Source organism: Nelumbo nucifera, chromosome 3 (genome assembly GCF_055504915.1).
Source record: "Nelumbo nucifera cultivar China Antique chromosome 3, China Antique-T2T, whole genome shotgun sequence".
Lineage (NCBI taxonomy): Eukaryota > Viridiplantae > Streptophyta > Magnoliopsida > Proteales > Nelumbonaceae > Nelumbo > Nelumbo nucifera.
In genome coordinates this window covers 19,457,270-19,529,358 of record NC_142651.1, presented here as the reverse complement: position 1 = coordinate 19,529,358, position 72,089 = coordinate 19,457,270, and the positions used below count along the sequence as shown (strand labels likewise).

At 39.6% G+C, this 72,089-nt stretch overlaps 1 protein-coding gene, 1 long non-coding RNA gene and 4 other non-coding genes across 8 annotated transcripts; 1 reads left to right on the top strand and 5 right to left on the bottom strand.

Annotated features, from left to right (window-relative positions):
• Positions 1 to 24,678: 24,678 nt before the first annotated feature.
• LOC104600310 (uncharacterized) lies at positions 24,679 to 35,603 on the bottom strand. 3 transcript variants are annotated; one of them, XR_016084188.1, is made up of 3 exons: positions 35,230 to 35,521; positions 26,116 to 35,115; positions 24,679 to 25,987 (listed from the first exon to the last, which is right to left on the bottom strand). It is a non-coding gene; the product is annotated as an uncharacterized LOC104600310 (long non-coding RNA). The 3 variants fall into 3 exon arrangements; XR_016084189.1 differs by having other exon boundaries at positions 24,679 to 25,911; XR_735657.3 differs by having other exon boundaries at positions 24,802 to 35,115; positions 35,230 to 35,603.
• On the bottom strand, positions 31,511 to 31,590 carry LOC148800995 (small nucleolar RNA R160). The gene has a single exon (XR_016085071.1). It is a non-coding gene; the product is annotated as a small nucleolar RNA R160 (small nucleolar RNA).
• On the bottom strand, positions 32,225 to 32,304 carry LOC148800994 (small nucleolar RNA R160). The gene has a single exon (XR_016085069.1). It is a non-coding gene; the product is annotated as a small nucleolar RNA R160 (small nucleolar RNA).
• Positions 32,488 to 32,567, bottom strand: LOC148800993 (small nucleolar RNA R160). Its single transcript, XR_016085072.1, has one exon. It is a non-coding gene; the product is annotated as a small nucleolar RNA R160 (small nucleolar RNA).
• Positions 32,726 to 32,816, bottom strand: LOC148800992 (small nucleolar RNA R160). The gene has a single exon (XR_016085070.1). It is a non-coding gene; the product is annotated as a small nucleolar RNA R160 (small nucleolar RNA).
• Positions 35,604 to 61,871: 26,268 nt separating the features above from the next.
• On the top strand, positions 61,872 to 66,056 carry LOC104600291 (transcription factor bHLH49). Its single transcript, XM_010263179.3, has 9 exons — positions 61,872 to 62,011; positions 62,171 to 63,542; positions 63,641 to 63,868; positions 63,966 to 64,031; positions 64,125 to 64,193; positions 64,500 to 64,571; positions 64,669 to 64,866; positions 65,294 to 65,384; positions 65,472 to 66,056. The coding sequence occupies exons 2-9, from the start codon at positions 62,676 to 62,678 to the stop codon at positions 65,507 to 65,509; spliced, it is 1,629 nt and encodes a 542-aa protein (XP_010261481.1). The 5' UTR covers positions 61,872 to 62,011; positions 62,171 to 62,675; the 3' UTR covers positions 65,510 to 66,056.
• The last annotated feature ends 6,033 nt before the right edge of the window (positions 66,057 to 72,089 follow it).

Sequence of the window (72,089 nt, the reverse complement as noted above, 5' to 3'; positions counted from 1 at the left end):
CCTGTTGTGCCGAGGTCATGCTAGCTCAGTATTCAGGCCCTAAGGCTTAGGGAGTGGCTCGTGTCCTGCTCGATTCTTACAGATAATATTGTCTTAGGTTAACAATATTCCATCCTCGATGTACTTGTTTCCCTTCGAGGGTCTCGAGCTCGTATGTTTCTTCCCTAAGCACTCGTCTCAGTCGGTAAGGACGCTTCTTGACCCTAGCGTTATAGTACCGAGCTACTTTCTACTGGTAGGCTGCGGTCCTAATGTACATGAGGTCCCTTACTTCGTCGAGTAGATTGAGGTTGGTACGTAGCTCATCTTCGTTTGTCTGATCACTGTATACTTCAAGTCACAGCGTAGGTACTTCGATCTCTGTGGGGATCACTGCTTCGGTGTCGTATGTGAGATTGAAGGGTGTTTCTGTCATGGCGGTTTTCACTGTAGTCCGTAGGCCCATAGGAGACTAGGTAGTTCATCTGCCCACAATCCTTTAGCTCGGTCCAGCCGTGCCTTTAGTCCGCGGAGTATGGCTCTGTTCGTGACTTCTGCCTGACCGTTTGCTTGAGGGTGCGCGACTGAAGTAAAATTCTGTTGGATTCCCATGTCTCGGCACCAGTCTTGAAATTTGATGTCCTCGAACTGCTTGCAGTTGTCGAATATCAATGCCCGAGGTAATCCGAAGCGGCACACGATGTTTTTCCAAAAGAAGTTTTGAAAATTTTGGGTTGTGATCGTCACGAGGGGTTCGGCTTCTACCCACTTGGTAAAATAGTCCACTGCCACTACTAAGAACTTCCTTCCACCCGTTGCTGGTGGGAATGGCTTGAGTAGATCGATGCCTTACTGCGCAAAGGGCCACGGGCTGGTGAAATACTTGAGGTCGGCAGCGGGTTGGTGGTGAATATTGGCATGTCTCTGACATTTGTCACATTTTCTGACGAGCTCAATAGTGTTTGCCTTGATTGTTGGCCAATAATACCCTTGTCGAAGTGCCTTTTGGGCGAGGGCCCTGCCCCCCAAGTGCCCACCACACAGACCCTCATGGGTGTCGCGGAGTACGAGCTTGGCTTCGCTAGGTCGCAAGCAACGCAAGTAAGGGTGCGTGTAGGATCTCCGGTATAGTTGTTCGTCTATCATGACATATTTGGTTGCCTGGCACTGCACCCTTCTAGCTGCATTGCGGTCTTCCGGGAGGGACCCGTGTAGCAAGAAGCTCGCGAGCGGGTCAATCCAACACGGCTCTGATTGAATGACGGGAGCGACCTCCTCTACCCCCTTGAGAATGCAAAGCCGAGACAGGTCCTCTAAGTACACGGTTCTCATGGTGATGTTGTTGGTGCTGACTAACCTGAACAGGGCGTCACCCTCAGTGTTCTCTGACCTAGGGATTTGTCTGATAAAGTGTGACTGGAAGTAGAGCAGGGCCTCTCTGACTTTGGCTAAGTAGGCGATCATGGTTGGCTCGCGAGCTTCATACTCACCGGTGACCTGGTTGACCACAAGCTGGGAGTCACTGTTGATAACGATGTGCTTGGCTTTTACTTTTCTAACTAGAGTTAGTCCAACTATCAACGCCTCGTACTCCGCTTCATTGTTAGATGCCGTGAACTCGAAGTCTAGCGCGTACTTCAGTTTCGTGCCACTTGGGCCGTGCAGAACTATTTCGGCTCCACTGCCCTGCTGGTTCGAAGAACCATCTACGTGAAGGATCCAGGGCTCCTTATCCCAGCTCGGGTTTGACCGAAGTAGAAGAGATGTCGCACTGGTTTCTACCTCACAGGGCTCGGACTCGACCGGCCTGGGAGCTTCGGGCTCACCCGAGTTGGGAGCCCCGTGCTCAACCGGCCTGGGGGCTTCAGAGCTGAATGTGCATTCGACGATGAAATCTGCTAAGGCTTGGGCCTTAATGGCAGTTCGCGACTTGTACTGGAGGTCATACTCGCTGAGCTCAACGGCCCACTTCGTCAACCGACCAGAGACCTCGGGCTTAAGTAAGACTTGCCTCAGAGGTTTGTCGGTGAGAACGATAACAGAGTGAGCCTGGAAGTACGGGCGGAGCTTCCGAGCTGCAATTACCAGTGCATATGATAGCTTTTCTATCTCTGGGTATTTCGTCTCTGCTCCCTGCAATACCTTACTGACATAATAGATGGGTCGTTGAACCCGATCTACCTCTTTTATTAGTACCGAACTGACCACTTCGTCGCTTGCCAAGAGGTATTGTCCTAAAATATCACCCTCCTCGGGCCGGGTTAAGATCGGCACACTAAAGAGGTATTTCTTGAGCTCGTCAAATGCGAGCTGACAGCCTTGGGTCCACTCGAACCCTTTGCTCTTGATTGCCTTAAAGAATAGCAGGCAGCGGTCCGCGGATTTGGACATGAAGCGGCTCAGGGCGGCTTTGCGGCCATTCAACCTCTGAACCTCCTTCAACTTACGGGGAGGTCTCATATCTAAAATGGGTTTAATCTTATCCGGGTTGGCTTCAACGCCGCGCTGGTTAACGATATATCCCCAAATATTTTGGGTTCAATCTCATATTAAACTTACGCAAAATTTCAAAAACAAATTGCAAGTCTTGTATTAATTCATGTGAGAATCGAGTTTTGATGACCATGTCGTCTACATAGCATTCTACTTTTTTGCCGATTATCAGCGCAAACAATTTATTTACAATCCTTTGAAAGGTTGCCCCTGCGTTTTTCAAACCGAAGGGCATAACCTTGTAAAAGTACATGCCGAATTCCGTGATGAAGGTAGACTTTTTTTCGTCCACCGGGTCCATCTTGATTTGGTTATAGCCCAAATAGGCGTCCAAGAAACTTAGCAACTCATGCCCTGAGGTCGCATCCACCAAACGGTCAATTCTGGGGAGCGGGAAGCAGTCTTTCGGGCAAACCCAGTTCAGGTCGGTGTAATCGATGCACATGCGCCACTTGCCGTTGGCCTTCTTTACCAGGACGGGGTTGGCTACCCAGCTCAGGTAGCGGACTTCTCTTATGAAGTCAGCTACGAGGAGCTTCTCGACCTCCCCGTCGACCGCTTTCCATCGCTTCGGGGCTAGGTTGCGTTTCTTCTGTCTAACGAGCCTAACTACAAGGTCAGTATTCAGCTTGTGAGTTATAAGGTCGGGGTCTATACCGGGAATCTCTGCCGCAGACCATACAAAAATATCTAAATTTGGAAGTAAGAAACTTACCAGTTCGGTCGTAGGGGTTCCTGGACAGAAGCGCCGATCTGAAGCATCCGAGCTGGGTCTGAGACCGCGACTGTTTCTTCCGTGGGCGCGGCTCGCTCTTCGCCTTGCTCCGTGGGTCGCTCCAGTTCGAGGTCGTCGGCCACCTTGGTTTTCCCCATCAGGATGGCAACATAGCACTTGCTGGACTCGAGCTGGTCGCCCCGCGCTACTCCCACACCGAAGTCTGTTGGGAACTTCATAGCCAAATGGTAAGTGGAGACCACCGCCCGTAGGACATGGGTGATCGGTCGACCTATTATGGCATTGTAGGGGGAGGAGATCGCGACCACCAGGAAGTTGTGTTCGAATCTGACGACACAAGGTCATGTGCCGACCTCTACAGGTACTGTTACTTTCCCAAGGGGACGGACTTTTTCTCCGCTGAAGCCCACTAAAGGGGTGTCTGTAGGCTTTAGGTCGCTTCTCTGCAACTGAAGCTAGTCGAACGCAGCTTTGAAAAGAATTTCAGTGGAACTGCCTGAGTCAACGAGTACGCGCCTGACCTCGAAGTCGTTGATTCTTAGTTTTATAACGAGCGCATCATCGTGGGGGTAGTGGACCCCTCGTGCATCGTCTTCTATGAAGAAAATTGGGTCTCCCGTCTTTGGCCGCTTTGGAGGGTTCTACTCTTCCCAGGTGGCCTCACGAACTGACGTCCGAGCTGCTGCTGAAGTGCAACCCGCAACGATCGAACCTCCCATTATCATATGGATGGTCCCCCGAACTGGCCTCTCCTCCGGAGGCTGCCTCTGCGGTTGTTCGATCGGCCTACTGCTGGACTCGGGAGCATCTTTACCATGCTCCCCTTGTCAACCCGCTATATTACTATTGTTATTATTATTTTGTACAAAGTTTTTTAAGTATCCGCGATGGAAGAGCTCCTCTATCTCGTCGCGGAGGTTTTAGCAACTCTCAGTACTGTGATCGTGATCTTTGTGAAAATTGCATTACAGACTTATTTCTTTCATTGGGATTCCCCCTCAGACGGGGTGGCCACTTCACGTACGGAGCATCCTTGATCGCCATCAGGATTTCGGCTCGCTTCGCGTTCTATGGGATGTAATCAGCTCGGTCCGCTACAGGAGCTCGGAACAATTGATCCGGCTTTGCCCCCCGAACAGTTTCCTTTTTCTTTCAACTGTTCCCTTGACTGGAAGGCTCTCCTTCTCTCTTTCTTTTTTCGGGTGCGCCGTTGCCCTTCTGGTAGATCTCCTCTTCGGTGGCTATGAACTTGTCCGCAAGCTTCAGAAACTCGGTTATGGTCGTGGGCTAGTTGACAACCATGTGCCATTTGAACTCTTTGTGTGTCACGCCCTTCCTGGCTGCTGCAAGGCGTACGGCGGGGTCCAGGCGTGGTATCTGCATACAAGCATCGTTGAACCGTTTGATATAGCCCCTGATGAACTCTTCTTCTCTTTGCACTATGCTGAGGAGGCTTTCTTCAGTTCGCAGGCACCGTTTGCTGGTGACGAAGTGGGACGTGAAGGTTTGTGTGAACTACGCCCAACTTCTTATCGACGCAGGTGCCAAATTCCGATACCACGTGTCGGTGGCTCCTCTAAAAGTGGTGAAGAAGGCCACGCACATGCACGACTCATTGGCTCTCGCCAGGTGCATCTGTGACTAAAAGGCATCTACATGATCATTCGTGTCAAACGACCCGTCGTACTTGTCAAGTGGAGGGAGCTTGAATACTTTGGGCATCGGGACTGCCAGGAGTTCGGAAGACAGGGGGATGGAACTGAGAGGTGGGGAGCTTTGACCTCAGCCGAGCATACCTCTTCTTTGCCCATGAGCTCAGGTAAATCGCAGGTGACGGATCACCGAGCTCGGTGGTGGCGTCTTTGCCTCTTGGTGGGCTCGGCGTTCGTGCTGCTCACCTCTGCGCTGTTCGAAATGGTTTGCGCAGGAAGTAGCCCGGTCTGCTGGTGATGGCTATGGACAGAGGGGTCTTGCTTGGAATCCGTTGCCAGGATCTCGAACCGGTTTTCAAGGATCGGGGTTCCAAACTTCAACTGTCGAGGTGATGCCCGCGGCGAGATCGGGCTATCCGGTCTCTCCCGTCTGCCGCGAGGGGCCTCTCCTTGGCCGGAGTGGTGCTTATTCTGGTGGCGAGACTTGGCTTGCTGCGAGGCTGGGCACTGAGGCGGGAGCTGAGGCTGCCGAAGCTGAGGTTGAAGCAGTTGGGGGAACTACTGCTGATACTGATATTGGGAGACCTGGTGCAGTACGTGTTGTTGATAGAGCTGAAGTTGTTGGAACTGTTGCATTTGGGCCTGCCTGGCCCGCATGCACTGCATCAAGTCCTCTAGTTGGTTCGGGTTGGCCTCTAAGGGCACAACCGAAGGTTCGGCGAACATCGCTCCGACTGTATTAGGGAGTGGGGCGACGATAGGTGCCACTGTGAGAGGCACATTCAAGATGGGGATTCCGTCCACTGAGAGGGGGGCGGTGAACTGTCTGATACAGATAGTAGGAAGCTAGGGTTGTTCCCAAGAGTTATCCATTTCCGTGTTTCGTCCGACGTTGCTAGATGAAGCCATGAACGTTCGATTGTTTCAAAGAGGGAAAGAACTGAAAGAGATTAGAGAGAAAGGCCTTTTGAAGCGATTCCCACAGATGGCGCCAAATGATGTAGCGCAATCCGGTCACTCCTAGCTGGCACTCGCGTGGCTCCTGAGAGGTACCTGAAACGAGGGGAAAGAGGAAGAACTCCCGGGGGGTTTTCCGGTGGGAACGCTCCGATGCTTAAGTTAGTATTGTGTGCAAGAAGCAGAAGGAAAACGAAGGCTAAGAGTGTAGGTTGCGCAAGTGATTGAAGATACCTTGTTCCTTGAGAATAAGCCCCTTATAACTTAATTTCGATACTTCAGGCCCTCTGACTTCTGACAGGGCAGGTATAACCGCCACTGTCAGTCTACCATAGTCGTTACAGGCAGGGCTGAAGTGGCATGCACGGGGTCGTCGTTGCAGGGTACGTGTTTGTCAGGTGCGGGACGCCTTTCTAAAGGTGGTAGGAGCGGCGAGGGGGACATGCCTGCTATCCACAGATTTTTCGGGTACGGCAGTCGGGCAAGAAGCCCTCCTGTGTTATACCGAACTGCTCTCCTGCGAATTACCCTGAGCTGGGCTGTCCTTTGAGTGACGGGCCACCTATAGTCGGTTATGCCGAGCTAGCCGACCCGAGGTGTTTGTGCATCGGGGCGTCCGGAGAAGAATCGGTGCGTTCTTGCTTGGGAGTGACCCAAGGTCCATTGGGAGGAGCTCGGGTCTCAAAAGGGGTCAGGGTGCCCCGAACTCAGGACCCCCCGAAGCGCCTTAACCCTGGGGAAGAGGTGCGGGCAAGGCGGCTTTTGGCGAGTAGTTTACCTGCTGAGTTGCCGTAGGGAGTTGTGCTCACGCTCATTGCGCTGTCATGCTGAGTCACTGTTTGAGCAAGATCATGCCCACGTATACCTGTACTACGAGGCCGGGCCAAATGACCCACCATCAACAGTAAAAAAAGAACAAAATTTGAGGCCTTCATTGAATATAGATATTCTTAATTTTGAATGTGGGTGATTTTGCATAGAATTCACTTTTTTTCTAATAGATAAGAATGAATAGGGAAAAACTGAACTTGGGTGCTCGCCGGTGATCTTCCTTTCCTTCTGTGTTTTGTATTGAGAAAAAAAAGATAAAAAATTACTCAGCAAAACATGTAAAGGATGTTAGAGAGGGATAAGATGAGAGGGACGAGGAGTACCTCCGGTGTGTTTGTCGGAGTGGTCGTTTTCGTCGGTGTTCCTGCCATTAGTTCGAATGGAGGAGTGCAAGGGTCAAGAAACGAGGCCAGGTCAAGAGTTGAGACGCACTGACGGGGAAATCGTGTGGAAGGACACTTAGCACCTTCCGATTGTGCGGGTACCCAGCCGTGTGCAGCGCAGATTTAAACTGGGTAGTCCCAGATATGTGGATTCAAATCCCGCTAAAAAGTTAATGTATTGTGTTAAACACCAGTGATCATAATACTCGTTATTTTCATGTTCCTACTTCTAATCGTAAGCATAGAAACTCCATTTATTGACACAAATGACAAAATGACTGTTGGATTTGAGAGTGTGGAAAGTTTGTCGATGGGATTTTCGTTCTCATTGGTCAAGAATTTCGTGTTCTTTTTTGAGATTTATGTGGAAATTAAAGAAAATTTTAAAGAATTATTTTTTTTTTCTGGTAAGTGTAGGTACATGATGGTCACCTAGACTATTAGAGCACAGAAGGTGCTAAATCAATAATACACAAATGCCTACGATGAATTCATAACCCATTGCATATCTATGATGAGTTCGGAAAACGTGTAGACATGCGATGACCTCCTGAATTGAAATGAGCTGCGATGAATTCAGGACCCGCACGGATTTGCGATGAGCTTAAGCCCAACGTGCAACCGCAACAGGTGCAAACTCATCATAGGTCAGAAACAAGTAAAAGAAACACGTATGTCACTAATAACGTGTGTGACAGGATGCCTCGTAGGCATAAAGAGGACACATGAGATAAATAGTGATGTCATCCGCACCACATCGGTTTAAAAAGGTCACGAAAAGAAGTAGCATTCATGTATTATGAGAATCCTCAAACGAAAGGAAAGCTCGTCCTTGAGATATTTCATAAGACATGTGATGAAACCCTAGCAATGTTCCTTGACAACTAACACCAAATTCAATATTCCCTTCCCTAATGGGAATCAAACACTTTTGGCTCATTTCTTTCAGAACCTCGGGATTTCTCCCTATTAATAGGGGTCCAACTCATAACGATACAATTAATCTATCAATTCATTCGGCCTACCATTTAGCGTACCTACTGCTCACGGCTTTCCTTTGTCCCTCAAGGAAACCCCCGTATGTAGCCTTACCTCCCTTCTCACAAGTGGTACCCATGCACTAGGTAAAATGGTCATTGTTTTACTTATGGATTTTTTATGGCTAAAGTGGTCATTGTTTTACTTATGAAAATAAAAGAGCATGGGTAAATGCTTTTACCCAAGTTAGTGTTTCACATTAATTTTTAATTTATTTTATTGTTTTACTAATCTATTAAGATAAATAAATTTTATTAATTTTACTCTTTCTCCTAGTTTTAGCAAAATTTAGTTTAATTAATTTCAAATATTCTATTAATAAATCTTTTTTTATTTATTTTTATTCTAAAAATAAAAAATGAATAAATGATCTATCAATAATAAGAATTACCTTTTATTACATCTATGTAATTTATAAAATATTTTTGAATGGATTGTAAATGTGTTGTAATTTTAGCTATTTTTAGTTTCACTAATTAATTTTAATCAAATGTTGGATGGAATTTAAACCGATAAAATTGATAAAAACCAATCAAATCCAACTAGACAAACAACCTAAGAAAAGTGAGCAGCAAAGTATGATCAAGGCTAATCAACACCAATAAAGAAATTGCTGGTGAATGAACGAAGGTGATAATACTTCAACAGAGACCACAAAAAACAGTGAAACCACGATCCAAAACCTTAAACACCTAATGACAACCACAAAAGACAAACAAAAATATAAAACTTCAATTTAAGCACTAACACAAGTTGTAAGAAGAAATAAGAAGTAAATGATTTAAACATCAAAACCCCTTGAGAAAATACACCAACACATCGAAGACCTTGAAAAAAGTTTACGTGAACCATGCAATGCGTGAGAAAATCTAAAAAACTGAATAACTTTATTTACTATTAAGTTATTGATTAATAAATAACCAAAATTTGTTATTAATTAATGTTAATTGAAAAAAAAAATATTATTGTAAATTTAATATAAATAAATATCTTTAATAAATTTAATTTTATTAATCATTTATAATAATTTTAATAATTAATATTATTTTTAAATAATAATGATTGACTTAAATAAAAAATAATAATTATAAAACTTAATATTTTATTAACTTCATTAATAATTATCAAATATAGAAATAGCAACCCAACAGCACCTCCTGGTAGGACTATTCATAAGAAGGCCCAACCCGACCAAATCGACCAACCAGGACTGACCCAACCCGAGTCGGCCGGGTTTTCATCAGCATCGATCGGTTTCGGGTTGGGCAAATTCATAAACCAACCCGAACCGAATCGAGCCAAATAGTCTTCTAGTTTGGTAGTTCCTATTTAACTAAATTGTATTTATCCTAGTTTCTATAGTCTTTTACACCAAATAGGCAACCCATTAGGCAATTACAATTACAATTAGGTGTCCTTTTTTACCTAGATTAGAATTTAGAAAGTTTTTGAAGTATAAATATTTCAGCCTTCTTTCTATAAAACAGTTTGACTTTCTATTTTATTGATAATTTTTGTCTTCTATTAGAATTAGGTGTCATTTTTTACCTAAATTGTATCTATCATAGTTTTTATAGTCTTTTACACCAAATAGGCAACCCATTTGTCAATTACAATTAGAATTATGTGTCCTTTTTTACCTAGTTTAGAATTTATAAAGTTTCTTGAAATATAAATATTTTAGCCTTCTTTCTATAAAACAGTTTGACTTTCTATTTTATTGATAACTTTTGTCTTCTCTTCTATTTTCTAACTTGATCCGCCCCCCTCAACTCAAGACATCATTTGATTTTTGAACTTGGCTCTTCCAACCCTCCCATCTTCTCAAATAAATTTCTTTCTAGTTCTAGGCATCTCTGTCATTTTTTGTACAGGAACAAAACCGAAACCGACCCAAACCGACCAAGTCGGTTTTGCCTATCAATGGATCGGTTTCAGTTTCCACCTCAAGTAACCCAACCAGGTTGGGTTGGTTAGGAAAACCCCAATAAACCAACCCAACCCGACCCGTAAACAACCCTACTTACTGAAACTAGGAACTAGGGTGCAAATTTACACTGTTTCGGATTTGGGCTTCGGATTAAACTTATTGAAATTTTGACAAAATCCCAACCCTAACCCGAAAAAATGCACCCCCTGGAACAGGAATCGTGTCAATACACCCACTCCCCACCCCTTGTCAAATCCTCAAAATTTATCTCCATTGCCCATATTTCGCATGAAATCCTGAAAATTCCCCAACCCTATCCCGGGTGTCGAATTCGGAGCAAGCCACCCACGCTTGTAACAGAAATCCTGAAAATTTATCCATATTACCCAACCTTCTGGAATGACGCAATTTATTATACTAATATTAGCCCTCTCTAGATTTGAGCGTTCATCTGCCCATTCAAATGGGCTAAGCTTAGCAATTATTTAACAAGGACGGAAGGCGCTTTTAAAAGCCAGAGTAAGTTTATGAGAAATGGGGAAAAGTGGAGGTGGAATCGCATTTATTATGGGTTGATCGGTTATAGATTTTTTCCGGTATGACGTCTTTTTCAGTTTCTGGTTTCATTCACAAGGAGCTCTGAAGGAGGATCGAGGCGCGGCACCACTGTTCTGTCCTGGCAATCCCATCTCTTACCCTCTAATCTTCTCCTCGTCCAGTGCGAGGGAAGGTATTAGGGATTACGGATTCCCTTTATTCCACTGACTTCAAATTTTCCCTTTCATGTTACCAATTTTAGATTGGGACTACCAATTTTGAGAAATTGAAAACTATCGCTTTGCTGTTTAATTTCATCTGGCATCGGATTTTTCCTTGCCCATGAGGAAAGAGAGAAGGGGAAGGGGAAACGAAATTATATTTAAATATCTTGTAAAAGCATACAAATTTAGATGAGAGACATCAAACAGATGTATAGTAAAACGCAGTACTACTACTACTACGAAGATATGAAATCAACGTAAACCCAGCCGGAACCACTGTGACCCATAAAAGGATTCCGGCAGCCGCTGCAATAAAAACGACGGCGAACTGTCGAAAATATGATGCGAGTTTTGAGTATCTTTCACGGACAGAAATGGTTCCAAGAGCACCAAAGAAAGCAAAGTTGAGGGCTAAGAGAAAGGCGTGAAAGATGGACGGTTGACCCTTGAACAAAACCGTAGGAATAGGATTTCCATCTATGATCTCGAACGGCAATTGGGCGAGTGTCACTGCTGCTACAAAAGTAATTCCAAATATAAGCTCCTCAGATGGAATTCGAGAGGCAAACGTTTTATACGTTTGGCTAATTCTCGGTTCACCGGGTTTCATCAGCAAAAATCAGTATCAGCGGCGAAGGATATATAAAGAAGCGAAGAGATAAGAAGAACCCGGCGAACGATATATATACCTGATCACAAGATTTTTACTGGACGGTAAATGATTTATGGCGGTGTAGAAATGCTCTCACGAGTCACGACGAAAATAAAATATTGACTTCTTGAAAGCGACCTGTACGTGTCGTGTAAGGAACAACAGCTGGCGGATATCGACGTTCAAATTTCCACACCAAACAACTTGAGCGAAATACACAGTTTCTTGGAAATTTCCTATGACATTATTGTCATGCGTTCACCATTACCAAGAAAAAGTCATGTCGTCCAAAAAAAGTAATGCGTTCACTTTCGAAACACCTCGGAAATTCGAAGGGATTATAATTGATAAAGGTAATTTTTAGTTTTTATTCTTAATAAAAATAATTTTTTGAACATAATTTTAAAAATAATATAATCTTTTTTTTTTCAAATATCAAAGAAATGATAGAAATTCAGACACTAATTCTCTTTATCGAATTAAAAATACTTCACAGTTATACCTCACCAAATCAAAACACTTTTATGACAATTATTCATCAAATCAAATCAGAAATAAACAACAGAACCCACCGAACCCCGGCCACCGGAAGAATTTCTAATTCAAAAGGCAACTTTTCATTTTACAGATCAGCTGAAAATTTTTTTTAATACTCAGGAATCACAACTCAAAGAACTATCTTCTTGTAAATAGGCAGTTTGAAAATTCAGTCAAAAAATAAATGTTTAAACTCTCAAAATAAGGATGACAACGATAATCCAATTTAAGAAACAACTACAGGGACAGGGACGTGGGAGTCTCTGGCGTTTTTCTTGGCGTCAGTTGCAGAGAAGACGGTGTAGACAAGAATGAAGTGCCGACTATCTCAGCGCCAAGGGTGACGGTGTACCCGTGCTGAACAAAGTTGGGTTCACCGAGTAGTTGGTATCGATGAATCTTCACAACACCAGTACAAGAGGAGGAAAGAGAAAATAAAGACACAAAGTAGGGAGATTTGTTTGATGGTATAAAGGAGGAAGGAGATTAACAGTATTTTTACATTTTTTTTTATATTTTTTTAAAAGAAGTTATCCTATTTCAAAAATTATTTTTATTGATAATAAGACTTAAAATTTGCCCTTATCAAGTATAATCCCAAACTCAAACTTCAATTTTAATTCTAATTCTTTGACAGGTGTAAAATGGGGCCAAACCGAAACCGAAACAATACAATAAGTTGGAAAGGAATCCTTGCCCTTCTCTCATCCCAACGGCTATTTTTAGCCTTACTAGAGTAGGCTCTGTGAGACGTACAGGATGAGCACCCCTCCGTGTCCCTCGCCCCCTAAGTTAAGACATTCTATTTCATCCCCACCCCGATTCAAGTGGCAGGACGGGTTCAAAATGAATCATCCATTCCAATCTCCAAAATTTTACCAACCTAAGACAATCATCTAAAGAAAATCTAATTTATATGGGTTCAATTATGATATGAAAAAGATATGATACCGGAAAAACAATTGACCAATAAAGTAGAATGATAAACGTGATAATGATTCAAATGTTATTCATCAAAATTCATGGGTGGGTTTCCATACCATATCTTTCCCGTATCATAGATTTTCCTAATTTATGGATATTTTACAAATAGGATTATACAAATTTAGGGGTGTTTTAGGAATTGGATTATGACAATTTGGGGTATTTTACAAATGGAATTATTGGATCGTAGGATTATAAGAATATGAGAAAATTTTAGAGATGTTTTAAAAATCAATATTAAATTTATGAATATTTTACTAATTTATCATAGGTTTCATGGAATTATAATTAAACCCCATCTATAAGGCAAAAATATTTTCCTTGTCCCAACCCTGTTTCTACCCCATCCCCATTTAAGATTTGAGAAAATTCTCCTTGTTCGAGGTGGGCCAGGGTAGGGCCCCAATTTTATAGGGGAAATTTCCATCCCTACAATTCTAATAAATATTTATAACTAATTAATTAATAGTAAATTAAATAATAATAAATTACAATATTTTATGATAATTTCCAATAAATTATTGAAGTTGCTATTGATTAGTAGCAATGTATAGTAAATTTATTTACAATGACAATAAATTATTTACTTCTTAAGGCTAAATTATCCACCACTAATCAAAGTAAATGTAATTATGGTAAACTACATTAATTTAATTAAAAGTAAACCATTTGTTGTTAATTAAAGTAAAACTAGGTATGATCGAAGTCAAACAAGTGGCCTAGATAGGTGTGAATAGATTTAATAATTCTCCTAATTTATTGAATAATCATTTATTGAAATAATAATAATGGACTTTTGTTTAAATAATTATGAAACAATTTCTAATAGATCAATTTCCTAATATAATTTTCATAATTTTTTAATAATTATTAAGTTGAATAATAATAATTCTTTCATGATTTTTGGTAGAATATTTTCTAGAATTTTTTAACAATTTTCTTAACTATGGACTATTTAAGAATAGATTATTTAACAATAATGGAAGATGCCATGAATATATAGGAAACATCGGATTCCCCTTATTCCCCCACTCTTTGCTAGAAATCATGTCTATAGATATAAATATTGTTTAATTTGAAAAACCAAATCTTAATAAACTACGGTCCCATTTATATGTGAAAGTGGAGAGAATACAGGGGAATTAGAGATAGAAGTGAATGAAAGGAATGAAGATGTGGACCGTCTTACTATAGGTTGTTAAAGAAAGCGAGAGAATTGAGTTGTGGGGGGAGAGGGAGAACCCGATGAGAAAGGAGAGGAATGAAGAGAGAGGATATTGAGATGGCAAATTATTGAACAAGGAGAGGCATTCTAACATGGACTTAAACTTAAAAATGAAATTTAAATTTTACAAATTATAGTGGTATTATTGAAAATTAAATTTATTATATAAAATATTTAGATTAAGAAATATGAGAATTTTTTCACATTCCCGTTTTAAAAAATTATATTTAAAATATAAAATATTAATATATCTATGGTCGGGTCGGTTTACAAATGATGAAACTGAAATTGACCTAACTTGATCAGATTGGAAAATTGCTAAAGCAAATCTGATCAGAAATACTAGAAAATTGACCAACTCGGGTCAAGTTTGATCGGATTGATAATTAAAATGGTAAAATACAAAACAATTACATGCTCTTATATATTTCAATTATTTAGCTTTTGCTTAACAAAAATTGTGCATCACACGATATATATATATTGTCATTTTCAAGACAACCAATGAGATGCACTTACCCAATAACATAAATAATCTCTTCTCCTAAATATTCTCCAAAACTACCTCCCCCACTAACCCTTACTTTCTCCAAAATTATCTCTAATTCCTATTTATCTCCAAAGTTCTATCTCTAATTTAGTAGAGAGTTTCTCTCATAAATTATCTCTAATTCCTATTTATCCACTCCCTACTTTTTATCTATATCCATCTAAAGAAAGCTTAGATTAAAAAAAATTAAGAATTATTTAAATATTCTTACAAAATATATCACGAAATTATGTACTAATAATTTAAACTTGTTTTTCTAGACTATCAATTTAAATGTTTTTTAAATATTTAATAATATGTTATAGCTTTAAATAAAAATAACAAAATATTATAAATATTTTTATAGACTATTTAAATATCTAAATAACAAAATATTTACAATAACTAGATTTTAAATTATTAAAATAATGAAATTACATAACAAATTTAAAAAATTTCTTCAAAGTAGAAAAATATTTATAACATAATATTGAAATTAATAATAATTTAATATATTAAAAAATTAATAATGAAATTAGGTAATAATAGTAGAAATTAAGATTTTATGGATAATTAAATTCAATAAATAATTCATATTTTAAAAATTAAATATTTTACATATTATTTAAGTATTTAAATAAATAAATATTTTAAATAACAAAATATTTAACATAAGTATATTTTAAATCGTTAAACCAAAGAAATTATGTAATAAATTTAAAAAAAAAATCCTGAAAATTAGAAAAAATAATTATAATAAAACATTGAAATTAATAATAATTTAATATTTTTACATAATATTGTAAATAACTAATTTCAATTATATCATATAATAATTCAGGAAAATAACTATCAAAAAGTAATATTTATTTATAATAATTTTAAACTCTTAATTTGTATTTATTATATAATTATATATACTAAATTTAATTTTTATTGTATTTCAATAATTTTTTCTGATAAATGTACATATTTTCAATGATTATTTATAAATTTATTTTGTTTTGATATTTAACAGAAAACTTTTAATAATTATTGGAGATTAAACTAGTATTATTGAAATTTTTAAATTTAATTTATTATACTTATTGTATTTATTATATTTTTATAACTTATTGATTAATTTTTATTAGAGATTAAACTATTATTTGAGATTATACTATTTATTGACTAAATATATTTTTAGTACATATTGTATTTTGTAATTATTATATTTTATTATTATCAATATATTTTCAATGATTGTGTATTTTCGCTATAAATTTTCAATAATTATTAGAGATTAAACTATTTTTATTTATCAGAAGTAAGACTATTAGTTTAGCTAAAATTATGAGTGTTCGTGAGTTGAGTCGATTCGGTTGTAGGCTATTTGGCCAACCAAACGGACTTGGTTAGGTTGAGGAGTTGGTTAGTTGAAACCTATTGACCTTTTGTGAAATTTAACCCATTCAAATTGTAGCGGTTTGGGTCCATTTTTTGGTTTGGTCAGTCGGTTCAAAAGAGTTAAACTTAAAAATTAAATTTAATTTTAGAAATTATAGTGCAATTATTAATAAATAAATTTAAAAATTAGATTTATGATATAAAACAATTTAGACCAAGAAATATGGGAAATTTTCAACTTTTCAATATTAAAAATTATATTTAAAATAAAAAATATTAATATATATCTATGGTTAGGTCATTCAATTTTGGTCCGTTTACAAATGGCCAAAGTTAAACTAATCCAACTTGGTCGAATTGGGAAATTTTTTAACCAAAGCCGACCTAAAATACTAGAAAACCGAGCAACTCAAGTCAAGTTGATCGAGTTGGTTGGTTTCATCAGTTTGATGAATAAACTTAACTGAAATTAATTATTGTTATTTTTGTATTATAAAAAAATTATTAAAAGTAGTACATAAAATATGAATAATTATTAATTATTTAAAATTTTAAAAATAAAAAATGGTCAAAAACTATTGAATGAGTCAATGGGTCAATGATTTGACTGTTCGGGTCAACGAGTCGTTGATCGATTCAATGTTTTAGGGCCAAAGATCAGGTTTTGGATAAAATAAAACCGATTGCCTAGACGGTTCCCAGGCCGAACGGTCCTACCATCCAGGTCAACTAGAAGTTCTCAATGTGAAATAAAGGACAACTATGAGATGCTTTGCTGAAGCAATATTTAAAAACAGAGCACATGAATTTTAAGACTTGAGTACTTATAATTGCAAGTTCCTTATTAAGAAACCATTGTCCACTTTATTGTAGAAAATAGCAATGTTACAATTCCCTCTCTGCTAGTTGACAGTTAAGTTAAAATCTCCCTTGTGTCACACAAGTACCCACTAGTACTTTCTTATTACAGGTACCCATAGTACTTTTGGAAGTGCACAATTCTACTTGGTGGAGGTTTAAAGAAAACATTTGGTGAAAATTTAACCAAAAAGAATTTTTAGGTCTACAAGGGCTATTTTGGAGTAGAAAAGGGTAACCTTTGATTTAGAGGGGCTTTTAAGCTTATTGGCTGGATCTAATGGCTTAAGGTGTTGGGCCTGTGGGCATATGGGAGGACTCCAGATCTCCTGTCCATAATAACCTACAACACTCTATTATACCCCCATGCATTGAGAATATCTCCCCATGCATAATATTATGTAGGAGGATGAGATATTCTCCATATATGACTACGATGATACGTGGGCAGAATTATTGTGAATAGAACATCCGTACTGATATGGGAGATGTAGCAAGATCATAATTTTGACTGACAAAGTGGCAAAGTATCATTGCAATGTATACTGCTCTAGAGATGGGCCATGTATAATGTACATGGTTCAATTATTTGTTTTGATTCCTTAATTACATTGATTTATTTATATAGATCAAAATTTTTACACAGCACTTCTTATTTATCATTTTAATATATAATGGTCTATCTATCTTACATTTCCAATCATTCTCTTTGTCTTCATATAACTATATAAGATATTGGACTTTCCCGTAAATCGCAGGGTTATTAATAAATGTTGTTAATAAACATTTCCTAAAATACTTTACTTTTTTGGAAATTATTAAATATAATAATTACATAAAACAATTAAATATTATAATTATATGTAATTATTCTGTGTGATTTTTTCCATTAATTAAATATTATTCTATAATTAAAATTTTAATTAGTTCCATTACGAAAATTAATTATTTTACTATATTAATCAACCCACTTAATTGATATGGATAAAGTAAATTAATTAATTATTTACTAAGTTACTTTATCATTTCCTTTAATTAATTACTAAATACGTATTATTTGTGGGCAATTATTTTTATATTTAACTTATATTAAATTTAATTAACTTTAAAGTTTAAATATTGGGTACGCTTCAGAAAACTTTGAAATAATGTACAAATTACTTAAACTTCCCCAATAGAGTTTACCTTAATAAAATTTTATTGTTACCTATAAATTTGGTTAAGTTGTATGGTTGCATTAATCACTTTATCCACCCCTAAAATTAGGGACACAAATGGATCAGATTCCAATCAATAAATATTCGAACTCAATCCGATACACTATAGATTCGATTCAATACAATTCGAAGATCTGATCAAGATGTTGGATATCCGAATATGATCCGATTTAATTTGATTTAAAAAAATAATAAATTATTAAAGGGAAAAAAATAAGAGTAAATGAACAAAAACAAAAAATAAAAGTAATTTTTCAACTATTTTTATTATATATATGCATGTTTTTTACAAAAGAAAAAAATAATGTAGGATATCTAAATCCAACAAAATATGATCGAGCTTCGGGTCGGATCAGATCATCATCCGATCCATTTGCACCACTACCTAAAATGATTTTTTCGGAGTTACTTAGTTATTTAAACTTTTACCAACCATTAAAGTTTAATTCGTTACTGGCTTTCAATAAAAGCTTAACTAGTTAATAATTAAACATTTATTTGTGGGTAATTATTTATATAATAAACTTTGATTAAATTTAATAAATACTGGGTAGGCTTCAAAAAAAATTAAATAATGTATAAAGTAATTATTTAAAAGCCCAATAATGTATAAATTAATCATTTATATAAATAATGGTGATTCGTGGATGCCTTGAGCGTCCAGTAAATGTAATCCCCACGTGTGAATCATATTACACGCATTAACCTACCCACTTGTGCGGCTCAAGTTTCACATAGTAATCTCTCTCTCTCTCTCTCTCTCTCTCTCTCTCTCTCTTTGTTTTGGCAAAGCTTATGTCTCGCCCCATCTTTATGTTCTTCTCCCTCTTTTTCTACTTTTTTAGGGTTTTTTACATGGTTTTAAAAAACAACCCTGAAATGGAACTGTTTTGGCCACCGGCTTCTGGGTCAACGGTCCAACCGTTTGATTTGAATAGATGGCCCATTCTAACAACAAAAATTAAAAAATTAAAAAAATGGCCAAAAACCATTAAATGGTCCAACCATTTGGGTGGATGGTTCCCAAGCTGAACAGTCCAACCATTTGGGTCAACGACAGTTCAAAAACCTTGGTTTTTTATGCTTTCTGATTTTCACAATTCAAAGTTTCTTCTGTTGTGGGCTTTATTCGAGCGTCTGCGGTTTGACAAAGGTATGTTCTTTTTTTTTTCATTTTCTACTTTTTTTTTGTCTTCTTATTCAAGATCTTCCAAAATGGTTTAGGGTCCATTTTATTTCTTCTCTTTTGTTTTCTCTTTAGGTTTTCTTATGCAATGTTTTTTTTTTCTTACAAGGTGATTTACTCCATCTCTTTCTTTAATTGCATGTGTATTTAGCTCCGTCTCAAAGCGAAAATTTGGACTCGATTTTTTGCTTTTTTCCTTGGTTTTCTAGTTTAGTGGATTTACTGTCATTTTTTTGTGTTTAAGGTCACTTTGGGTTTACCTTTCAAGGTTTTGGAATCCCTCGCAATGTCCACCCTTCCCATTGCTATGACTACAAAGTTTTTTCGTCTAATTATTGACATCTAAAAAAAAACGACCCGAAAATGGAACTATTTTGTCCACCGATTTCCAAGTTGACGGTTCGGCTATCCAGTCCGAACGGACAACTCATTTTATAAACAAAAATTTAAAAATTTAAAAATAAAAAATGGTCAAAAACTATTGAATGAGTCAATGGGTCAACGGTTTGACTATCCGGGTCAACGAGTCGTTGATCCGTTCAATGTTTTATAGCCAAGGATCAGGTTTTGGATAAAACGAAACCGATTGCCTAGACGGTTCCTAGGCCGAACGGTCCTACCATCCGGGTGAACTAGAAGTTCTCAATGTGAAATAAAGGACAACTATGAGATGCTTTGCTGAAGCAATATTTAAAAACCGAGCACATAAATTTTAAGACTTGAGTACTTATAATTGCAAGTTTCTTATTAAGAAACCATTGTCTACTTTAATGTAGCAAATAGCAATGTTACAATTCCCTCTCTCCTAGTTGACAATTAAGTTAAAATCTCCCTTGTGTCACACAGGTACCCACTAGTACTTTCTTATTACAATCAATCTCTTACACTCAAATTTCTAGAATCAATCTCAATTCTCAAGTTCTCAACTTATTTGAGAGGTTAGGAGACTTTACCAATTGAAATCAAGTAAGAATATCAAATCAAATTACTAGGTAAGGGTAATTAATTTTCTTTATGGGAAAATTACAAATACCCCCAAATAGTGAAGTATGTTCTTAATTTACAGTAAAAATAAATCAAAGTTGTAGGAAAGAGTATGACTGCCATTTGCAAATAATAATAATAATAATAATAATAATAATAATAATAATAATAATAATAATAATAATAATAATAATAAAAAATAATGCAAAAAGGATTCTAATTGCCAAAACAATGGTGGCACTAAATAGTTTAAAAAAACATACATGTAGAAATAGACAAGTCAAAACAAATACAAATTGCACATATATCAAGTTTGGTATGCAATTTTTCAATATTCACAAGAAAAAAATGCCACAAGTAATTATTAGTTGTATTGTAAATGTATAACAATCATTTACATTTTCTAAAGATCTAAAATTTGAAAAAAAAATTACAATCATCAGTGTTATTTTTAAAAGAAGTTTCTGGAAATTCTACAAGAATGGATGTATAAAATTTTTTTCTTTCATATAAACAAAATTTAATTTCTACATTTTCAAACTATATTTCTGAAGTTTCACTATATCTAAACTTCTAAATATAATATTAGCTATATTTATGTCTTGGGGCATTTTATTGATGATTCATGGCTACTACAAAAAAAGAATGCTAAGATTTACAGAACTTGAATAGCCACGTAGTGGCTCAACTATTTTTTGTGATGTTTTAAATACTATACGTACTTATGATATTGAGAATTATTTTTTTATTAGTTTTAATTATGTTTATGATAATGATTTTACTATTACCCCATAAATATAACTAATACTATATTTGAAAGTCCAAATATTTGAAACAAGTTAAACTTTAGAAATAAGAGTTGAAAATGTAGAAATTAATTTTCGTTTATGTGGAAGAAAAAGCTTAATATGTATATATTCTTACAATATTTCTACAAATTCTAGAAAAAATAATTTACAAATAATTGTAAAAAATTTTTAAATTTTGTATCTTCAAAAAATTTAAATGATTGTTTTGCATATATAATATATTTATCAAGTGCTTGTGTCAATTTTTTTTTTTTGGAAATATTGAAAAGTGCAGAATAAACTAGATGTGTGTACAATTTGTGTTTTAGTTGATTCACGTTGTTGTGTATATTTTTCCATGTGTCTTTTTAAATGTTCAATACTACCATTGGTTTGACAGCTAAAGTCTTCTTTGCATTTTTAACAAATGTCATAGATTCCCTTTTCCCTTTACTTTGAAGTAAGACCATACTCCACTAGTCTCTTTTCCCGGTTTCCCTAGTTCACTAGCGCCAACATTACTGTTAGCATTAGCATCAACATCCATCGGTGCTACATATTGGAATTGAGAGTATGCTTGATCAAAGCCATGTCCATAGGGAAAGGGTGTTTGGGAAGATTTGGCCATTTTAATAAATGTAAAATTTTAAAACACTAGAAAATTAAAAAGATAAAATAATCACCCTTAAACATTAGACTTGGGTAGCCAACTTGATCCATTTCAATAGATGAAGTCTCATAGCCACCCAAATTAGTTACTTGAAACACTTGAACAAACTTCCATGTTGTAATCACACATTAGTAATATGATATTCCCAATGTACGACTATATATGGTCGGTATGAGGAATACTTAGCATATGTTTGGTTATGTGGGTGTTTTATGATAGGCATTTTGATAAATGCTGTCATGTTATTGTCAAATCAGCAATTATCCCATTATGTCCATTCTTATGCATAGGATTTATGTGTGCACTAACCTTTGGGGGAAGCTTCATTTTAACGCTTCCCCCATCGGTTAAGCATTTATTCATTGTTTCGCTGATGTGGTGCCTAATGGTGCTTAATGGCGCCTATTTGTCAATAAAGGGTTCATCAAGTAGTTTTCTTAGTTTTGAAGACAAATAAAAAAAAATATGTTTATTTAATAAATGAAAGTTATACCAAACATATACTTGGCAGGGAGGCAATCCAAATGAGAGAAATAGATGGTCATTCTTTTGCATTACTTAGGACTCATTTGGTTTACAGTCAGAATCGAAATCAGAATTTTCTATTCCTTTCACCTATTTAATTCAGTCTGAAATCTGAATCACAATTGGTCGGAATGTATTCTCATTCCCAGGAGGAGAGGGGGAGGGAATGGCCATATATATATATATATATATATATATATATTTTATAAAGAGGAAAGAGACTAAGAGAAGAGGTAAGGGACCTCTCACCACAGGCCTCACATGGACTCCTCTCAATTCTTGTACAATGCACGTGTGGACTCAAAAACGGGGTTGACCCATTCTTGTGTTACTGTGTCAACGGTTTTGCAAAAAGGAAGTAATATAGGCTTAACTATTTCTAACAACCATAAAGAAAGAGAGATATGCTTTTCTAATATTTAGCTAAGTGGCACCACTTTCCCTCACTTTATCCAAAATCTTCTCTAATTCCTATTTATCTCCTAAATTATATCTAACTCCTTTTTATCTTTTAAATTATCTCTAATTTAGTCAAGAGATTCCCACCTAAACTATCTCTAACTCCTATTTATCCTCTCCCCCACTATTTATCTACATCCATCTAAAGAAAGTTTGAATTATAAAAAATTCAATATTATTTAAATATTATAATGAAATTATATACTCTTTAAAATATTTATTCAAAACACAAAAATTAATTATAATAGATTTAATAATATTCATATTATTAATAATTTTATATTTTTACAAAATTCATCATGGAATTATGTAGTAACAATACAAATTATAATTTTATGAACTATTCAATTTAAATGTTATTCAAATAATAAAAATTTAACATTAAAAAATAAAACATTATTTAAATATTTCAATAACTAAATATCCTAAAGAATAAAACATTAAAAATAGCTAAATCATTATAAAACAAAATATTTAATATTACATAATAACATTAAAATAAATAAAATTCAAATAATGAAAAATTTTAAATATTTTACATATTATTTAAACATTTAAAAAATGAAATATAACATGACCAAATTTTAAATAGTTAAAATAACTAAATTATGTAATAAATTAAAAAAAAATCTTAAAAGTAGAAAAACAATTATGATAGATTTCATAATTTTCATATTAATAATAATTTATTATTTTACAAAATTAATGATGAATTATGTAATAATAGTACTAATTATAAATTTATGGATTATTAAATTTAAAAAATAATTAATATTTAAAATTTAAATAATAATATTATTTAAATAACTAAATAATATTGTAAATAACTAATTTCATTATATCAATTAATAATTATAGAAAATAACTTTCAAAAAAATATATCTATTAGTAACAATTTTACAATAATAGTGTACATTCATTATATATTTATATATACTAAAATTAATAGTTATTTTATTTTTAGTAATTATTTATTATATTTTTGATAAATATGTTTTCAATAATTATTTATAAATCTATTTTTTGTTTGGTTATTTAATAGTAAATTATCCATAATTATTGAAGATTAAACAACTATTTAACTTCTGAAAGTTAATTTATCGTATTTGTTGTATTTTTGTTATCAATTTTTTTTTGTAATTATGTATTTTTATAATTTATTAACTAATATTTAAATTATTATTTGAGATCACACATTATTTGAGATCACACATAAATTTATTAACTAATATTTAAATTATTATTTGTAATTATGTATTATTTGAAGTTAGGGGTGATCATTTCAGTCCGACCTGCCCTGGAAATTCCGAGCTTGGGCCTGGGTTTTGTGTTCAGGCCTGGCCCACATCAGGCCCACAAAGTTTAGGGATGGATTTGGGCTGAATATTTCAGGCCTGGCACGGGCCCAACTTGCATATATTTAAACTTACACATTTTGTGTATAACGTATACATATGTATACAAGTTATTTTATACTATACTATATATTTTATATATAAATATTATGACATAATATATATAACTTATATTATATGTGATATTTTATATTATTAAATGTATAAAATAAGTTTAAATTAGGCCCATCTCTACTTGGACCCGTGTAGACCTAAGATAGGGCTTATGTTTCAGGCCTGGGGATCATAAGTGCCCAAACTTAAACTATAACCGTTATCATAAGTGCAAAGCCCGTTCCAGGTCCAGCCCGACCCGGCCCATGAACACCCGTATTTGAAGTATAAAGCCCAAAACGGAGGTTCAAAACCAGAATTTCCATACCGGGCTGAAATGATCACTCATTCACTCGTAGTTGGGCCGTGATTAGGAATCGTATGTTGTATGCAACCATAAAATAGAAAATAAAAGGACAAAAATACCCTTAAAAGGCTAATTAAATCATAATGACATAATCCCAATAATATAGAAAAGCAAGTGCATGTGACGCACATGCAAATGCAACCATCCATATATAAAATAAAAAGACTAAAATTCAGCCGGGACCCGGGACCCGGGACCGGGAGGGACGCGCATGCAACCATCCATATTTAGTAGAACAATCTTGCAATTTTCTTGCTGTTATTCATTTATACAATAACAACAACGACAAATTATATATAATATATATGATATAAACTTAATTAAGAAGAGGAGGTAAGGGACGACAGCAGCCGGAAGGCGTCGGGGATGGCAGCCCACAGGAAAACAGAAAAAGCAAGTGAGAAAGCAAATAGACCGAAACGGCGACAGTATCCGGCGGCCTTGGGGTAGTGTTCTCTCAACATCATAGCACACGCCGAACCCGAGAATGAAAAGACGAGGGATAAGATAAAAGCATGAAAAGTAGTGGGTTGGCCCTTAAAAATAACGGTCGGGATTGGGTTGCCGTCAATATATTCGTAGGGAAGTTGTATGAGGGAAATCACTATCATGAAGGAAAGTGCATAGATCAATTCTTCAGGTCGAGTCCGAACTTCATGTGGTACTGGTACTACGTTTCTCACGGGAAGAAGGGAAGGCAGCTTCACTTTCACTTTCTCTGCTCTTACCCACACTCTCGCACCTACTGCCTCAGAGATTGCAAGCAATTTTTCTTTGGCACCCTGCGCCATTTTATTCTTACACCGACATAGCGCATTAGTTAGCGCCCGGCAATGGCGATTCCCATGGATTCAAACTCCAACTTTGCTTTGCGTTATATGTTGACGTTCACAGCTCACTGCAATGAAAGCTGCCCAGAAGTTTCATTGGCACCGCAGTCTCTTTCATCTTTCCTCACATGTCACGATGTCAGAAATTTCAGAACTACGAAAAAATACAGAGAAAAAGAGGGCGAAGCTTCTGGTTGCCATCTGAGTGATGGGACAATACATGCTCCCACTCTTTCTTTTTTGGAACAAGTACCAATCAGCCCTTATCAGAATTTTTTAACCCAACGATGACACGCAAAAAAGTAGGTAATCTATGCTTGACCACCATGTTTCACGGCACCATTCCTTTAATGACGGTTGCTGTCGCACGACGGTCGAATTTAGATACACGCAGCGGCAACCGACCGGCGGGATTATTTTAAATAAATAATATTTTTTAACCTCTAGCAAGACTTTTACTGATAATGTTTTGTAGGACTTGGGCGGTCGCAAGCGATGCAAAATCCCTACGCTCAGCCATAAACTTCCGAATTACGATCTGGTTGAGAAACGAATCGGAAGACTCGGAACAAATATCAAGAACTGAAGAACCACATGATAGGAATGCACGACCAAACAAAGAAATTAAGATAAAAATATAAAACTATGTGAAGATTGAAAAAAAAGGTAGAATTAATTGCTTATGAGGAAATAATGATGAAGAAACCAACCACTAACAAATGCTGCAAAAGATCGAATCTGGAGTCCGTTTTCTTCCTTAGAGCAATATCAGTTTCTGGCCGATTTTATTCGCAATCTATAATGTCTTCGCGGATTCAAACTTGATTTCAGATTCTGGTCACTTCCTTCTCTATGAGATTGATAAATAGAGTCTTTAACACACAAGGTTTCAATTCTCTGTGATGAACTGATGGCATTAAATTTCGGTTCAGACTAGCCTTTCCTTTTTCTTTTGTGAATTCCGTGTTGCAATATTTTTTCCTAGGTTTGTAGTTTTTTTTCTTATATGTTCGGAGAATTCAGCAGCTGACAAGGATGAAAAGTTGAAAATATTAAAGTTTCAAAACGAGAGATCGAGAGAGAGAGAGAGGGAACCAGATATTACTACTAAAGCAGGCCATCCCTGAATATGAGATCGGACGATGCAAATAGGAATAGATTGATCGTAGCCCTCGTTCTCTTCTGTGGCAGAATCCTTTGTGTTGCGTCGTCGGCCCTTTGTGTAGAAACAAGAAACGGAGACAAAGGATTGACGGGTTAACAATTAAACCGATTACTTGTTGGGATAGACGATGACATCATCATATCATTGAAGCTTCCTTCGATGTTCGGACCGAGTTGGGATGTTCTGTCATCTGTGACTGTCCGCTTCAAGGTCCTGGGGGCGAGATGAACCCCAACAAAATCCTTAAACATTATTCAACTCTTTTTTTGAGTTCCATCGATCAGATAGGTCAATTCCGGAGAAACGAAACCCTTACACAAAGAACATCGCCTTCGCCGCCCACAAGTTAGTATATTTCTCCGGCGAAGTGAAACAACTTAATCTTAACCCAAGATCCATTGGTTTAACTCTTCTCTTTCACCTTTAAGATTTGAGAGATCTCTTTTATTGTTCTTCTGAATATTTTCTCTGGTATTTTCCTTAATACCACCGGCTAAAGCATATCATGCAACCAACCTCAAGGATTCATGCCAGTAGAACCCAATGACATGAAATCTGACACTTCAATTTCAGTTTTTTTTCCTTATTTTTATGTAAATATTTTCGTGAGGAAGGTGTATGAGGAACACCACTACCACTATCATGAAGGAAACGGCATAAACCAGTTCTTCCGGTCCCTTCCGACTTCCGACACAAAGCGACTACCACAAACTCAAAGAGAGAGAGAGAGAGAGAGAGAGAGCAGTGGTGTTTAACGGCAAGTACCCTCGGGCATCGGCTGTTGGGTTGCAACTTGCAAGTGTCGACTGCCAAATAGGAAAAAGAAAAGAATCCTCTTTCCTCACGAGTCAAGCATAAACTACAAAGAAAATGAAGCTTCTGGGTGGGATCGGTTTCACAGAGCTCGCTCTTTTACTTTTCGGTAGCCGATCGGATCCGAACACCTTTTCTTATTACCTTTTTTTGCAACGAAAACCTCCTGTACTAAGACAGTGAGACAAAAACCCCCTTCTGTTAACCTACCTTTCGTTTCGTCCAAAAACTGACAAGTCTTTGTAATATTTTTTAATCCTCATACTATTCTTGTAATAATTATTATACAAATAGCGGCGATAACCCCCTCTACCTCAAATTCTTTTACATTATTCTCTCTCTCCTTCTCTCCCCCTATCCCTTTGCTCCTTCCTCTTTCTTTTTTTCTTCATTTTCTTCTTCTCCTTCTTCTTCTTATCCGTTACACTAGAGATCATCGACTACCCCTATTTTTCAATCTCGAAAGAGATTACACAGATGTGTAACCTTGAAAGAGACTGGCCAAATGGCAACTTTACCCGAGGTCAAATGTGTGGAAGAATGTCTTGCAAATGCTTAAATCGAGTTACGTTAGGTTGCCCAAAGATGTAAAAAGGTGCTTAAAGTACTTCTTGCTATTCCCCAAAGGTTGTTGGATTGAGAGGGATGTCGTAACACAGTTATGGATGGCTCCAAAGTGAGGATGACAGTTGGGAGACGTTGGAGAGATCTGCCATGGAATACCTTGAAGAACTGCTGTCACGTACTGATTTCTTTAGGGATTTGAAAAGAGATGAAGATGGGCACATTGTTAGATGCAAGATCCATGAGCCATTCCATGATATAGTGCGTGAGCTTTCAAGAGATGAATATAAATTGATTAAGGATACAAAATCAGGATTCAGTGATCTTGATGATCTTGGGGTGACCCGTCAATTGTCATTGACTTGGGATGTAGATACAAATACAATAGAGGATCATTCAAATCTTTGTTTTTCTGCACTCTTCTGTTTTGGAGGTCTAAAGAAACAAGATGGGAATACAACAACGATTCTAAGCAACTCCTACAGTAAGTTGCACACACTGCTATATTTTGGAAATCCAAGAAGTGGTAAGTTGCCAAATCGTCTCTTCTCTCGTTTGAATCTGCTTCGAGCATTAGATTTGAGCTCAACTAACATTTCAGGGAGCGTGAAACCCATCGCCAATCTTCACTTGCTGCACCTTGACATTTCGAACAACTTCATGAATGGAAGCTTCTCAAAACAGGGGAAGGGGAAGAATAGTATTTTTCTTCTAATTGTCCGAATAATTATTACAAGAATAATATAGAGATTAAAAAATATTACAATGATGGACTTCTCATTTTTTAGATGAAAGACTAATGAAAAGAAGTCTTTGTCTCACAGTCCTAATATAGGGGTCTTTGTCACAAAACAAAATACAGAAGGTCTTTGTCACGGACGCGTCTTTATAATTTACCCTTTTTTAAGTTTTTTTATTTTGAAAAGTCCGATCCAATCCAAACCCATTTAAAAGATGACACATAAAAGTAGGTAAGCAATGCTTATCAACAAGGAAATGAAATAATGTCAAAGAGCCTTTCATCTCACGACTCACAATTCACGATTCACTCGCTGAATGGGTCTCCCTTTGATGGCTCTCTATCTAACCATCTGGACTCCGGAACTTTCTTTAAGTTTTAGTTCTGCAAATACTAAATATTAAATACAGGCGTAAGGACCTAAATCAATATGCGCACATGGTTGCCCAGGACCAGGACGTTAATCGCTCCGATATCTTTTGGTACTGCGGAAACTGACACAGCTGGTCGAACCTTGTTATTTTATTGCTTGTAAATTTTTATTCCTCCTCTTTTATCTGCCAAAAGAAAGCCAAGTTCAGTGGTATAATTGAGGCACGGTCCATCCTTCCCTCTTCTGGATACTTCGGGGGTCGGCCTAGCATGGCCCATGACTTGAGCCCGTGCGGTGGTGCGGGCCCATGCTGTATTATGCCTGTCAAAGGCAAGGCTAATATGTGGACCAAGTCTTGGGTAAGGCTGGGACACAGATTGGCCCACGCAGCACGCACCACAGCCCGCTGTGTCATATCAGTTCATGGATCTGAAACCTCTAATCCAATATGGCCCATCCCATTGTATCATGCTCAACACAGACAACGTACTATCTCCTTGTCTTCGTGATTGTCAATAAGGTTTATCAAGTCCGTCCGATCCAACAGCATATGGATAAATCCTGCTAAAATGCAACATTATCCCATAAAATTTAGAGGACTGGACAGCTTGTATTAGTCTGCTACAAGTCACTTCTGCATGTCAGGTCATAACGAGCAATATACAAACCTCGGTCTTTCCCAAGGTGCCCAAAGTGACCTGTCATGCTGAAGAGGCAAGAACTACCTTGTCAATATCCAGTCATTTGGTCACGTCCGCCTGTCCACCTATTAGTAGGTAGGGCCAAATCACCCATCAGTAACCATATGAATAATGTTTGTAGGGGGGGCAGGGATCCCCACCAATATACTTGGCACTGGCCGTTTATGAAAGGAAAGCTCAACCAAAAACGATTGGACGTGTCAAGTCAAGCCCTTTTAGCTCACTGTAGAGAGCTCTCTAATTAATGGCAAATAGCTTCTCCACCACTATTCTCAGCCTAATGGTACTCTGCTCCATCTACCCTTACCACACACTTTCACCCAAGAGTGCTTGATCATAGTGGAATTAATGGCAATCCACCTAAAATTAATTATTATTGAGAATTCTAGTGAGTGGTGAATCTTGATGAAGCACATTTAGAAACCTTGGACGCGGCTAGACAAATTATTTTAAATCGTGAGAAAACACATAAAACCATGACCGGTGAGCTTTCCAGTTTTACATTCAATGTGGTTCTACCCACACGTATCTCTTGAATTGTCTTCAACGACAATCTTCAGTTCTGGTTGGGTCCGATTGAGAAAATCACAACTCTATCCTGCTCGACAATGTGGTCTATCATGTGCCATATCATTTCATGGCTGTTCTGTGTGAAAGCGTGTGGATGTCATAATTTGCATTCGCACATTAGCATTTAGCAATAAAACTCCACGAAATCCATGAAACATAGAACCAGATATCATTATTCATTAACCCATTTCTATGAAAGACCAAAAGACGACATTGAAAGAAGTAGCCTCATTCAACAGAGAGATCGGGGGAGCTTCAATTTTCAAACCGACCATAAATCTTGAATTAATACTCACAGAAGCACTGACGGTTAACATGATTCACAATGGGGCAATTTGGCGGGCACCTGCTCTTGCAGCCCTTGTCTGTGTGGCAAAACGCTAGTACCGAAAATGCTTCGGTTGCGTGCTGGGCCTTTTCAGTCATGACCATCACAACTCTACGCTCGGAGGACTTGCAGGTTAAACATTGCTTCAGTCGTCGTCGATAACGCCAGCCCTACGCCAAACAGTTACATGCATGCATGCATGATTTTTAAAAACTTTACAACTCAACTAATATATATCTAGATCAAATGCAATGTGCCTGGTGTACGTGTGTTTTTCAAAGAGAGCGAGATGGAGAGAGAGAGAGAGATTAACCAGATGCAATAAGAAAGAGGACAGCAACTGAAGGCAGCTTGAGTGAAACCTTCTCCATCTCAGTGCAAGAATCATAAGAAAAATTGCAGAAGATGCAGACGCCATTCAATTGCATTAAAAAATAAATATATGCCAAGAGAGTTATCCGCGAAGAACAGTTATGTGACTACCATAGACATTAAACCATTTTTACCTTCTGACACCAATTTCAAATAAGGTTCTATAAAAGTTAGGATCTCATATTCTTAAAACACTACAGCCCTACATGAATATCACCCCGTAAATGACAATATCCACATACAAATAGAAGAAAAATCAAGTCTAATACTCCTGCTTTTAGATGTCCCGACACGATTCTCGAAACCTAATTAATTTTTTTAAATCAGTATTATGTCCATTACAAACATCCAATACGCAACATACGTATCGAGAAAATGGAACTTTGAACCATGCCTATGGGGGTAGCAGATTGATGAAAAAGAAAGTGACCACAAGGACACAAAGGCTGATGTCGCGCATACTGAACATTGATACAACAAAGCAATCGGAAAACTTTTAAGGCAATTACGTTAAATGCTTCAGCACTAATAGCTCAGATAAGTTAGCTCATCATTTTGCTTTGCTGTCATGGAATCAGTATACTGTGTATAGCAGCAGCTCAGCAGCTCACAAGTCACAAGTTCAATCTTGTCTCCATAACATACATGGTCAGTGACTGCATAACTACTCACTATCTCCCTCTAAATTTCTAATAAGGTTATATATCATCACAGATAAAAGAACAATCGAAGATTGTTTATGATTATCTGTTTATAACAACATTACATCGAAGTTTTCCTTGGTTTTATGAAAAAGAAAGCAATCATAAGGGCAAACGAGAAAGCAAAAAGAAGCATAAAATAGATCAATCAAAAAATATTTAAAACTGTTTTATTTTATGCTCAACACAGTTGAAACATCAATGTCACTTTACTGACCATTAAGGCAATTATCTTATGTGCTTCAGCATTAAAAGCATATTAGCCCATCATTTTTCCTTGCCATTATAGAATCAGTCTGCTGTGATTGCTGCAGTTCTGTAATTGCTTTTAAAGAAAAGAAAGCAACCAAGAGGATACGAACATAAAACGCACTCAAACAAATTTGTAAACCTACTAATCAAAAAACAAAATTTGTTAGCCTGCCTTCGTTTTATGCTCAACACAGTTGAAACTTTATGCTTTCGTGTCACACACTGACCATATATATTACAAAGCAATCAGAAAACTTTGAAGGCAATTATGCTATGCATTTCAGCACTGATGGCTCAGATATATAGTCTCATCATTTTGCTTTGCAATCATAGAATCAGCCTACTCTTATTTGCTTTGTGGAAAAGAATGCAACCATAACGGCACATGAAAAGAGAAAGAAAAATCATAAAACAAAGCCCTCAATAAAATAATAACCTGCTCATCTTTTATACTGATCACAGATGAAACTTTGTTGTCACATATACAGATCAATAATATAACAAGGCAATCAGAGAACTTTAAAGGCACTTATTTTTTGAATGCTTCAGCTTATGGTTCAGATATATTATATCATCATTTTGCACAAGTCTACTTTGGTTGGCATCAGAAACAAAAAAAGGCAACAATATGGACACAAGAAAAGACAAAAAGAAGAAATAAAATAAAGCACTCAACTTAGTAATCTTTTGGTCACTAAGTCAGAAACTTACCCGTTACATTTAGTGACCCTTGACCTAACAAAGCAATCAGAGAACTTTGAAGGCAATTATAAACTTGTAATATGCGTTTCTTCACCATTAACAGTTCAGAAGTATTATCTCATCATCTTGCTTTGCTTGCATAGAATCAAACAAGTAGACATAAAATTAAAAATACAAAAACAAACACTTGTATTCATTGATTAAAAACACTACTCCCTTTGCTCATTATGTAGTATATACATACACATTCCCCCAACAAATACATGTCAATTTTTCAACAAGATAATAAATTAAATTTGAACTAGAAATTTCATATTCACCAAAAATGCTCATTGCAGTAGGTGTTATTTCAGAAATAGCAGTGAGCCAGTGAGCAATAAAATGATACAGTACAGACGTGAAAGCACTAACAAGAAACCAGGATGTATTGACTTCATCACCAATTAACCATGCCATGAAAAATCAAAACCAAACTAATAACTTTTTTGAACAAAAGCAAAATACCTGCACAGATCTCTTCTTTGGACATCTTGCTCAATGGAGTTCTGTATTCAGTGAGTATCTTAGGTAGAGCCCTTCACTAAAAAAAAGCCAAGCAATTCTATAGGCATCAAGGGCATCCGATGGATCTCCTTTTCATCATTGTGCCACTGCATCCCAATACACACCTTCCCATGCCTCTCTTCTTCAAATAAAACATTTCTTGCCTTAATCTTTACTATATAATACCAATACTTGCCTTGGCTTCAGGTCCAGACCACCATATACAATAAATTTAATTCATTTATTTTCCTCCACCCTTCTCTTCGCTTCCTTTCCCCTCTCTCTTGCACATGACACTTAACAATAACAATAATAACAAATAAAAACAAAAATAATTATGTACATGACATGGAAAGAGCTCAGAGAACTTTGAAGACCTCTGATTTATGAGATTCAATATAAACTAAAATCATATATTCATCATGCTGCTGAATTAAGATAAAACCAGAATTTTGTAATTTACAAGGCAAGGAAGTTGATACAAGACAACAGAAACAAAATCATAGGTCAAAAGCTTACATCAGTTATAAATTAAAACCAGTATTTTCATATCATTTCTATGATATTCAGATTGTGGCCAGCATATCTCGGCAATATACACAGCAGAGGTTATGCTAAATGAATATTAATGGTTCTACTTTGGACAACTTTACCTGAACTGTTCCTGAACCAAGTCTAGTTCAGTTTTTAGACATGTTACAACATCACAAAAACATAAAGAAGTACAACAATAAGGTCAGCACAACACATTCCACCATTGAAAGGAAGTAAACAATCACATAATTCAAAATCCTATAACATGTCAAAATGTCATCTTCATAGACTTTGTCACATCGCAAGAATGTGCCAACAACAGATTTCGGACAATGAAGAAGGTTTTTCTGTCACACCATGCTCGTATAGTCTGTAAACCAAGAAATAAAGAACAGACTGTGTATTCTGGTGCCTCCACCTTTTCCCCTCCTAGAGCTAAGTATAAACATGAAAACCATGTCCACTTTTGGAAAGATTTGTATACCTTATTAAATGGGACAATGTCTGGTCAAACCATTTCAAATCTCAGAGAAAATAAGTTCTCAAAAAACCCTATCTCTAGACAACAGTAAGACCGCTCTGGCTCATCTAAGCAATGAAACTTGGCAATAAATAGGGCAAAAATATAATTAAGAAATTAGCCAAAAGCACAAGAGACACAAAGCAAGCATGGACCACTAAATTCACTCAACTTATTCCAGATCAGTTTATATTGAATTAAGACTGAAGAAATTATATCAAACAATCATTTAAACATGTTGAAAACAAATGACCAAACCCAACTGTTATTTGCCCAGATATTGAATAGACATGAAAGTATTGTGTCGTTATCATTCTTGCATGGACTTCAAAATACACTTCCATTCTCATTAAACAAAGCCATCAGGAAACCAAAATAAACAGTTATTTGGGGAACCCTAGGGCCTCTCCCAGTTTCATGGAAACCTACCTGTACAACTACCACATAAATTTACATGACAAATAGTGTATAATATGAGACGAAGCGAAGCAGCTTTAAACACAGAGTAGTCAACAGAAAATGTCCAATAGTGTGGACAACAATGAATATTTATGCAATATATATGAACATGAGGGAATTATCTCTTTAGTATTAAAGATAAACCAGAAGGGATTAGAAAAAACCGACAAACCCATCTCTTCATTATGGGAAAAAGCTCCGCGTTTACTCAGTTGTGAACCAATACCATGGCCAGACAAGGTTGAACAAGACTTCATAGTCCACTTAAGGATGATGCTAATGAAGCCAACCTAAAAATACACTGCTACAAGGCATTTCATCATCTAGAGATTGATATTTCCCAGTTCCCTTCCGATCAAAATTTTTATCAAGACCTAGTCAGGGACAGAATGATGCGCCTCAAATCACTCATAAATAATAAAAGAAAGTTGAACAAAAAGGAGGGATTGCATTATTTTTGACAAATAGATGGAGAAACATGTTAATACCAGGAAATCTGTATAGCTTAACAGAATGATCAACCCTAGAAGCCAGACAAGTGGAACAGCGTCTTTGTGACAACGAGGAGCCGTAGGAAGATTCGAAGGGTGGGAGAGATCATGAATGGAGATGGTCGAATAAGAGAGACGGTGGTGGGACAAGAGATGCTAGGCTTGAAGAGATCCCAGGGAATATAACAAAACGATCTATCCCTGCTGCTCCTCTCCGAGTTCATTTCTTCTAGGGTTTTATCTATGTATAGGACTAAGGTTTTGCTTTGGCGCGTGGCGCCTGGGCGGGAATAAAGTTTCTTTTCGCGTGACGGAAGGCAGAGTTTTTATCGCGTCTCGCCAACAATACCCCTGCTTCGAAAGTTACTGACTTACTGCCCTACTGGCAACTGTTTGGCAAATAATGAAGACTAAAAACGTAATTTAAAGTACTTATCCAAATACTGCATCGTTTCATAATCCCCTTGGGTAACCACAAGGCTGTGTTTGGTTTGAAGGAAAAAGGTAAGAAAAGGCAAGAAAATCTATACAAACTTTGTGTTTTCCTTCAAACCAAACACAGCCTAATGGTAACATCAGGAAGGGTCCTCTATTAACCGTCAGATTTACTTGATTTCTGTTCCACGAAAACCCTCATCACTCCACTCGTTCGCGTACTGCAAGCCCGCAACTTGGGCGGGCCCAACCCAGTTTTGTTGCATAGTTCGGGCCGGTATTTTCCGGATGCGGGCTGGGCCTGTATCAGAGAATTCGGGCCTGACCTGACCTATTCTCTGGTTGGCTTGGGTTGAGTCTTGATTAGCCCGAGCCCGCTAAATCTATTCCAAGCCCACCCGAACAAACAAATACATACAATTTTAGTTATATAAAAATATCTTTTTCTCCTTAACTATATCTACATGTGTACATCAGTCGGAAAAATATATGTACATCTACATTCAGAAATGAAATTTGAATATATTTTCAATCAATTCTACACCTAATTTGGGTTAAAGGTCCAGAAAATGTGCCTGATAAATCCATCCAAAGCCAATTAAGCCCAGCTTAACCTAACCCGTGCCCAAATGGAGTTGTGTTAGATTAAGCTTGAGTTGGGTCTAGATTGGTAAATTCAGATTTGGCCTCTAGTTGGGATAGGCCCAAACCCAAGATTTGCACCTTCAGGGTTGACCCTCAACCCAACCTGCCTGAATTGTGTTAAGACGTGGAGAGGGTGGGGGTAATTGGTATTGTAGGGATCAGACAAAACCAGCATGTGGAAGAAGGTGAAAACACTGCAGCAGCAACCTATAGGGTATAGCTACTCTAGAGGCCATTGGACTAGCTGAGAATGTTAAGCCCGAAGAGCTAGCCACACTCAATATGGCTATTGGAACTATAACTTGATTGCTAAGAAGTTTGAAGAAGGACCAACAAATCGAGAGAGAGAGAGAGAGAGAGAAAGAGGGAGAGATTTAAAGGTTGTGTGCACTGAAAGTGAAGACAAATTGGTTTTACAATCCCATCAATGGAAATGAGGAAAGTGAATGCATATGTTTCTTTGATGCTTCCCGTTTCAACAATCCAAGTAGTGTGCAGTTGCTTTTTACAAGAATCAACTATCGTCTTTGATATTAAACGGGAGATACTTGGATAAGTGCCTCCAATTGCTCCAGTTGTTTGGCTTGCAAGCCCACTGGTACATGACTTAATTGCTTGGAGATGAATAAGCATTACTCTGGTTGGAACATAAGAATAAGTTAAGCTGTTGATCTTAGTGGAGTATTTAGTAGAACATTCCCTTACACAAGACGGTAAGACAGAAAATGGGCCGCAGGACTTACAAGCTTAGGCTCCATTTGGAAGAAGTAATGTGCAGTTGCGTGAAGCCTTAGTGATTACTCCTTCCAAACTGAGCCTTAGTGAGTGATTGGGCTACGTGGCAAATTGGGTTGGATGGGCCCATAATTTCTCTTGTTATCCCTTATTAATAAGCCAAATTTGAGTCCAAAGAACCCTCTCTCTCTCTCTCTCTCTCTCTTTGAAGCAAGTTTTAATATTAGAATTTCGACACTCTGAACATGCAATATTACTTGTGGAAGAGACTAATAAAAGGTGGGCAATAAGTTGATGTGGGCTAAGAATTTGTAAAAACTGGCCACTTCAGAAGGTACCTTACTTAGCCGATAGCTGAGATTGACACCATCCCTCTACGTAGCACAAATATAGTAGGTTAACGTATGGAATTGAACCTCCCTAGATGACCCAATTAGGGAACAAGAAAGTAGGAACCTTCTTCAACTATTCAGCCCAGAATGACCTGAGCTCCAGTGGGCTTGAGCTGGGCTGGGCCGCCTTTGTGCAATGTGCAGTGGCGTGAAGCCTTAACCACTAGACTAGACCACTAGCCAATAACGCTCCCATATGATATGAAATTATGAATGAATGGTCTACGTCTATGCAATGTGATGGTGATCAGGTGATCTGCTCCAGGCCTCCACTTTCCAGCCGCTCCAGCAGTCCAGCTGCTAATGACTCATGAGTATTCTAAATCCCGCCCGCCATTGACACTTGACAGTCTTGCTACCCAAATTCCCAACCATCCCGTGCGAGGATCAAGGCGGACAAACCAATGCTGTCTCTGTAAGAAAGCAGGAGGGAGACAGAAAAGGTGGCAACGTATCTGTGACTGTAATGGCTTCAATGGGCTTCGCTTCTCTGTTCACTTGAGGTCCAGGTTCCACTCTGTAACGTGGGGTTTCATCTCTCAACACTGGACCACACGCATTACATTACATATATATACCTGGGCTGAGAAACCCAGCTGCAGCTGGTTATCAATTTGACACTGCTTTCCAAAGAAAAAGCTGCATCTCCCGATGAAACTTCCATGCACCAAAACCCGAGACCATGATGGTGTCATATAGTGTCCTCCATTTTTGCTGCTTCAATTCCTCTATCTTTCCACATGATTGATGTTTCATGCGTCTTAAGAGTTAAGACTAAATTCCTCTTGCCCTAGGGTGGGGACAAAGTCTGGTTCCTAGATAGACTAGGAAATGAAGACGGAATTTGGTCCCACTGTTCATTTCACCTCTTTTAATTTTCTTTTGCAACTGTTAAAAGTAAACTGGATCACCTTCGTTCTGGATTGTTTTGTCTTCTCGTTTTTCTTTTCTTCTCTTATGATCTTCCTTTTATTAATTTTGTTGTTGTGATGCTTTTGTTATGGTCCCTTTGATAAGAAAGATTTAAGATATCTTTCACTTGTCTTAAAATAATAATGTGTGTATTCTTGGAAGTTGGATCCCTGGGAACTCAGGGGCAGAAAGTGGAATTGATTGTCCCAACTCCACGAATTTCTCAATTTCACACTCCGAGTGCATTTGGGCAGCAGTTTTGAATTCCAATGTTAATGGGTTTAAACTTTAAAGCCACAAATCCCACGTTTTGTGGATTCTGAAATTCCTAGAGAATCTAACCACTTTAATCAATTCTACAGAAATGGAGCTGAGCTCCAATTCTATCATGTAATCAAGATGGATTAAACAAAATTAATCCAATCGTCTAGTGCAGAAATTGGCTCAAATAGCAGCTAAAGATTATAACAGTTTAAGACTGAGAAACGATTCACAATAAGCAAGATTTTATTATTCCATGCTGCAATTAGTTATCTAAGCAACAGACCATCTCTCTATTGAAAAGAGTTGCACAAGATTGATTGCATGAATGTTATCAAAAGGGTATTGCATTCACCAGTTAGCACATGGCAAAGGCTACTTGAAAGCGACATTCACACTTGAAAATTCCCGGAGAACCCATGCTCAAAGCCTATCCTTATCTTCTGGGATCAAGTTTAAAGCCACACAAGAGCACACCATCAACTTCATACCATAAAGGGGGGAAATTCAAGGCCCCATCTCCCTTTCTTAACAGAATCAACAATCTCAAAACAGAAACCTTAATCTGTGGCCTGAAATTACCCACATTCACTGACTCCCCATTCATCCCCCTCCACTAGATCAACTGGGTGTATGAAAAACATGCAAAACTCAACAGTTTTAACTATTCCCCCCCCCCCCCCCCCCCCCCCCCCCCCCCCCCCCCCCACTTACTAGAAAGGACACCATCTTTCAATATAAAGGACTTAAAATAAATCTCCTAAAATGGGTCACAACCACATCACCTTTCTTAAGTGATGAACATTTTAATCTCTTTGTCTCAAAATCCATCCATTCACTACAAACTGTCTTGGACTAACTAACTAGACCTGATGCAATTTATATTAGTACATATTTAATTATGGGCTTACCATCTGATATGGGTCTAAAGGCAGTGTTAGGTCCATTAAACAAAAGATGAAGAGCTTTATAACTTTTGTTTAAAGTAAGCACATTAACTCACTGTTTGTGACCCACCAATTATTCAGATATATAGCTTATGGACTTAGTCCATAGATCAATAATGCCCATATTCTGTATACTTAACCATATAATAAACAGACACTAACTGTGTTACTTTCGATAAAGACCAGCATTATAATATTGGGAGTAGTTGTTTGATATTGAACAACTTGTGTATGCCTGTCTAGCCTCCATGGACTATTGGGCTGATATCTGTGATGAAAGGACCTTAGCTAAGATAAAATTTTCATCTTTCCTTTGTCCGACCATGACACATGGGGGACAAGTTCTTGCAGATCAACAAGAAAAAGGTTAGGGGATTCCAGAACTAATGTAAATATTAACCAGATGGTTATCAATATGCCAACTGTTCTTTCTAGAGTTCTCAGGGATATTGACATTGACATGGAGGGGACACAGGGATAGGGATATGTGAGGGCCTCTCTGAGTGATGGGCCCCCGTATTAATCCAAACTCAACACTGATAAAAGAAAGGATGAAGATGGAGAACTTGTGTTATAGATGAGATCCTCACAGTTTGAGGATAAAAGCATAAGCATCAGCGCTATGATAAAAAAAGAAGAAGGCAGATCAATGAGTTGGGTCTTAAAGAAAGTGACCCAAAAGATGTTACAAAAGCAATCATTCAATGCCATATATTCATGTTCTGCCCCGATGTCTCCATGAATTTCACAAGTCATGAGGAGATGCTGATGCCTTTTTGTAAGGCCAAACTGACTTCTATCACTTCAATCAATTTTCTAAATATTGCCACCAGAGTATTTGGTTGAGACATATCATACTCTTTACATAGTATAAATCCAAGTGGGAACTACCACAAATGGTCTATATTTTTAATATTGTTGTATAGCAGGAATGAGAAATGAGAAACCCATAACTCTATTTCCTACGGCTGCAGACAAAAGACCAGGACAACTGAAGTTATCAAAAAACGGCGACCACCGTCGACCCGTTTGATGGATTGGCTGAGAAAACATTACCTGCAACCACCGTGGTAGAACAACTCAACGACCCCCAGTGATTTTCTAACACGCCAGTGTGTTAGACATGATAGTTTGTCTTTTTCACCATCAATAATCACTACAGGTCGTTGAGTTGATCTGTGACCCTGGTCGCAGATAACTCTCCCTCACTTTGGCTTTCTTTTATTCTACTCAAAATTTCCTTGATTCTTTTTCTATGGGAGGTGAGGATGGCCTGGGGGAAGAGGTTTAGTTAGGACTGTAAGCAAGGGGGGTTACGAATACTTGAATACTTGGTAGCTTGACGAATGTAGACAGTTTTCTAAACATATATGTTTATGATATGAAAAGTCATAATTTCACCAACTAAGCAAGCTGTCATCTTCACTATTACAGCCTTGTTACAGCGTCTCACCGCGTAAACCCCCTTCACAAAAAAAAAAAAAAAAAAAAGGAGAGAAAAAGAAAAAGGAACATTGTTTAACAGATCAGTACTTTTAGTTTCAGTAACATAATTTTTTGTTGGTAGTTAAATTTAAGCCTAATTGATTAAAGTTCAAAACCTGGGCATCTTTTATCAACCACTCTCTCTCTCTGTGTGTGGAGAGAGAGAGAGAGAGAGAGCGCAGGGTTCTCGTCAATGATGCAATCAAACTTTGATTCCAGATAAAGAATTGTAAAACCCCTTCCAAGAGATCTCGAATCCCCAACTCCCACAATCCCATCCCATATTGCTTTAGATGGGATTTGGTTGCTTAGGTTTACCTTTCCCAAAAGGAGAGCCATTCCAATTGCCAACCATGCACTGTTTATTTTATCTTTATTATCTTATTGCTACAGTGCTGCCAGTCAATAAGCCTTCCAAGATTTTACCTGTCTGTCCCTACTCCAAAAGGCACAAATATTACACGTGGCACTACCCCATTTGCTCAGTTCCTGACTTCCACATAAGCTAATTGGAGAGAGAGAGAACCAAGGAATCCACCCCCCCCCCCCCATTTCTTTAATGCTGTGGTAGGTTTTGCCCATTGTCCTCTCTTCCATGAACTCCTTTCCTCTCTAGATTATTGTACATAGTTTCTTATGTAAGTGGATATAAAAATGTTTTTAATATTACAAACATTGATAGAATCTGAAGGAGAGGTGGAACTAAAGAAAACCAATGAAGGAAAAAAAAAAGTAAGAAAAGCTAGCCAAGAGAAGTACTGTTTCTACAATTTCATAGTAAAACCCACCCAATCAATACAAATCATTTTTATCTCTTACATTGCCATTTTTTTTCTACTAAACCTTAGCTTAGCAGTAGATTAGAGTTTAATAAAGTAAAGTGAAAGAGTAAGAGAGATTCCACTATTCTAAAGCTTAGGAATTGGTGAATGCAAGTCCCAATGCCAACTAATAATGACAAGAGAGAGAGAAAGAGATAAAATATATAATTTTGTAAAAACAATATTATATATTTTATCTTATTTTATTAAAGAAAGGAAAATTATGAACGGGGAATTAGTTTATCTTGGTTTATAAAATATAAACTATATGTTTGTACAGACCACAACAGACACACAGTTTCCTCTCTCAATTACTGTTTTTTTTTTCATTCAATTAAAGTCATCAGCCCCAAAATCGTTGAGTCAACCCAAGTGGGTTGCTGTTGATCGCCTCCTCCTTTGATGGCTTGATAAGCCAGTTGATTAACGCAAGATCAAGGATTTCCCATTCTCCTGTTCAATTCCTTCATCTGAATCAGCTTTATTGTGTGCTTTCTTATGATTCCATTTCCAGGAGACATTTGAAGCCACGAGAAATTGGGGGGTTGAGGGAATTAACTAGTTTGAAAGAGGATTTCAGAATCCGCACATCCCATGCAATCCAAGGTAAGATTTCCTTCCAGCCGTACGTTCTGGAACAGGTAACATAAGAATCCCAACCTCACATCTTCCTGGCTCTTGTCAAATTTCTCGTGGAGGAAAGGGTTCGAATTGAGTGACTTGACATCTCGTCAAATTCTCGGAGTTGAAGATAACGTTTTCGAACTGCCGTTGATCCGGATGGTCGGACCATTCGGCTAGGGAATCGTTTAGGCAATTGATTCCATTTTACCCAAAATCTAGAATTTGGTCAAAAATTGTTGAAAAAGTCAATAAATTGTTGATCTGGGGTCGAATCGTCGACCCATTCAATGGTTTTTTACTATTTTTTTATTTTTTTATTTTTTTAATTTTGTTATCAGAATGGACCGCTCATTCAAATCAGACGGTCAGACCATTGACCCAAAAATTGGTGGCCAGAACGTTTCCATTTCCGGATCGTTTTTTAAAACGTTGATTTGAAGTAAGACTGTAAGAGTTAATGAATGACCATTAAATCAACTATACCTTCCTAGTTCCTAGGTTTGCAGTAATAAATGGAACCCAATTAGAGGAGAGTGTCCTCCAATGGGTTAGTCCTTAGTCACCCGTGGTTCGACGTGGCAAATGAGATGTTTGAGCCCAAATTTGATAAGGCTGCATATGGAAGCAGTGTCGCTTGTAAAATAGCAACGAAATTGGTGTAAACGACCTTTTTTGTCTAAAGGTGTAAATCGGGCCGTGTCGCTTGTAGCTTGACATGAATTTAGACTGGCCCGGCATGGTCTAGCATAACGGTCTGTGGGCCATGCCATGCTCTGTATCATTGTGTGGGCCGTGCTGGGAATGGGATTTTAGGTCCACGGGTCAGGCCGGCACAACACAACCGAGTGGGCCGTGCCTCCCGCGGCCCGCATGTCGACACAACCCATATACATTATTTATATATTTCATATATATTTATATAAATAATATATTTTTTTTATTTTACATATATAATATATTATATAAATTATAATTATATATAATATATTGATAAAGTAAACAATTGTTTTCAATTTTATTATACTAATTTATTTAATTATTGTATATATAAACAATTGTATACATCAAAATTCACATAAAATTAAAATTTTAATTTTTTTCAATTTTTTAAATAAATAGTTTTGATCCGATCCATGGCCCGGTTTGGCCCACAGACCAGCCCAACCTACAACACGACATGGGCCCGTACGGGCTTGGGCCATGGGTCGTGCTTGGCCGACCCCCAACTTATCTCAAGGGAGGGCGGCACAGCCCGAAACGACCCATGATCCGACACAGCACAGCTCGCACTTTGCGTGGGCTGCCTGTAGGTTGTTTTACACCTCTATTTTTGTAATGTTTTCCATGTAAAAACCGGTTTTTCATCTTTCCATTGGTGTAAAAGCACTAGTAACGTCTCTCTCACATACACTCCAAGAACCATCATGATGCAATAATTTCAGAGTGATATATTTTTACACCAATGACATTTTACACTTATTCCAAATGCAACCAGGGTTGTGAGTGCCCACTTTGCCTCCTTACACACATAATGGTTTGGGTCAGATCAGATGTGATTTTTTTTTTGGGTAAAAAAAAAAAAGACAAGATTCAAAGAGCAAGAATTACAAAGCAAGGGGAAACTCCACCCAGCTAGCTAACCATAAAGGCATCGCTTCAGTATAAACACCTGAATCTGATAGGCCTTTTTTTTGCTAGATTATGTGCTAGCACATTACTTTCTCTACCAGAGAAAGAAAAAGAAAGGTCCAAGTCCTTGCTGGAGTTTAAAATATCTTTACAAAAAAAGAAAGCATCATGAGTTCCAAGCGGGTTCTTTGAGGCTAGAGCTTGCATCAAGAGCTTGTTGTCACATTCAACCACAAAAGGGCCCCTACAAAACTTCTTTGCTAGATTAATGCCTTGGAGGCAAGCAAAGGCTTCAACTTGCAAAGGTGACAGAACTGGAGCAGGCCTAAAACAAAAAGCTTCACAACAGCCGAGATGATTTCTGATGATAGTTCCAAAGCCAGCCTTACCTGTTCTCACAAAACTGCCATCCACATTGATCTTCAAGGAATTTTCCTTTGGGAGCTTCCACAAAAAAGATGGCCTATCTTCTTTAGGCGTTTGCAAAGAACCTTGCCATTTTTTCAGCAAAATCATCATCCTTTCCTTCCAGGCCCTGCTAAAAGATAGAAGAGATAGATGCGGATTAGGGAGTTCATTTTCAAAAACATATTTATTCCTACTCTTCAAATGGTCCATAACAATAGAGCTGAATAGTTTAGAAGCTCCTCCTTACTGTCTTTCAACTGATTGCATTTTACAATCTAGTTGTCAAACCAGAATTTAAAATCATTTGGTGCAAGATCTGAATTATAGCCAAAACAAGAGCCAAACCACAGAAATCTAGCATGATCACATTTGAAGAGGATGTGCATTGTTGTCTCTGGTTCTCTAGAACAAATTGGACAAATATTAAATTGAACTATTTTCCTTTTTTCTATATTATTCTTGACTGCTATTGCATCCCATAGACATTTCCAGATGAAGTGTTTGATCTGTGGGTCTATTTTTAATTTCCATAACTCCTTATAGTGCAATTTGTTTTGACTATTGATTATGATTCTGATTGAAGATTGGTTTTCAGCATGGGATTCAAATCTTTCTCTGCTAGCAAGGACATAAGCCGACTTGACAGAGAACAAACCATTATTACTCTCTTTCCATATTAGTCTGTCCCCCTAATTACAAGTAGCCAATGAGATTTTTTTTTTTTAATTTGGTCTTCAATTTCTTTTGTAAAATGCTCCCTAAAGACTTCTATGTTCTAGCACCTTCTTTCTTGGTCAATGAGGATATTTTCTCCCGAGTTGATATCCCAACAAGCCCCTAACATAAGGATTTTTCTTCTAGCTAGGACACTGTGCCACTCCCATGATCCTCTATGTTGTAGGTCATCAGTTAGATTTTTTTTTTTCCTTTTAGATATCTTGCTTTTATCACCTTGCACTAGAGGTTGCTTTTATCACCTTCCACCATCACCTTTGTTTCTACTTGTGATCTCCCAGCTGACCCAATTTTCTTTGTTTTGTTTTTCTTGTGATCCCTACTAGAATCTTCTATGAGATTTTTTCATCTCTTGATAGATGGCCTTGGGAAGTAAAAAGCAAGACATGGTGTAGTTTGGAATGGCAGCTACTACAGATTTCAAAAGGACTTCTTTCCTTCCATTTGAAAGGAGAAGTTCATTCCACTTGGAAGTTTTGGACTGGATTCTCCTTGTCAAATGATTGAATAAATTTGTCTTTGATCTTCCAACAGTTGTGGGTAAGCCTAGGTAGATTCCAAGATGGTCCACCTTTTTAATTTTTAACCTTCTAGCTAAGAGTTTTTGTAGCTTTGGATGAAAATTTTTGCTGAAAAAGATCTCATACTTAGAAAAATTTATCTATTGGCCAGAAGACTTTTCATAAAATTTGACTACCTCCACCAGATTTTGACTTTCAAATGGAGTTGCCTTTGTGAATAAGTAACTATCATCCGCAAAAAACAGGCGGGAAATTGCTGGGCAATCCCTGTCCAGTTTCACACTTGAAATTTTTTCTACAAAACATGGTGATGAAGGTGAGTGGAGAGTGCTTTAGATACAAAAAAGGAAAAGGTATGGGGATAGTGAATCTCCTTGTCTAATTCCCCTTTCTGGAATCAAAGGTCTACTCAGGGAGCCTTTTATCAAGATTTGGTGGGATACTGATACACTCTAATATCCAAGTTACCCATTTGTTTCCAAAACCTAGCTTTGTTAGAACCCTCTCTAAGAAACTCCACTCCACTCTGTCATAAGCCTTACTCATGTCCAATTTTAGAGCCACCAAAGCTTTCTTACCCCTTGTTTTCCTCATAAAATCTATAATTTCATGGGCGGTTAAGATATTATCATCAATTTTCCTATTTGGAATAAAGGCACTTTGATTCTCACTGATTATTTTGTGCAATAAGGGTTTGACTCTGTTTACTAGAACCTTTGCTATGACCTTGTAAGTGGTGTTACAAAGATTGATGGGTCGGAAGTGAGTTACCTCTGTGGGGTATTTAACTTTGGGAATTAGGGCTATGAAAATCTTGTTAATGTCCCTACTTAAGTGAGAAGTGCTAAAAAATCCAAAACAACTTTGTAGAGATCAGGTCCTACAATTTCCCAATATTTTTGGAAAAAAAATGTTTTAAAAGCCATATGGGCTCAGAACTTTCAGAGGAGCCATTTGAAGTAAGGCTTCTTTAATTTCTTCTTCTTCTATATTTCTCTCCATTCATCTGCTTTCCTCTTTGGATATTTTCCTACTCATGCTCTCCAGAATCTCCTCAGGGTCATGCAAAATTGCTGTTTGAAATATATTCTCAAAGTGTTGAGTGAGGGTTTTTTCTATTTCTATTTGATTATCTATCCAGACACTTGGCTCCTTTTCAAGGTTGAGAATCCTATTCCTATTTCTCCTTTTATGGTTTGGGCATGGAAAAACTTGGTGTTATTGTCTTCATGTTGGAGCCAATTTGTCCTATATTTTTAAGCCCACATTTGTTCTTCTCTCATAAGCCAGATTTCCAGTTTTGCTTCTAGAGTTTTAATTCTTGATTCATTCTTTGAGCATCCCAAGTTCAGTTCTAACTCTATTACTTTCCTCAGGCTTCTAATTTTGTATTGAACATTTCCAAAGACTTCTTTGTTCCAAATTCTTAGATTTTCTTGCATGTTTGAAAAATTGCTTTGAAATTTGTCATGAGATGACCCATTTGGTTGCTCTATCCAACTAGCTTGGACAATTTCCTTGAAACTCTCATGGGTTAGCCACATTTGTTCCATTCTGAAAGACTTCATTTGCCTCTTGTATTTCGTACTGTGTTCATTATAATTGGATAATGGTCAAATCCTAGGCAGATCAAGGTTTTAGCATGGGCTTCTTTAAATAGGTTATTCCAGCTTTGATTGCTTACGGTTCTATCTAGCTTTGCTTTTATTTTTTCTTTTCCTTCCCTTTTATTTGACCAGGTAAATTTAACTCCATGACTTCTTACCTTTGATAAGACGCAATCATTCAGAAACTTCTTGTTAGAGTTTGGAAGGCACAGATTGTAGGGTCTCCCACCTTCTTTATCCTCCTTGCTGAAGATCAGGTTTAAGGTCCCCACAACAAAGCCAAGGTCCCCTAACAAAAGTGGACAAAACACCCCATTTCTTTAGGAAATTTTTTCTTTTGTGTCATTTGGGCTCTCCATAATTAAAAGTACAGTACCATTTCTTATTTCATTCCTTGCAGATTTTAGAGTGGATGAACTGATTATCAACAAACAGAATTTTTTGAATGATCCCTTCTTTCCAAAAAAGGGCTAATCCCCCTTTCAACCCCTTTGCATCACTCCCCCAACAGCTCCAGGACTTTAGGAAACCTAATTTTTTCTTGAAGTTTAATAAAGAGTGCTTGGTCTCCATAAGGAAAATGATATTTGGGTATGTTCTTCTAGTGGTCTCCTTTAGAGCTTGAATTGTTAGTGGAGACCCAATTCCCTCACAATTCCAGTTTAATATACTCATTTGATCCCTAGGGTCTATTCCGGGATAGACCCCAACCCACTTATTTTTAGCAAGATTCCTCATGAACTAGTTGTTTCTTTGGTGATAGTGTATGGATAGCAAAGAGCTCTCCAATTCTACTGACCCCCCTCCTATATTTTGAGCATAGATATTTTTTGACAATAAACTACCCCTCTAAACTGAGTTACTGATGAAATATTTTTTCACATTCTTTTTTAAAAGGAGGATTTTTGAAAGGGGATTTTCATTTTTTCTGTTTTTTTTCTGTTTTTTTTCTCCTTTTGTTATATCCTCCTTATGGGAGGCAAGTATTCTAAATTTTGGCATTTCTTTGTTTTTTTCCATTTTCGGAAAAATGTTTTCTTCAAAAACCAGTCAGTCCTATAATACAAATCATTTAACTAGATGGAAGAGCTACTTGGTGTAGAAAATATTTCATCTTGAGAATAATGAGGGAGAAAATTTAGGGAGAGAAATACCTCTTCTTCCTGTGATGTTGTGGTGTTTCCAATTAAAGCTTTTGCATCACCTTGGTCTTTTTCCTCCTCCAGATTCATTCCCTCCGATTGGCTTCCCTTGATATAATCCTCTTCCATGGTCACAAGTTCTCCCTCCTGATCATCTCGCCCTTGTTTTAGAATACTCTCCAAGCTAACCTGATCTTGAAGTAGGGTAAATTCTGGCAAAGGGCTCCGGGTTTGTTTGAAATAAGCTTGATCCTCTTGGCTCCAATTTGTTTTCTCGGGTTGGGAAGATTTGACCCATTTTGCTAGCAATCCAAAACCTTCTTTATCCATCAGATCTTCAGAGTGGATTTCTCTAATTATGATGCCTGAAAATTCTAGTTCGAAGGCCATGTCAGCTCTTTCACTATTGTAAATGACATTTTCCCCCTTTTTCAATCGTTGTATGTCTCTTACCAGTCTCTCTTCCACGTCATCCTGATTTGACTCCTAAACTTGGAAGAGAACCATTTTGCTACCCCTTCGTCGTCTCTGTCCCAATTTCCTAAAGCCAGGGGTTTCCTGATGTCCAGCATAACTTGGATCTTAGAGACCTTCTCCCACTGTGGATCCTCTTCGTCTGTATCTGTTTCCCAGTTCCCTTTAGGTATTGGTTGCCCAACAATACTTACTGATGAAGGGGAATTTGGCCCGACCTCATAATCAAGAGACATGTGGACATGACTCAACACGGGTGACAGCTCAGCATAGATCAGCTCGCTACAAAGCAACCTCGGGTACGCTAGTACCCCGAACTAAAGTTACTTCGGGCTAAGATCGTCCCGGTACCAGTTCATGAGTAGGACAACAGTGCCAAGTCCACTACAGGTCGAGCTCGGACAGACGAGCCATCACAGAACAGGCCTACCTCAATGCAAGATCACCTCGGTACTAAAGCACATCAGCATTCGGGGCAGATCAAGTTTGTGAAACGCGAACTCAAGCAGCTCACCAATAGGCAGCTTGCCACCAAGCAACCCGACACTTCGTGAGCAGCCCGCTGCCTAGTCTGATCGACCTCCGCATGGCAACCTCGAGGAACACACCTCCGTACTCTGCATCCCTTGGAACCGTACTTTATAACGGCTACATTAGTTCACCCACTCCCCGATTCAGACGGGGATGGCCAACCTCACCGCGGGAGACGTTACTCCCAACTAACATGGTAACGGATCTAACACAGTGACCTACTCCACCTAACCCGTCAGGACTCTAGTATATAAAGACTTCACCCCTAGGGGCAAAGGTTTGTTTTTTATGCGTAATCTTTGCTCTCTAGCTCCCAAACTCACTATTCATCATCTTCAAGTTCTCTACTACAGCTACTATGTGCTAACTTAACCATCGGAGTGTCCCTGCTAGGTCAGCCGCCCCGGGATCTCTGACTCCTCTCCTGCAGGTCACCCCAGTTTTCGTCATTGCTAGCAGCCAGATCATATCCAGTAGGGAGCAGCTAGATTATGCCACATCATTTGACACCGTCTGTGGGAAACTCGTTACTAAAAGCCGTTTATCTCTATTCCAAAAACCTAAAACATAAACCCATGGTTTCCTCAAGCAATGTTGGACAGCACACCGAAGCAAACGTCTCCAGGGGGCAACCTCAGTTCCCCACTGTCTGCGTAGGCCAGTTCACCATACCGCTCCCCGCGGATGGGATTTCCAGCACCTACTATACCTCAACCAACCGTGCCTATGAACGCCCCACTTCCTCTTGTAGTGGGTGCGACCTCCATTGAAACCCCACTTCCTCTGGTATACTATATGCGGGCTATCCAAGCCCAAATGCAGCAGGTCCAGCAGTTCCAACAGTACCAATAGCAAGTCCTGCACCATATGTACTAGCAGCAGTTCCCACCACTGTAGCAGAACCAACAACCAACCCCACCTTAGTGCCCGATCACCCTGAGAAAGCCTCGCTGCCAAAACAGCCGTTCCTGCTGGGGGGAGACCTCCCAGGCTTCGTCTCACAACAGGAAAGAAAAACAAGTTGTTCCTACCATCTCCCAACAAGTAAGCAGGTCGAGAGATACTCGACACACTAGAACCAGTCCACCTCGGCCCTCATGACCTGAAGGAACTCTTGCAGGAAACCGGTTTGAGGTCCTAGCCGAGGACTCCAGACAAGGCATTTCGGTCCGTAGTAGGCGGCAGTCTGAATCATTTCCAACCAAGGAACCATCTGACAGTGCGGAGGTCAGCAGCACTACTGCGGAGCCAGTCCAGCAGCAGCAAAGGAGACATGCTAGAGCACCTCGCGCTGTAAATCCAAGCCAGCCCGCAGGACCCGACCGACCTAAGCAGCCCAAAGGTAAGATGGGAGTAAGCTCGGAAATCACAAAAACTACTCCCCTTCTCTCTGTACCCTCTCCACTATCCTCCGAGCTCCTGGCTTCCCCGATGCCGACGAACTTCAGGGTCCCTTCCCTGGATAAGTATGACTGGTCTTTCGACCCAAATGATCACGTAGTTTCTTTCCAGTCCCAGATGCACCTCGCTGGGGCTGATGAAGCTTGCATGTGCGTTGCTTTCTCCACGACCTTCAAAGGGGTAGCTCGCACTTGGTACAAAAACCTCGTGCCAGGGACAGTCAAAAGTTGGGCGCAGCTCGTACAACTATTCACCCCGCACTTCATCACCAGTAAGAAGTGTCCGATGTCACAAGAAAACCTTCTCAGTATAGTCCAAAGGGAAGGAGAGTCGATTCGAAGCTACATCAAACGCTTCAATGACACTTGCCTACTAATCCCGAACTTAGACCTCGTCGTAAGACTCGCGGCAACAAAAAAGGGAATCACCCACAGGGAATTCAAATGGCATGTGGTGGGAAACAAACCCAAAGACATCACAGAATTCCTTAAGCTCGTCGATCAATTCATCGGGACCGAGGAAGAAATGAACCAACGGATCGAAGCCTCAACAGAGAAAAGAAAGAGAGAAGACCGCAGCTCGAACAACGGTGACGACAAAAGGAAGAAAAGCAAGTCCCTAACCAGGGGAGGGAACAGGGTGGATTTTCACCCCCGAGCTCCCCCAGTTGAGAGAACGAGCTTCACACCCCTCAACGCGAAGCGAGGGGAAATTCTCATGGCGATCAATGACACTTCTTTTGTGAAGTGGCCACCCCGATTAAGGGGGGACCCGGCCCTTAGAAATAAAAATGTATTTTGTCACTTTCATAGAGATCACGGTCATAGTACCGAAGGCTGTAAAAAACTCCACAACGAGATCGAAGAGCTCATCCGTCACGGCTACCTGAAAAATTTTGTACAAAGAAGTAATAAAAACCAGGTAGATCGACATGGGGAGCAAAGGAGAGATGCCCCCGAGCCTAGCAGCCAGCGCAACAAGCAACCGCAGAGATAGCCACCCGAGGAGAGACCGATCCGTGGGATGATCAACATGATCACTGGATTGGAGTGCGAAGAGCAGAATCCGCCGAAGCGGCTCAGGCCCGAAGACCTGATATTCTTCACGGAAGACGATGCGCGAGGGGTCCAGTACCCCCATGATGATGCACTAGTGATAAAGATGAGGGTCAACGACTTCGAGGTGAAGCGTATCCTGGTCGAATTCGGTAGCTCAGCAGACATCCTGTTCAAAGACGCGTTCGACAAGCTTCAGCTCCGAGAAGGCAACCTCAAACCGACAAGAACTCCACTGGTTGGCTTTAGCGGAGAGGAAGTCAGGCCCTTAGGGCGAATCTCAGTACTCGTGGAGATCAACACCTAGCCTAGCCTCGCGAGATTCGAGCACACCTTCTTGGTGGTCGCAACTCCCTCCCCGTACAACGTCATTATAGGTCGGCCCATCACCCGCGCGCTTCACGCAGTGGTGTCCACCTACTACTTGGCTATGAAGTTCCCTACGGACTTCGAGGTTGGAACAGTGCGAGGTGACCAGCTCGAGTCTCACAATTGCTACGTTGCCGCCCTCAAAGGGAAAGCCAAGCTGGCAGACGACCTTGAGATAGAGCGACCCGTAGAGTACTTCGAGGAGCGAGATATGCCAGCCTAAGGAACAATCCACATCCCTACCTCACTAGAAGATCCAGCCAGGACCCTATAGATCGGAGCAGCAATCAAGGAGCCTCTCCGCTCTCGGCTGGTAAGTTTTTTACTAAAAACATTAGATGTGTTTGCATGGTCCGCGACAAAGATGCTTGGTATAGATGCCAAGCTAATAGCTCACAAATTGAATACTGATCCATTAGTCAGGGCAGTTAGACAGAAAAAACACAATCTCGCCCCAGAGCGCTAGAGGATAGTTGATGAGGAGGTCGGGAAACTACTCGCAGCCGATTTCATCAGGGAGGTCCATTACCCGAGCTGGGTGGCTAACCCAGTTTTGGTAAAAAAGGCCAACGGTAAATGGCGCATGTGCGTCGATTTCACCAATCTGAATCGAGCTTGCCCGAAGGATTGTTTCCCACTCCCTAAGATCGACCGTATAGTGGACGCGACCTCAGGGCACGAGTTGCTGAGTTTTCTGGACGCATACTCGGGCTATAACCAGATCAAGACGGACCCCGCCGACGAGGAAAAGACAGCATTTGTAACTGAGCTAGGATTGTATTGTTACAAGGTCATGCCCTTCGAGCTAAAAAATGCCGGGGCAACCTTTCAAAGGCTTATCAACAAACTTTTTGAGTCGTTGATCGGCAATAAGGTTGAATGCTATGTAGACGACATGGTCGTCAAAACCCAGTTCTCAGACTATTTAATAAGTGACTTGCAATGTGCTTTTGAAATTCTACGCAAGTATAGTATGAGACTGAACCCCAACAAGTGTGTCTTTGGTGTCACATCGGGTAAATTCCTGGGTTACATAGTGAACCAACGTGGCATCGAAGCAAACCCTGAAAAGATAAAGGCCATCCTAGACATGAAGCTACCTTGCAAGCTGAAAGAAGTTCAGAGGCTGAATGGCCGCATGGCCGCCCTAAGCCGCTTCGTGTCCAAGTCAGCAGATCGCTGCCTACCTTTTTTCATGGGAATCAAGAAAAGTAAAGACTTCGAGTGGACCGAAGAATGCCAGCTCGCCTTCGACGAGCTGAAGAAGTACCTAGTTTGTATCCCGGTTCTAACCCGACCCGAGGAGGGTGATGTTTTAAAGTTGTACCTCTCCGCGAGCGATGAGGTGGTCAGCTCGATACTAATAAAAGAAGTAGATCGGGTCCAATGACCTATCTACTATGTGAGTAAAGTTTTGAAGGATACCGAAACCAGGTGCCCAAAGATCGAGAAATTGGCATACGCACTGGTCACAGCAGCTCAAAAGCTTCGCCCGTATTTCCAAGCTCACACAGTCATTGTCCTCACGAACAAACCCCTGAAGCAAGTCTTACTCAAGCCCGAGGTATCTAGCAGACTGACGAAGTGGGCCATCGAACTTAGCGAGTACGACCTCCGATACGAGCCTCAAACAGCGATCAAGGCTCAAGCCTTAGCCGACTATGTTGCAGAATGCACCTTCAGCACCGTAGCCCCCGAACTGATTGAGCTCGAACACAAAGAGGAGGCTTCGACCAGCGCGACACCGGCCCCGGTTAGAGCAAGGCCAACCAGGGACGAGGAGCCTTGGATCCTCCATGTAGACGGCTCATCCAATCAACAAGGAAGCGGAGCCGGCGCTATTTTGCACGAGCCGAGCGGGGTGAAGTTGGAGTACACACTTCGATTCGAGTTCGCGGCATCCAATAACGAAGTAGAGTATGAAGCATTACAAGCCAGACTCACACTGGCGAAAGAGGTACAAGCGAAACACATCATCGTCTGCAGCGATTCCCAGCTCGGGGTCAACTAGGTCACCGACAATTATGAAGCTCGCGACCTCACCATGGTTGCTTATTTAGCTAAGGTCTGGGAAGTTCTGTGCAGCTTCCAGTCATACTTTATCAGGCAGATCCCAAGGTCCGAGAATGCTGAGGCCGACGCCCTGTCCCTTTTAGCCAGCACAAGCAGCAACATCATGAGGACCATGTACATAGAGAATTTACCTCAACCCAGCATTCTCGGGGGGAGGGGGGGCAGAAGGGGTCGCTCCTGTTGCGCAAACAGAGCCGAGTTGGATTGACCCACTCGTGAGCTTCCTGCTTCACGGAACCCGACCCACAGATCGCAATGCGGCTAGAAGGGTAGAGCGACAGTCAGCCAAGTACGTCATGATAGACGAATGATTGTACCGAAGATCCTACACGCTCCCCTACTTGCACTGTTTGCGACCTTCAGAGGCTGAGCTTGTTCTCCACGACACTCATGAAGGCCTGTGCGGAGGACACTTGGGGGGCAGGGCTCTCGCCCAGAAAGTGCTACAGTAAGGATATTACTGGCCCACGATGAAGGCAGACGCACTTGAGCTCGTCAAGAAATGTGATAAATGCCAAAGGTACGCCAACATCCATCATCAACCTGCTTTCGACCTGAAGTATCTCACTAGCCCTTGGCCCTTCGCACAGTGGGGAATTGACATCCTTGGACCATTACCTCCAGCGATAGGACATAGGAGATTTCTGGTGGTAGTAGTGGATTACTTCACAAAGTGGGTAGAGGCGAAACCCTTGGTAACAATCCCAACACGAAATATACAAAACTTCTTCTAGAGGAGTATAGTGTGCCGCTTCGGACTACCTCGAGTACTTATCTCTGACAACGGCAAGCAGTTTGAAGATATCAAGTTTCAAAACTGGTGTGCCGAGATGGGGATACAGTAGAATTTAACTTCGGTGGCACACCCTCAAGCAAATGGGCAAGCAGAAGTCACGAACAGAGCTATACTCCATGGACTAAAAGCCCGCTTAGCCCGAGCTAAAAGACTATGGGTGGACGAGCTGCCTAGCGTGCTATGGGCCTATCGAACTCCCGTCAAGACCGCGACAGGTGAAACCCCCTTTAACCTCACCTACGGCACGGAAGCGGTAATCCCAGCCGAGATCGAGATACCTATACTGCGCCTGGAGGCGTACGACGACGAAGAAAATGATAACGAGCTCCGTACCAACCTCGACCTGGTGGAAGAAATACGGGACCTCGCATACATCCGGACCGCAGCCTACCAGCAAAGAATAGCTCGGTACTATAACGCCCGAGTCAAGAAGCGGCACTTTCGTGTCGGCGACCTAGTCCTTCGGAAAGTTATGGTGCCTGAGCCCGGTGTAGGTAAGCTCGGACCAAACTGGGAAGGTCCCTACTGAGTAAAGCGGGTACTTGGGGAAGGTACGTATGAACTCGAAACCCTAGAAGAAAAGTCAGTACCTCGAGCATGGAATATCAGTAATCTCAGGCGATACTACCTGTGATTGCCAAACTAAGGAGCGAACTGCAGAAACACCCCTAGAAAACCAAAGGCCAAGCTAACAATTGACCTCAGCACCAGCACAAGACCCAGTTGCCTCTTCGGCGTGGGCAAAGTTCAGGAGTGGACCTTAAGTCACTCCCAGAACCAAAGGGCCACAACAAGACCCAGTTGCCTCTTCGGCGTGGGCAAAGTTCAGGAGTGGACCTTAAGTCGCTCCCAGAGCCTAAGGGCCACAGCAATACCCAGTTGCCTCTTCGGCGTGGGCAAAGTTCAGGAGTGGACTATGAGTCGCTCCCAAAGCCTAAGGGCTATACTGCTGCATAAGACACATTCGTCTCTTCGGCATGGGCAAAGTCCAGGAGGGTGGACTAAGTTATTGCTTAAGACCTAGTCACCTCTTCGGCATGGGAAAAACCCGGGAGTGGACCTTAAGTCGCTCCCGGAGCCTAAGGGCTAAGGTACCGAACTGGCAGAGAGCTTGGTACCTAGTCGGCTTGACACCTCAAAGGCAGCTTGGCACCCAGTTAGCCTGGCACCTCACAAGAAGCTCGGCACTCCCAAGTCCCAGTCGCCTCCTCGGCATGGGCACTCAAGACCCAGTTGCCTCTTCGGCATGGGCAAACCCAAGGAGACTGGACCTTAAGTTGCTCCCAGGGCCTAAGGGCTAAAAACACCAAACTAACGAAAACTTCGACAAGTCGGGCCTGAAGAGGACAAACCAACATTTAAGCAAGTAGCCCGTGCGCGGAGTACATTACATGATGTTACCCCTACTGATAGCCATAGCAGGCAGCTCGGGGCGACAAACACTTGGAAAAATTCCACTCTGGTTACCGTTACTTGTTACCAAGCTTGGTAACTCGACGGTTCGGGGTAATCCACACAGAATTGGAGTAACAAACACTTGGGCAAATTTTATTTTGGTTATCCTTACTGGTTATCTTACTCGATAGCTCGACAATTAGGGTAATCTACACATTAAATTACCTAGGTCGGGGCTCACTCTCACTTAGAATTATTTTGCACTCAGGTTACTTAGAAACAGTATACTTCATTAATGAAAAAGTTCAAGTACAGGAATTTTACTATGACCCGAGCTCAATGGCCCCGGGGTGTACATCCACAATTCAAAACAAAAGAGAGAGAGAGAGAGAGAGAGAGAGAGAGAGAGAGAAAGAACAACAAGCTATCACGCGGAGGGGTCCACCACTTCAACCTCATCATCACTCTCCTCCCCTGGGGAGTCTGGATCCTCATCCGCCGCCTTGGCCACGCCGGAGTCTAAGCCTGTCATCGTGACGTCACCAAGGTTGAGATCGGGGAACTTCTGCCGGACCAGGTACCAACACAGCTTGAACCCAGAGCGATAAGAGCTCGAGCCGTATTCGACCTGCAGGGCCTTGAACTCCGGGGACTCTTTGAAGCTCTCGATGGCCTTTTTCCTTTCTTTTGCGATGGTAGTCTCGAAGATTTCGGGGCGCTCTTTAACCGTGGCCTCGAGGTTCACGACCTCTCACTGAAGCCGCGCCTTCTCCTCAACCAGCGCGGAGATCTATCCTTCATGGGTCAAGATCAGATGCTTCTGGGCCTCAACCGACTTTTTGGCTCTAAGTACCTCACCCCGAGTCAGGTACAGCTCGCGGTGGAGCTTCTGCACCTCCGTCTTGGCGTCACGAGCTTCCTTTGAACCGATCGCCGATTGGCAGGCCAACGCATGACCAGTAGAGTTAGCCTACCAAAAGAAAACTGAGGTGAGTCAAAAAAAAAGAAAAGAAAAAGGGGGGGGAGAAGAAAAAGGCATAATGCTCACCACCGTACAGTGACTGGCGATTAGTCCCAAAAGCTGGCTCGTAGACATCGCCCACCTCGCGACTTTGTAGTGGAAGACGACATCCCGACTCTTACGCATGGCGAGCACGTAGTCCATAATGCTCTCTTGCGAGCTCGGAGGAGTACTCTCTGGTGCGATACCCGCTTCCACGGGTGCAGACGAACTCTCCGGCTCTTGGTGGCGAGCTCCCTCACGGTGGTCCTCGTCCGTAACCGCCTCAGGAGTAGCAGGTTGGACCTCTTCCTAGGGAGGCCCAGTGGAGACCGGCTCCATGATTAAGACCTCAGATGAAAGACCGACCTCCTGGCACGATCTCTTCGCATCCCTCTTCTTCCCCTTCTGGGAGCTTCTCAAGAGACTTTCTACATTGACCGACATGGTAACTGCAAAAATGAAAAATAAGATTAGCCACGAACTAATCAGAACCTTAAAAAAGCAAAAAATCCAAGGTGACCAACTAGGACTCAAGCCGGCCTGCACGAGCTTATCTTCGACGAGGTAGTCCGCACAAATGAAGCCGAGCTCCACCCAAGACTTGAGTGTCTCCCTTGTCTTCAGGTCTAGTCTAACACCAGAATCCTGAATGCCTGGCCTCCAATGGGTTGGGAAAGACCACCCCTCGGGGTTACGGACCATGAAGTAATCCCGTTTCCAGGCCGGGATCCTGTTGGGAAGTTTGTGCCTAGCCACGAGCTGCTCTTCAAAAATCACAATCTCATTGTGATTGTGTTCCCAAGGGAAGTTACCTAAGGGGAGACTGTAGGAGAACTCTCTCGGGAGGTTGTACCAGCACACTAAGGCCTGGAGCCGGTCCAAGGTCATTGTTGAAGGGCCAAAGTTGTCTAGCACCCGACCTTGTTGAGAAGTGGATGCCAGACTACCCAAGGCCTCCCGTGCCTCCCGGGGTGATTGTACCTCGGGAAGGCCACAAATTGCCTCTAAGCCCGAAGTAGCCTCGTCTCGGCTATCGACCTGGGCCGAGGTACCCTCCTCGGCCTCATCTAAAAGACTATCAGAACTAGAGGAAGACATGGAACTGAATCGAACTAAAAAGAAATGCGAAGGGAGACTCACCAAAGAGGGACGACCGAACTGGAAGAAAGTGGCGAACTAGAAAACCTGAGCTAAAGAAGCTTAGCGTGACCTTAGATCGAAGACTAGTAAGCTTGTGGCGAAGGAAATGAGTCTCGGGTCTCCCTATTTATAGCCACTGTATCGAAGAAGCAACGGTCAAGATCAAAGCAATCCGACGAATCCTAAGAAAACCAGTTGCACTACCCTCGAGATCAAAAATAGTTTAGCGCATTTTTTGGAGTCCGCGGAATCTATAGATCGTGTGATGTTTGCGCGTAAATCGCACGCGATCTAACAGAGCAGCCTAGACTTCGAGCCAAAATCCACTTGTCACGTCGTAAACTGCCCGCACTGGGTTGTGACCCCTAGCTCGGGGAGTGGGGGGCAATTGATGAAGGGGAATTTGGCCCGACCTCATAATCAAGAGACACGCGGACATGACTCAACACGGGTGACAGCTCAACATAGATTAGCTCGCTACAAAGCAACCTCGGGTACGCTAGCACCCTGAACTAAAGTTACTTCGGGCTAAGATCGTCCCGGTACCAGTTCGTGAGCAGGACAACAGTGCCAAGTCCGCTACAGGTCGAGCTCGGACAGATGAGCCACCACGGAACAGGCCTACCTCAGTGCAAGATCACTTCGGTACTGAAGCACTTCGGCATTCGGGGCAGATCAAGTTTGTGAAACGCGAAGTCAAGCAGCTCGCCACCAAGCAGCCCGACACTTCGTGAGCAGCCCGTTGCCTAGTCTGATCGACCTCCGCATGGCAACCTCGAGGAACGCACCTCCGTACTCTGCATCCCTCAGAACCGTACTTTGTAACAGCTACATTAGTTCACCCACTCCCTGGTTCAGACGGGGATGGCCAACCTCACCGCGAGAGACGTTACTCCCAACTAACACGGTAACGGATCTGACAAAGCGACCTACTCCACCTAACCTGTCAGGATTCCAGTATATAAAGACTTCACCCCTAGGGGCGTATGTATGTTTTTTATGCGTAATCTTTGCTCTCTAGCTCTCAAACTCACTATTCATCATCTTCAAGCTCTCTACTACAGCTACTATGTGCTAACTTAGCCATCGAAGTGTCCCTGCCGGGTCAGCCGCCCCGGGATCTCTGGCTCCTCTCTTGCAGGTTACCCCAGTTTTCGTCATTGCTAGCAGCCAAATCATATCTAGTAGGGAGCAGCCGAAATATGCGACATCACTTACCATTTTTGCTCCCCAAGACCAAAAAAACTTTTTTCCATCGGAGCATCAACTATTCGGATGAACATTTTTAGCTCAGAGAAAGGAAGTGATCTTGGGATGGTATTTTGCCTCCACCGCTGCAATATCAATGGTACAGCCATGGTTCCTGAGATAAGAAGATCTCCATATCCGATTTTTTCTTAAAAATGATCCACAATATTTCATCTTTTAGCCATATGACTTCGTATTTGCAATTTGGCCAAAATTTTTTTACCTTTTGTAGAACTCCAAATGCATTCATCTGCTTATCCGCAATGACTTTTCCGTAGATGGCCTTATTGAATCTTTCCTCTATCTTCCGCTGTTTTTCTTTGATTTTTCCTTCATCTGGAATTTTTCTTTGGGGAATATCTGATGTCATTTTTACGAGTCACGAATCTGTAGATTATTCTAAAAGAAAAGAGAGTCACTTTATTCTTCACTTGTTTAATAGAGCTTGAAAGTTGGTGAAACGAAGTTATTACCTTCCATTCCATTCGACCGGGTTATGGAGCTCACATTCTCTAATCACGTTACAATTCAAAGCATGCCACCCTAAAATAATAATTGGGAGTTGGGACAAGGCTTAGTTGAGTCGAGTACCATATAATCTAAAATGGGGTCCCCGAATATCCGACCTAGATCCAACCATTATGAAAAGTTTGTTCAATGTGTACTTGAGGTTAATAAGAGAAAAGAAAAGAGGAGGTTGTCTCGTCATATCAAGAATGGGTAATGACTGTCCTTGCCAAACATGGATTGAAGACATGAACACATCGGTGGTGTATAGTTCAAAGAATGTACATAGTTCATTATAATCTCGTGATCCGTATACCCATTCTCCACGACTTTATGATCCGTATACCCATTTCTGTTTTTGTTCACTTGACCATTCTCCGTTGGCCTTTCCACATGAATTGATTATTGGGTTCATTTTATTCTCTTCCACCATCATTCCAACGTGATGCATTGAACTGCAAATCCTCCGAAAGTCTTTTAACCGAAGGATCAGGATTCAGGAATACATTTCAATCTTGAATACAGGTGAAGGGTGTTGTACCAGGTACAGAAGCGCAATTACTAAGAACACCTCTACAATTCCTTGTATTGTCTGTCAAAAGACACTCTTCCGTCTCAGGGTCTCAGCAGCTTCGTACGTATCTCCGATAGTTGCGTGAACCACGAAGCAATAACTACAACTACGGTTGTACGAGTACGAGTAGAGGATTCGCAGTCTACTTAAAGTTTCTGTCCTTTCAAAAATGAACATCAAGATGATGGTGCAGGGATATGTTATCCAAATTATCACAGTGAGGTTACGACTGGGGGCACCCTTTAAAATAATGCAAAATCTGGGGTCCGTCCGTCTGTCTGAAGCACCCTGCAACTGCAACGTAGCTCAATATATCTCCTACAGAGAAATCGACGAGAAAATCGATTAGATCTTGGATGGTTAGATTCTTGACCAAACAAAAACCCTTTAAATAAGATTTAAAACTCTGCTCCCAAGGTTTAAAGAAGGACATGCAAGAAAAGTTTAAAAAACAATCTTTATATGGTTGGCAATGTCAGTTGCTAGCTCAAAGCTGGTATAAATATGGCTAAAATATGGGATTAAAAATACAAAATAAAAGGTAAAAAAAGTAAATAAAGAAAATAAAAATTTAAAAAATAAAGGTGGTGAAGAAAGCTTGGTGTGTTTTTTTGTATATTTTACAGTAGCAGTGGCGGTGGTTAATCATTCAATGGCTCTCTTTCTGATGCAAGCGTGGGTATAAATGCTGAACCTTTGCCATTAATCCTCTCTTTTACCCTTCAAAGGCCCGGTCTCTCTTTTTCTCTTTATCTCTTCCCACTGTTCATGGTTGTTTTCTCCCAGGGGAGGGGCACCGGACATGGCAGTTTAGCAGTTTTCTGAGCAAAAACAGGAACGCAGCCCATATTCAACAAAGGTGCAGTAAAGGTTTCAATGAAGAACAGAATGCCAAAAGTAGCAGCGAATCTCAAGTGGGTATCTTTCCCTTTCCACTTTTGGGTCGGGTCTTTCTCTGGTTCAGAGCTCGGTCTGAAGCTCTGACTAGGGCTTTTATTTTTTACTACAGGGCTTTGAGTGGTTGGTTTTGATCCTGAAATCAATGTTTTTTTGTTGTTTCTTGACTTCTTCAGGGGACTTTTCTGCTCTGCCTTTCAAGTGGGTTTATGTTGCTTGGTTCTTCCCTTGTGTAATTTTGAAGTAGCAAATTTAGTGATAGCTCTGGGAGTGTAGCAGTTTTACTTGTGTGGTTTCTATTACATATCAATATACTTTTGTTTTTTTACATATCAATATACTTGGGCTGGCCTTGTTTTATATTGCTATTTCAAGATTTGAAGTCGACTCTCGTAATCTTTTGTTATTTATTTTCAGCTGATTTCATCTCTACTTTGGAAGTTATATTAGCTTTGATGTTCGTTGGAAGACTTTTGAGTTCTTTATTTAATTTTTGATCTTTGTTTAGTGTTTTTTGTGCATTTGGGATTGTTTTTCTTTGCCAGATTTGGGCTTCTATTTATTTGGTTGACTATTCTGGATGTTGTACATTGCTCGTTGTTTGCTCAAACCAGTTTTTGGTTAGGGAAAGATATCCTGTTTTTTTCCTGCTGCTTTTGCTGCACTTTCTGTCGAGGTTAGATGGATATGGGTGACAAAGATAAATTTGGTTTGGAGAAGGGAAGTGGAGATCCCGTCAACTATCATTCATCTAATATGTCTACGGATTGGAGATTTGGGGGTGCCAATATCTCTAATCAGTCAATGGGTTTGGTTCCTACAGACAATTCCATCCCTGTTCGCAAAGGGGATCTGATGGGTTCATCTGTTTCTCTGGTAAACTCATTTTGTCCAACCATTTGGGACCACCCCAATTCACTGAACTTGGGTTTTTGCGATAGTAATGCACAAACCGGTACGAACACCTCCAACACAGTAGCTATCAGGAAAGGGATTCCTGTTTGTTCAAGCACTAGTATTGATAAAGCTCTGGACATAGGCTGGAATCCCACAATATCAAAGGGTGGGGTGTTCTTGCAAAGCAACACTGGAATCATTCCCCAGAGCTTATCTCAGTTCCCAGCGGATGCTGACTTCATTGAGAGAGCTGCTCGTTTTTCATGTTTCAATGCTGGGAATTTTAGTGATATGATGAATCCTTTCAGCATTCCACAAACCTTGGTCCCCTATTCAAAGGGTGGAACAGTTCAGGCCCCAATTCAGAACAATGAGATGCATTTGCCTGAAGCTGCCAAAGAAGTCACCCCATCTGCTGATCATGGAGCCACTGAAGGGAATCCTATAGAAAATGAGAGACAAACTGGGAATTTTATGAGGCATCCTGATGAAGAAAAACAAGGAATTGGGGTTTCTAGCAACGAGTCTGATGAAGCCGATTTTAGTGGTAGTGGTGATGGGCAGGGGGATCCATCTATGTTGGAGAGTGCAGGTGGGGATCCTTCTTCCAGTAAAGGAATTAGCATCAAGAAAAGGAAAAGGAGTGGTCAGGTAGAAATAATGCTTCTGATTTGTTAATTTCTACCCTATCCTACTTAATTATTTCTTCTTTGATTTTTCTAACATGTTTTAGTAATTTTCTATGGAAGGATAATGAGCTTGACCAAGTTAAGGGAGCCCAAGTACCTGGTGAGGGTGCAAAGGATAACACTGAAACCAAGCAGAAAGGTGACCAAAATCTAACATCAGCTACTGCAAAACCTGCTGGGAAACATGGTAAAGATAGCTCCCAGCCGTCTGATGCACCAAAAGAAGATTACATTCATGTCAGAGCACGAAGGGGTCAGGCAACAAACAGCCATAGCCTTGCAGAAAGAGTAACATTCTTCTACTATAAATTTCTTTTATATAGTCTATTTTTGCCATGAAGATTTTGGTAATAGCATATCTCCTTTTCTTTTGGTCAAAACATAGGTACGAAGAGAAAAGATCAGTGAGAGGATGAAATTTCTTCAAGACCTTGTCCCTGGTTGTAGCAAGGTATTTTATCTGGTGTTGGGAGTTCATTTAACTGAATTTCTCATGACTCAATTGTGTCTGTGGTTCATTTTATGAGGTGTGCTGGTTTTACAGGTCACAGGGAAGGCAGTCATGCTAGATGAAATCATTAACTACGTACAGTCGCTGCAACGGCAGGTTGAGGTATGGTGGTTGTAAGACTTAGAAATCTCTTAATTGCGTAATTGTGTACTCACAGGTGCTTCAAATTTTAAAAGGATTGTTGATTGGGAAAATGGACCTGAATCCCGGAATTGGGTTACATAGGAGACATGATTTGACACAATAGTTGATATAGAACAGGAAAATAGCATATATCCTGGATCTTTGTGCTTCTCATCCTATTGTATATACTGTGATACTGTCATAGTGTATGTTGATATTTGCCATAGTTAGTATTAAGAACTTTGTTGGTTCATGGTTGAAAATATGAAAAGTTCTCTCTTGTAGTTTTTGTCGATGAAACTTGCAGCTGTCAATCCACGGTTGGACTTCAATATTGAAGGCTTCCTAGCCAAAGATGTAAGTGAAGTCGCATAAACACATAGATGCAAAATTTATACATGAATACTTTATTTTGATTTCTTTCATGTTCTAACTATTTGCTGCTTCACAACAGATCCTTCAGGCACGTGGTGGTTCTTCTACAATGGGCTTTTCTCCAGATATGGGGATGTCTCATCCCCAGCTACATCCATCTCAACAGGGATTGATCCAAGCTGGAATTCCTGGCATGGGAAGCCCCTCTGATGCACTTAGAAGGACCATTAATTCACAATTGACAGCAATGAGTGGTGGATACAAGGAACCAACTCAGGTACCATGCCTTCCTTGCAAAATTAACACCACTCGTTTGAATCCCATTGCTTTTCAATCCCCTTTTTTTTCTGAGACCTCACTTGTTATCCCAATGGATCATTTCACTTTTTCTCTTTCCATCTTGGAATCTTTTGATAAATGCTTAGCAAATAGACAAAAAATTAAGTATATAAACTAGCTGTATAAGGCAATAAATCTCTAAAAAACAGAGAGAGAGAGAGCTGTATAAATAAATAAAAATGAAAAGGACTTCTACTTTGTGATGTCAGTGAGGCAAGCAAGTCTCCATAAGCCAAGACTTCTTTTGGGTATTTTTGGTGGGCCACATTATGAAAGTACAAAGTAAAGCATGCATTTTTTTAATTTTAGATGGATGGAAGTCTTAATTTGGTTTTGCAGTCTCCTTACATCTTAATTATCTACAGCTACCCAACATGTGGGTTGATGATGAGCTTCACAATGTTGTCCAGATGAACTACGGTGCTAGTGTTCCTTTCAACAACCAAGAGTTAAATGGTAGAGTTTCTGTTTATCCTATGTGGATCATCAGTTAGTGTTGCCTATGGTTTGCTCACAGTTAAAATTTATCCTTTGCATTTGCAGGTTCTTTGCCACCGGGGCATATGAAAGTTGAGCTTTGATCGACATCTTCTGCATCTAGTTCCACTTAGAATCACGACCTTCTAGTTTAAGAGGGATGATAAGAGGAAATTTCTCATCCATTTTTTTTTACTGGGAGGATCTTTCTGTTACTTTAGATATTATGAATCTGGAGCCATGGCTGAGGGTCACTAGTTGCTTGTACAGCTGGAGGGGAAAGCAACTCAGCCTCCAAAGATTCTCAGGTATATTATACAGCTAAAATTGTTTTCTGAGTAGTATATATATGCAAAATAGGAAATCCATTGTATATGGAGATAAAGAGTTAGTTTCCTCTGGGAATGATGTGGATGCTGAGAGTGCTGTAAAAGGAATCTTTTACTGAAGCTTGAGGGAGATGGGTAAGATGCTCAATGGGTTCTCTCATTGAATTTGCTGCGAATCTTGACAGGTTTTGAGGGGAGATCAGTTCCTTGGGTTTTGGATTTGCAGTTGAAATTATGGTTGTATTGTTTCAGTTCTAATAGAAGAAATGTAAGTTGTAAGTTTTACCAAATATTAACAAATGAAAATCATTTTTCATTTTTTTCCTTGTTCCTGGATGGTTATCTTGTTGAAAGTGAATTCTTTCTGATGCATAGAAGAGAAATTATTTTAGAGCTCCCTTTATTAGTTTTAGTGGCAAAATAACCCATGGCAAGCTGCAGTTAACTGTTAATTTTGAATTACAAGTTTAGAACTTCAAAATGTGTGTGTGTGAGAGAGAGAGAAACAAAAAAAAGATCACTAGATTCCCTGTCTAGTAGAATCAATAACATGTCGCTATCGACTTCTGTTCGGACAACTCGCATTTTCCTACACAGAGTAACAAAAAAGACAAGACTAAATGGCCGTCGCGATCGAACGAGTCCGCTTCTGAACCAGCTGAAATATTCTCTTGGTCTCTAAAATGTAGTGATGAAGTCCAGTGGAACCAATATATTCGACATCATCTAGCAAAACGAGACTGCAAAAAGCTGTTCTAAAGATCCAACGAAAGCATGGGAGGCGTCAAAAATGCTAATAACCAAACAAAAGTATAGAGGAGGTAAAGGGAAAACCCAGTTTCTGGCAGATTTGATAGGCCATGAGTTGCATACGGTCAGACGGGTCTGTCAGCAACAGGACATTATTGGCCCTGTAATTCATGGTGTTCAAAATCTGTAGGTACGGAACTTGCAGAGGTGATCTACTTTGACTTGAGATTCCCTTCTCGTTAGGGCCTAAGCAGTTTACCGCCCGTAAAGTTTCAGGCGACCCCTTAACTTATTTCCTTGTGCAGTACTGCAGTCTATGTCCATGGCTCCTTGCAAGCAACTCTGTGAAGTAATGGAAGAGGAAAAGCAAACCCAGTGCATATATTACGTCCGTCAAGCCCATTTAGATTGTGAATCTTCATTGCTGCTTCTGTCCATTTGATTTGAGTTAACCTTGAAATCTGGGAGATGGACCCAGTTGTCTTTCAATATTCAACTGTTTGTGACTTGTGAGTCAGACTGCTGACTCCTGAATGTTCCTGTTACTGTTAGATACTGCTGTATTTCTTCTCCGTGGCAACCATTTGCCAACAAGATAAAAGTTGTAACGTCTGATCGAGGTTAGACCTCTGAAGTATCAAGTTTGTTTTGTTGGCTTGGCCATGGATATTATATTGCTTCTTGGGTTCGTCTTTGTCGCACAAAAAACAACCCCCAGAGAAGGCGTTTGATTGCTGGAGAAATTAGATGGTGGCAATTTCCAGGTAAGTTGAAAGTTGAAACAAATTGTGGCGCATAAGGCTGATAGTGGTGGTAGTGGGTTCAACACTTCATGTTGAAAGTCTGAAACTGAAACTCTCGTGAAATACTTTCCTTGAAAGTCAATGCTTTTGGTCATTGGGAAACACGCCCAACTTTTCGAAATTAATTCATCTGAAAGTCTTACAGCAGGTTGAAAGCCTTTTGCAGTTGACCAACTCTGAGAGGCCGAGCCGAGCCGAGACCCGAGAGCGAAGACTTGCCTTAAGCCCTTTCCTTTACTGAATGTTAGTTATGAGAGGGAGGGAAATTTTGTTCTTTGCTCTTACACTGATACACAGGCAGAGTGAAAGACAAGGAGAGAAGGGATAGAGCAGTTGCAGACTTGCAGTTGTATGTGAATAGCTTCATGACAACCCCATACTATTATCATCTGAAATTGCATAGGATCAGAGACTTTTGACTGTTTTGTTTGCAGAAGGCTTTAGGCTCCATCCAGGGTGCAGTATGGTATCGTCATATGTAAATACGGTTTGACCATCCACTGAACATGGATAGAGTTTTAGTAGATACAGGTTACGGCTTATGGCTTATGGGTGGGGTCAACACCATCATCATTGTGTTGTATGGGTCCCACCAAACGACAAACTGGCAAACTGCCCATGTGGAACTCAGAAGCCATGTCGGGACCCATTGGATGAGGACATGTCACAGGTCCTAAATCCTAATGGCTGCTCAAAAGTCCTACTGTGTATCAAACGGTTATAACATGGCAACACTTGATTCTACTTGGGAATTGAGCAAAACTTGTTTGTCTTTTGAATGGTAAAAGGTTTTGCTTCACTGCTTTACCTAGTGGAGCAAACAAATTGTAGAGAAGTAAAAATTTAATAAAACATGAACCAAACACTTTGCACAGTTTCATTTTGCTTACCTGGGTAATTTGAAACTTCATTTTAAAACAAAGGCTACCTTCGATTAATAGATACTGCCAAAAATCAACATAGCCAGATAATTTTTAGCTACTTGGTTGTGGAAGGTGGAGCCCATTTTACACTTTTCTTTTTCAATTTCCAGTTAAAGATTAGTGAATTCAGATGGCAGGCATGAGTGATGGCCCATATGTATTTGTTTATGGGCCGAAGGAGAAGGTAAGCCCACTAAGTCCAAATATATTAGGCATATGTCATCTCTTTGGTCCATATCGATAGGGGTATTATATTTGTATAAATGGCTACCGATGTAAGCTACACTACAACTAGCTATCTATTCCATAAGCCATGCATATTGGCACCATCTGCCTCTATATTGGGCCATGTCGATCGATATGGTCCAATACAGTTTGATACACACTAATACAAAAGTATATAGTGCTTGATTTATATAAAAATGCTGAATAAATAAAGATTTCTAGAAACTTCAATAAAAATTGAAAATTCTAATCATAAAAACTGAAATGGAGTGATAATTATTATATTATGTATATATATTCTAGAGTCTCAGTATTGTTGATTGTAATGTTTCTCTTCTTATAATCTATTAAAGTGTGTATTTTTCATGTGTTTATACCTTATTTATAGATAATTCAGCTTTAGATTTAGTATTATTAATGTACTTGTGTGATTTTTATACATTTCCTTAACACATCTAAGCATTTTTAGATCTTTCATTTATTCAGTTTCAAAGTATACCTATATCCATATCTGTATCCAAGCTATTCAATATGATACCTGATATTGATAGTTGATACTTTGATCCTTATACTAAAACACTAATACATCATTGATACGGATAGTTACAAACTAATATGGATTCGTAGGGGTCGATATAAACCCATACGGATCCAAAAGCAATTTTGTATTAAATATATGTATTTTTTGAGTTTAATTAAATGCAATATAGAAACTGTATATTAATACAAAACTATAATTCATGTGTGTAATATGTTATTTAATTTTGAATGCTATGCATGTTATTTTGTAATAGTGGGTTCATGTGAATTATTATTTATTTTATTTTTTGCAATTTGCATATAATATTAATCAAATTTTGGTATGTTGTTGATTGCAATTATTTCAAAGTTCAAACAAACCCTTTAATGCCTCTTCCTCATAAAATCGCTTAGATTTGATTGTACCATCTCAACAAACATGAGTTAAGTTTCAAGGAGTTTTCTCTTTTCTCAAACTGTTACAGCCTTACAGGCGTCAGGACAATAAGACCCAATTAGGAGAAGATGAAGAAAACGAACAGGGAAGGAGAACAGATGATACAGGTTTCACTTAGGTATGGTGATAGCCCAATCTCCATATCCAGAAAGAAGGCAAGCAACCCCAGAGATGATTCCTAATTTCCGACCTGCTCCAGCGCTTGGGCGTTAATGAAAATCTAAGTTCAATTACACTCGGGGGGGGGGGGAAGGAAGTTCATCAATTTACCTGTGCTCTTTTATGCAATAAGCCCACGGAAAGTGCATTTTCTTTTGGGCACTTTCCCATTAAGGCCCTGTTTGTTTTTTGGTAAGTTATTTATCTGAGTAACTTATCTGGGTAAGTGTTTCTTAGGAAATATTTATTGGGTAAGTGCATTTATCCATGTTCTTTTATTTCCTAGGTAAATAAGAGAATGTCCATTTCATCTATAAAAATCCATTATTAAAAGGGACATTTTTTCCCATTCAATTGTTGGCAAGTTTCCCCCTAGGTTAGAAGGTTATTTACCCACCTAGGAGATGGGGGTGACACCCAGGAAAATAAAGTTTCTCTAGTCCCCACATAAATATGAAAAATGAACATGGGTTTCTTGGTCAATGGGAACCAAAATCCCATTGATCAACTTTCTCCCCTCTTAAAATCCAAAAAAAAGAGAACACTCCCTAAGTGGGGAGATGGCCAAATTGTTATGATATTAAAATGCCCCTCGTGGTGGTATACAAAATTTAGGTCTCTTTTGGAAAATTGTTTTATTTACCTTGTTAACATTTCTTACAAAAGAACATGAATAAATATATGGGATTTTTATTGTTCAGTCCACCCCAACAAATCTTAGCTCTATCGTACAGTTGGGGTAGGTGTCAGCTCAAAATTGATACCAATACATGGGCAGCTATTGGTGTTATAGGTGGGGGTATTTTAAATTTTGAATTATTATATAGGTCTGCAGTGGAATTTAGTATTCTGAAGTGGAGTGTAGTATGGTTTTTACTAAATATATTTACTTGGATAAACACATTCTCAAAAAAATAACAAAACCTAAAAACAAAGAACAGGCATTGCAGAACAAATGTCTTGGGAGAATAGTAGTGACCCACATGAAGACTGGTGGAAATCTTGAATTCCTAACTTGATGAGGGGTAATTTGGCCCGACCTATCCACACCCAGACATGTGAAAGCGACCTACTGACTAGATGATGACTTGACAGTCCCTGCCACCTCAGTGAGGTAGGTCAACTTGGGTACCTCGACCAAGACCGAGGTCCGAGCAGCTCGTGATGGCTCGACCTGTCGAGGTGACACGTAGCCAACTTTTAGAAGCTAGCCAACTGTCTCCAAATGCTCCGGGATCACGCCGTATGTTTGCAAGCCTTATCTTTATCCTGTTTGGATCGAACGGACTCGATAAGCCTTATCAGCTAACACTAAGTCCACCTCTTGGTGCAGAATGGATTCCTAGTAGCATGGACCGGGGATCTCGGAGGTGTTTTCATAAGGTCTACGACAATTCATCTACATAAAGGCACCAACCCAAATGACACAAGGTACGCGTGATTATTTGTTCACTAGCCTTCTAACATACAAGTTTTCAGCTCGCACACAAAATACTAATTTATGCATTAGAGCACCCACACCGGGTAAACCACCCCGGGTCCTCTAAGTGTCATTTTTCTTGCAATTCGACCAACCAGTAAAATGGACCGACGTCCAAACTACCCTCCAGCTAAGAACATTCAGATCACGCACCATCATAACTAATAATTAAAGAAGAGAGCAAGTAAATTGGCTCAGGGTTGAAACTATCAATTTTTGCGCTTTGAATCCATTTCCACAAAGTCTGTATTGTCAGCTTTTGATTTTAATGAAATTCTATGTGGTAAGAGATTCCTAAGAGCCTAGGTTATTTCAAATGGTTTTTAGTGAAATTCAAATTGACATGGCCACATGGGGAATTCCGGAATGTTCATTTCAATTCTTAGGAATCTTGATAAATCATTATTTCTGCCGTCAAAAACACAAATATAATTCTTTAAGATTTATAAAGCCGAAAAAAATACCGCTAAACCTTGTAAAAAATGAAACTTTGGTTATTTTAAAATGTTCGAAAATTTATGTAAAAATTATTCCAAAATATTCTGAAACTTTGTCTGAAATATCTAGGCGAAATATTCAATTTGACATTTCAGTGTAGTTCCCCAAAACTTGTATATTCTGAAATTTCATTTAAAACTATGCTAGCATTAAAATAAAGTTCTCTGCCAAAATCTCCCCGGCCCCTACACATTTACCTGCTGATGTTGTTATGCCATTTTTTCTCTTTCTTTTTCCTTTTTTTTATTCACCCTTTTAAGTTAATGATCCATGGTTGCAAAAGAGCGGAAATATCCTGATTTTAAGCATTGCAGGCTTGCAGCCTTACAATTTAGCATCAGCTGGCCTTGCTCAACTTTTGAAGTTTGAACAAATACTATTATCGGGTGATTCTATAGGTCAGATGTCTCCAGCCCAAAAGTTCTTTTTTCTTTTTCCTCCAGCCCAAAAGTCGATGATCTCCATTTTGTTTGTCCTTGGAAGAGACAAACACTTCAAGTATGCGGTTGAGAATTATGGTTTTTTATCACGAGGAGCTGAA

Excerpts from the sequence above, each read along its gene's own strand:
- LOC104600291 (XM_010263179.3), top strand. The coding sequence starts at position 62,676 with ATGGATATGGGTGACAAAGATAAATTTGGTTTGGAGAAGGGAAGTGGA. Across the intron at positions 63,543-63,640 it reads AAAGGAAAAGGAGTGGTCAG|GATAATGAGCTTGACCAAGT; the intron begins GTAGAAATAATG and ends TTTCTATGGAAG. Across the intron at positions 64,572-64,668 it reads AAGGCTTCCTAGCCAAAGAT|ATCCTTCAGGCACGTGGTGG; the intron begins GTAAGTGAAGTC and ends GCTTCACAACAG.